Raw genomic sequence first — 60,626 nt, 5'->3', positions numbered from 1 at the left:
AAACTATAAGTTTAACTATTAGCTAAATTACAAAAAATATAAATGAAACGAGATATAAAAAAAGCCATTACAAGCTGCTTTAATATATATCAAAAAAGAGACCGAAAAATAAGCTTGGTCACCGAATTTGAGAAGAATGAAATTTCAAGCAATCCGAGAAACATGTCAAGTGATTGATACTCGACACTTTTAAAAAACAAAGCACTGAAAATAGAGAAAGAGGTTCCGTCATTAAGACGAAGGAGATTAAGGTATTTGAGGAAGATTTTTGAAATAACATGGCATCTGATACGGTTTTAACAACCTAACATTAAGCACAAAGGTAACAATTAGCTGACCAAGAAGCATCCAAATACATTTGGTAAGCCTCAAAAACAAGGAGGCGAGATCAAAATCATTACACTTTTGAAAAACGAAGCACTGAAAATAGAGAAAGAAGTTCCGTCATTAAGCCGAAGATTGAGGTATCTGAGGAAGATTTTTGAAATAACATGGCATCTGATGGAGTTTTAACAACCTAACATTAACCAAAAAGGTAACAATTAGCTGACCAAGCAGCATGTGAATACATTCGGTAAGCCTAAAAACAAAGAGAGACCATAATCACTTGCCTCGTGTGGGATCTTCCAGCTTTGATTTCTAAATATATTATTAAAAAAAAATAAAAGCTTTATGCCTCTAAGAATGTCCACATATGATGTAAAAGTTCAATTTGATTGGTCTATATCAATATTTAAAATTAGAAAAAAATTTCAAAATTTAAAATTATATGGTTAACAAAAAATATGTTTATAGAAAAATAAATATAGAAGCTATATACCTCTAAAGACATCCACATAAGATTTAAAAGGTCAATTTTATTATTGTACATCAATAACTAAAATTAAAAAAAAATTTCTAAATTATAAAATTACATTGTTAATACAAAACAATATAGAAAATTTTTTTAATTAAAAATATTCTATTATGAATAAAAATTAAAGCTATGTTATTTTCAAGGCATCCACATCAGTATTTAAAAATTAAAATTTATTCGTATATATCAAAATTGTAAATTGAAAAAAAATTCCTAATTTTATTAAGAAAGTAAATTAAAGAATAAAAAATCTTTAATAATAAAAAAACATGATATTAAAATCTTCATTATTACTGTTTAAATTATAAATTTAATTTATTATCTATAAAACTATATATTACTTATACACGTTTATGTTACTTGATTTTAAGGCTTTTCATTTAGAATTTTAAATAACTAATAATTATAATTTATATTATCTTTTTCACATATGCAAAACATATTTCCACATAATCTCATGTAATATATTATGCAAAAATGATCGAAAAATTTATATTTTGTATATTCGGCTTGGAATTGCAATAGATTAATGTATAAGTTTTTAGTTTTGAGGATTTCAATTTGTTATTTCATTTTTCTAAATTTATATGTATTAAATTGTACTGACTGCCTACTTAAATATAATTAAAAGAAGTAAGATTGAATATGATGAACCTGAATATAATCATATAAAAATCATTGAAATAAATAAATATGAATTATTAGTTGAAAAAACAGATATAACAAGAATAAAAATGAATATGATGAAAAAATTTATTCTTATTAGAATCAATAACGTATATTCATTGAAAATTTATTAAAACGTTTACACAACCAATTGATAAAAATATATTTAATTCAAAAAATTTGTATGATTTTATTTATTTTATATTCAAATAATATTTTGGTTTCAAATTTAAAGTTGTTATTAATCTCAAAGCAAATATTTTATTTATTAGTTTGTTTTTTAAATTAATATAATAAAATTAGAATTTGTATCGGTTAAACAAGAGAAGAAAACAGATTAAATTTTAAATTTTATTATTATTTTTAAAAAATACATATATAATTGAAAAAACGTGAATGATGAAAAAAATTATCTTCATGATTTAAAGAAATGAATGTATAATATTTTATCATCATGTCAATATTATGTTTAATAAGTACCATTTGACTAATTTATAAAAAATTTAGTTGATTTGGGTATATTAACTTATAAGTGTTTGACCAAATAATACATTTTTGAAAATGACATATTGTATATAGATTTAAAACAAAATCGTTAAAACCTCAAAATTTACATAAAAATTATTATATTAACATTATAATATTTTTAATATATTATTAAATCACTAATATATAAAATTTATATCTTAATAAATATAATTGATTGCATATAATTTTTATTAACAAAATACCCACGCGTAGCGTGGACGCAAAATCTAATATGGTGTAAAATTCCTTCGATCCAGTGGTCAATCAAGAATTATTAATGCATCTTAGGAGGTTTAATTTCCAAAAAAATTAAACTACTTTGAAAAAAAGACAAATGTCACTTGATAAAATGTAGAAAATTTACAAAAGATAGTTTATGTTTTTTTCATAGTTTAAAGGTTATTTCTGGAGATAAATTCAATCATTCATACGTTAGCTTGCATGTGGTGTCTATGGTTTTTTTGCAGGTACGGTCCATGGACCAAATTAGGATACGTATTGGACTCTCGGCCAATACGGCCTAAGCTTATAAGATCTGTTTCCAGATTCCTCGTGTCTGGCAGTGCAGGCTACGCTGTCAAAACAAGGAAGTCGGAAACTGAGTGGTCAGGAGGAGGATATGCCACATTCTCTATGTCTTAGACCTAAGCTCGGGGATCCGGAAATATCGGGATATAAAGAAGTGTGGTCCGCACAGGTACCCGGAAAACAAAATCATCCATTCTTGGCAGCCCGGTCCCAGTATCGAAGGAACCGGGTCAGGTACGAGTAGACCTTTTTAGGCGGGAACATTATTCTAATTTCTCTCCATTCGTCAATAAGAATATGCCTTACTTTGATTCGATTACCCATACCCTTACAAACCCACGAGATTGGCATTTAATGCATCTTTCTTACGTATGTCAGGTGACAATGAACTTTTGCAGGAGCCAGAAGGAAAAGCAGAGGTTCAGCAAAGACCCATACCGTGTCTGAACCAGCGATCCAACTCGTGCACTGAAGATGAAAGAAACGCGGCAAGGAATGGTCTCACAGCAGGCAGAACACGCCAAAGAAAGTCAGTGAGACTATCAGAAGCATGACGCCATAGCAAGATTCAAACCTAGCCAAGTCGGGTCATGGGCCAACCCACCCGACTCACTATCCGCAGATTGATCCGGTATACTAACTCGGGTCAGGTAACTCTCTATGAATACTTTGCTTTTTCCCACGGGAAATGGGTTCACTTCTCTAGCCATCTTAAATCTCACGATATCTCTCTAGATACTTGTGGTTCTTAAGTTCAAGCATTCAACATTCTTCCGACCATCTTTTCCGGTCATTCCTCTTCATTTCCACTCTACGTTGGTTCCTAATCCGTAGAGTTTCTTCACCAAAAAACTCTTCTTTTCTTCTCTTTTCACCGCAAAAAGCCTATTTTCTCCCAAAGGCCCGAGCAAATCTTACCTTTTTCAAGGACTCTCAGCCATTTCCTTTCACTTGTTTTTCGACTTCTTTCTGCTCTCTGATTAGCCACTTGGTAGTCTTTTGAGCTGTTTTTTTACTTGAGTGTTGGAGAGCATTCGGAAAACACACCCTCATCGTGGTTTTCAGGCCTTCACATTTTCTCTGTTTTGCAGGAAAATTGCCCCTTCTTGAGGACTAAAAATCCCCTAAACAGTTACTATATCTCTATATTATTATTTGAGAAGTCATTTACATAAATGAATATTTATCTGTAAGATATTACATAATAATTTACATAAAAGAATTTTTATTTGTAAGATATTATGTAAGGAAACCTATAACTGTAAAAAACTCAATTATATATAGAGATAGTTATTGGATAAATAAACCTTATAAAAATAGAAAATTCATTTCAATATTCGTATAAATGTATTTTAGGCAATGAATTGTGATATTTATTAAAGATTAGGCAATATACTGAATACGAAAATGACTATGTGATTTGAGTAGAAGTAAATATATAAGCATGCTTACCAACAAAAGTGTGTATCTCATTAAATATGCAAACCAACAAAAAAACCAGCGGAGGAAACCAAGGAGGAGTAAGAATAATGATGTGCTGCGAGGTGAGGGAACAAGTTTTACCCTTAATAAAAACAAATAAAAACTGCAAGTAAACAGCTAATCAGTTGTAGTACTTAGGGATCGAATCCACATGAATTTGTGTGCCTAGTATTTTTCTACGGTTTCTAAGTTTATGTCTAGACTAAATCGATTTTAAAGGGATTGTTGTTTGTCATAGATTAAACTAAAACTAAAGAAAACAAATGAATCTATCCTAAAAAGCAAGTAGAAAACCGAATGGAAGCATTGAAACAAGTAAAATTCTAACTAAGGCAAATAAAATGCAGATCTAAGAGAGCAAGTAAATATAGATTGGTTTGTAAACAGTAATTAAAAACACTGGATTTTCTGGGACTCTACAGGGATCATAATCGGAACACTAGGGATTTTAAATTGGCATTAGCGGATATCAAAATTTAAGGGTTGTAGAGCTAGAGTTTGGCGGTATGACTACGTCACCTGTCGTGATCATAACCAACTGTTTCTCGCAACCCTGACCAGTAGGTTTCCACTCTGGCCCTGGAGGGGAGAAAACGCAAGAGCTACACATGACTCGTCAGTATTCACGATTTCGCTGCAGGTAAGTTTCCACTCCTACGAAAAAAATCGCCTATTTCATTCTAAGTCGGATACTTAATGAAAACTTTCGCAACACTAACTATCTAGATCAGATACGAGGTGATCAATCAAGCATACATGCATTAAAGATGAGAATAAACAGAGAACATAGTTAAAATCCCAGATCTAAAAGCCTAGATGTCTTAATCGATTATGAGAGCCCGTTTCGAGAACCCTATGCCCAACTCGAGATCTACTCAGCCATGGCTAAGGTCGACATCATCATTGGTTTTTATGAAAGCAATCAAAAACAGTAAAAAAAGAGATGAAAGAAAGCTTCTCTATTGAGTAACTCAGAGTTGAATAATCCTCTCTAAAAATCGCATAAAACAGCTGGAAAAAGGGTTTCTGTAAAAGTATGAAAGGTGATGTCTAAAAGTGACCTAAATGACAAGTATTTATAGTCTTCAATACTCCAAAGTCTCTAGGGTTCCGGAATTTAGGCTGGGAAATGTCTGGCTGCAGTCGCGTGAGGTGTGACCGTGGGGAATGAAGACTTGGCCGCGGTCGCGTGGGTCTGGCTGCGGTGTATGGGCTTCTGGCTGCGCTCGCGTGGATTGCCGGCCATCTTCGAATATCTCCGGGGCAAATAGAATATCTTGGGATCCAACCATTGGAATGTCTCCAAACCAAGTGCATTTGAAAGCTGGTTGCGTCTTCTATTAGTTTTCCAATTTTGAGTGTGATCAGACGGTGAGAATGTCTTCGTCTCTCCATGAGAGTTTTGACGATCTGAATTTATCCAAAAGAGTTTTTTTGTTCCAATTTGCACATTTTTTCCCAAATTACCTGAAAAGTCTTTTAAAATCCGAAAACATAGAAATCCTTTGAAAACCTTTGAAAACAGAGTAAAAACACATCCAAAAGATATTAAAGTAATCGATAAAAATAGTCAAAATCTGGTGTTATCAACTCTCTCAGACTTAGACTTTTTGTTTGTCCTCAAACAAAACAAATACCAAATTTCGGTGAGAAGTTTGAACACACAGATACTAACAAAATCTCAGAGATCAAATTTCTAGACTAATATCAATCATTATGCATCAATCGGGGATTACATAGAAAATTCTCACTAAAAATACAATGTATCTTTATGAATGTAATTTATTTAAATTGTTGACTACTTTAATCTATACTAGGTGAATACCCGCACGTTATGTGCAGGTTTTTCTTTTCAATTTTTTCAACTTTTTTTTATATATTTTTATAAAAATTAATATAATCATCACTTGTTACTTACTTATTTGTTAATATTTTATTTTAAAAATTTTAAAATATTAATTTAAAATACATATAAATTTAAAAATTAATAAATATCATTCAATATTTTTAATTAGTTATAACATAAATTTTTGTTTAACATTTACACAAATATTAATTAATATTTAATTAATAAAATTAAATTAAAATTAATATAATCATCATTTCAGTTGTTACTTGTTAATATTTTATTATAAATAATTTTATAAAATTAATTTCAAATACATGTTGAATATTATTAAGTAATCTACAGGTATATAAAAACTAAATACATATCTACCAATATTTTTAATTAGTTATAACATAAATTTTTATTTAACATTAATATAAATATTAGTTAAGAGTCAATTAATAAAATAAATTTTTCATATTTTTTAAGTTCTTTAATATTAAAATATATTAATTAAAATTTAAGTGAGATAAAGTTAAACAACTTTTATATATAAGATTACAAAAAAATATAAAATAGTTATTAAAAAGATTTAACTAATTAAAATTAGAAGATCAAGCACGGGTTCTATAATTCTGGCAATGCCACGATGAGAAACCAAATTTTCAAATTTTAATTTTGGTTTCATTTTTTCTTTGATACTTTCCTTCTTTCTTTTTTTTTTTTTTTTGTTTTGGTTACTTTCCTTCTTCATTTAGTTCTTTCTATCATACTATGGTCTATTTTTAATAGTCAGGTCAATCAAACTTAATCTGTGACATACATCATGTAATGAACAGGTTCATATATGGATATTTAAGAAAGAAAATATTTGCTGTTAACCAGATACAAAAGCGGTCAAAATCCTTGATATCATCTAATTTAATGTGTTTGACTGTTTTTATCTTCGTTCTAATTTTGGAAATTCGACGATTGATTAGAACGTAATTTAAATACGTTAGGCCAAGCTAAATAGTATCCCTACACCTTTTTCTTATAAATTAGACCAGAGAGCAATTACTCAATTTCATCAAGCGAAAACATAATTACAACATATCATAGCTTCGACATCTAAGTCCTCTCTTTTTCTTGCTCCATAAACTCCATATATATTCATCATGTCTATCAGGGGTGTGTATATTCTCCTAGTGACTATATGCATCGCATCCTCCGTTAATGCTCAATTACCGCAGTTTCCATTTCCGTTGCCATTTCCAAACCCATTTCAACCAGGTTCTGGTGGTTCGCCAGGAATTCCCGGTTTTCCAAGATTTCCATTTCCATTTCCGAACCCATTTCAACCAAGTCCTGGTGGTTCACCCGTAATTCCCGGCATCCCAAGAATTCCTGGATTTCCGTTTCCATTTCCAAACCCATTTCAACCAAGTCCTGGTGGTTCATCAGGAATTCCCGGTATCCCAGGAATACCTGGTGGTATGTCAGGAATGCCTAGCATGAGCAAATGCTGGTCAACGCTGATGGATATGCCAGGATGCATTGCAGAGATCAGACAATCTGTAGTGACCGGCAAATTTGGTAGCATAGGTCCTGCTTGTTGTAAAGCTTTTCTAGATGCTGAAGCCAACTGCGCATCGAATCTTCCATTCAAACCGATTTTCCCTCCTATGGTAAAGCAACAATGCTCCCAATCTGCTGGACCTCCAGTAATATTGTAGGTTTAAAAGCTTAGTTACCTGAAATTTTATTTTCGAAATAAGGGCAAATCCCAGAATGTTATAGAAAAACGAAAAAGAAAATGCAGTGATCTAATAATAATAGTGTTACATTTCTTATATTTCAGTCAGTTAATCAATCTTTAAGCATCTCATCTAATGAAGTTAAAGAATTAGACAAGTAGAGCCGTTTCTTTTGATTGATGAATGAATCATACTTTATATATCTCGTAATGGCCTCAAAGGTTTCATCTTTGGTTCTTATTACGACATTTAGACCGACCATACACAATTAAGAATACATCACATACATTCTATATTATCAAGCAAAAATGTTACAAATAATACAATGAGAAAAAAAAAGTCCAAACTCTTTTCCTAGGGAAGAGATCAGTAGTCTTGATATCGGGCCTATTTGGTAAGGGCTGTAACTTTTAGCTTTTACTGTAAGTTTTCACTTTAAAAACTTTTACTGTTAAAATTTAATTTTAACTTTTAAAAATATGATAAATAAACAGAAAAAAAAATAAAAAATAAAAATAAAGAAATAAATCTTAAAAGAAAGAAGAAAAAAAGATTTAATTAATTAAAATTAGTTAATAATTATTTATATATATTTATAAATTCTTTCGAATGCTTATGGGGAGAAAGAAATAAAAAAAATAGAATATATTTATTTTTATAAGGGTTTTGGGTAAAAGTTTCTCCCACGTAACTTTCCCACGTAACTTTTAGAAATCATGAACAAAAACAAAAAGTCTTACTTTTAAGACTTTAAAACTAATAAAATAGAAAAAGTGTGTTTGGCTAAAAAAGACTTTAAAAACTGTAAAAACCTTAAAAGTCTCTACAGTCTAACGCCAATCAACCCCATCATCTATTTTGGTTCTGTTGACGTATGGATCTCGAATTCAAATCTCTTACCTTAGCAAACAAAAAAAAAATAATTCTACGGAATTTTACGAATTTTTGATTTTAAAGTGGTACTGATATATATTATTAAAATAGACTTAACATTGATTTTATATCTAATTATTCGTCGTCTCACAACATTATTTTCTAGTTTTTGATTTAAATATAAATTATCAAAAGAACACTAGATATGAAATGGAAAGAATATTTAAATGTGTAGAAAAACGACATATTTTCTCCTCAGAACTATTATATAGTCACCCAAACTTTTGACTTCCTGATTTCATAGTTAAAGACTGTAATTCTTCTCAATTCGAAAGTTTGAGACATATTTATTCACAAAATGAAAATTAAAACCTAAAATCTACATAAAGAACGATTAATATCGGTTTGCTATTTACCAAACAAATCTTAACCAAATAATCTTGAAAATAGCCAGATTACAACCCAATTATAACTGATAATTTATATCCACCTAAACCCATAATCCCCGATTTCAGTTGTGAGGAACCCTAAAATTGAATTTCAAATCCAGAGATTCGAAAGTGAAAGTTGCTCAACCTCTCACTTGAAACCTCAAAACCCTTTAATTTCACTTGTTTAGACTTCATAGACTTGTTTAAACGTTGTGTTGCAGTATCTGTGTTCGATTTCGATAATCGTATTTGTATCCATTTTTACTAAAGATTTTTTATGCTATTTCAAAGGTTTTTATTAGTTTTAAATATTTTTATTATGATTTCTCTCTATTTGTAGTTTCAAAGCTCTTTTCAAAATTTAGTTTCATAGGTTTAGGTTAGGGAGATAGAGATTCTTCCCTTGAACCTTTTGTTTTATCTTTTTTTATCTATCTATTTCAATTTATGCATCTATCTGCTATGCTTTTCTTTTCTTGCATCATGTTAGAGTAGTATGTAATAGTTGAGTTTAAGAGATCCATCGAAAGGATCAGTATGTTCGATTAGAATTGTTATTTTTCTTAGTCATTCTAGATATCATCTCTTCTAAGTTATACTTAATGCATGAGATTAGAGTCATGAACTAATCTCTGAATCTAGGATTAATAAGAACCACAAGAGTGATGTATTAATTGTCGTACATAGCCTCAGAAGAACATAATCGTTGTAGGCGACGAAAGCTACCTACCGAGAAGATGTGAGCAAGAATGAACGTTCAGGAGGAGTCTGAATCAAAATTTTGTGAGCTTTAGAACCTAACATGAATTGACCATCCTTATCCTTGCCAGCCAAACTTATTTATTTATTTTTTTATTTTTAAGCCCATATAGGTGTAGGAATTTTCTTTACTTTTTTCTTTTCTTTAATGCCAAAAACCTATAAAAACCCCTTGAGTTTATTAATCCGTTTACTAATTCTAATTTTAAGTTTTTATAGATTAGACAATCTGTATGTGGATTGATACCCTAAGTACTACACTGCACAACTGTGCACTTGCGGGAAAGCCTATGTGACTCCCTAACCCAAGTAGCATCAGATTTCTAGATGGGAGAAGAAAACAGAGGAGCTTTCTCAAGAACTAACTAATTCAGCTTCTTTGGTCGTTCTTTTATTCTTACATGGAAGGATCTGAGATGACTAACGCCATACTCCAATAATACGCTTTCTGTTTGCACTTTGAAATTCTCCATTAAAACCCAGTAAATGGTCTCTATAGCATCTAGCGAGCTGCTTTGTGCGATCAGCGTCGGAGAAGGTTCAGGCGTGTGAGGCATGTGAGGCGTGTGAGGTGAGTGAACAAGGTGCAAAAAATTAGGTAAATATGTTACTATAAGATAGTTTTGAGGAGGAAATATGTCGTTTTCCAATTTACAGTAATCTTTCTTGTCTACAACCAATGTTAAAAACAACTTATAAATCCATCATGGTAATTTATTGGATGGTTTAAATGCAAAAGAAGTGTACTAGTGACTAGAGACATATTATCAAAAATAATTAACAAAATTTATCATTCGAAATAACGCATGATCTTTATACTCACAACTCCTTGATTTTTTACATAAACAAATATGAATTATATAAAATATTGCAACATCAATAGTTTTTTTTTTCATTACTTTTATCACTAGCTCTATTGCTAAAAGGTGGATAATGTTTAGAATGTTATAGAAAATATTATGTGATGTATGTCGTATGAAATAACTCACTAATTTTTAATGTGAAATAATGAAATTAAAGATTACTTATTTATTCTCTGTGGGGAAGTCTTAAGCCATTTTCTGTCAACGACTACATCAACAAGAAGGCTCAAAGGGATGAAAATTAGTAATACCGGACCCATGGTGAATCACCTTCTTTTTGCAGATGATGACTATTCTTTTGCCATGCACATCCTCGCTCTTGTAAAACAATAATGGAGATCCTGGAAGCATATGAGAAGATATCAGGCCAAGCAGTTAATCTTCATAAATCAGCTATAACATTTGGCTCAAAAGTTAGCGATATATGAAGACAAGACTTCGACATCTACTCAATATTCACAATGATGGAGGGTGTGGTAAATATTTAGGTTTACCAGAGCATATAGGCCGGAAGAAAAAAGAAAATTTCAAATTCATTGCTGACAAGGTGAAGTAAAGAACCCATGGTTGGAAGCACAAATTCCTTTCAGATGCTGGGAAAGAAATCCTACGATCAAGACAATGGCTATGGCAATGCCAGTATACACGATGAATTGTTTCAAATTACCGATAAGAACGTGTGAAGAAATCAATGGGATTTTAGCTGAGTTCTGGTGGAGCAAAAGTCCAGATAAAAGATCTATGCATAGGTTATCCTGGAAAAGATTAGGATTTCCAAAAAGAGAAGGAGGTCTTGGTTTTAGAGATATTGAAAGTTTCAACCTTGCTTTGCTAGCTAAACAAGCCTGGAGAATATTACAAGCACCAAACATTTTAATGGCGAGGTTAACTTAAAAGAAGATACTTTATGTATTCAGATATTCTCCGAGCGGGTCGAGGTACTAAACCATATTTCATTTGGAAATCAATATTAGAAGGAAGATAACTCGGTCTTCCAAGGCATAATTCGCAAGTTCGTGTTGGTCTTCTTTGACGACATCCTCATATATAGCACATCTTGGGAGGACCACATGCTACATGTTTGCCAAGTATTCAAGTTTGGTATCCGTTGACTCAACGCATTGGGACGTGTTGTTTAGGATGGCACGGCTCGGACTGTCAAATTTCAAGCTAATATGTCTACCGGATGGCGGGGAGAAGCAGCACACAGAGGTCGCGAAGGAGCTACCCTTAATACCCTGGCGATTCAGAGTGAACTCTTGGAGCAATGGTTTGCGGAAGAGGAGGAAATTTTCACGCTTTCCCCAAATACCCTACCCGTTTTTAAGAGCCCGAAACCAACCCGGCAGAAGGCTCTATGGTCGATCACTACTGCAACAATACACGAACGTCTTGGCAGTGTTTTACGAGATTTTGAAGACTTATTCTCTAGACAACAGGGCTTCCACCAAAACACGAGTGTGACCATAGAATTCAGCTGGAGCAAGGGTCAAACCCAGTTGCTGTTCGGTCTTATAGGTATCCGCATTTCTTAAAAGACGAAATTGAACGACAATGTACCAAAATGCTCCGCAATGATACCATACGGTCCATCAACTCCCCTTTTTCGTCACCGGTACTCCTAGTCAAGAAAGCAGATAATTCATGGCGATTTTGCATTGATTATCAGGACTTTAACAAACTGACGATCAAAGACAAATTCCCTATTCCGGTGGTGGACGAGCTATTAGATGAGCTCCATGGAACACGTTTTTTCACCAAGCTCGACCTTGCCTCGGGTTATCATCAGGTCCGCATGAATGAACAAGACATTGAGAAGACAGCTTTTCGAACTCACCATGGCCATAACGAATTCTTGGTCATGCCATTTGGCCTCTCGAATGCACCTTCAACGTTTCAAAGCCTGATGAACTCGGTCTTCCAAGGCATAATTCGCAAGTTCGTGTTGGTCTTCTTTGACGACATCCTCATATATAACACATCTTAAGAGGACCACATGCTACATGTTCGCCAAGTATTCAAGCTTCTACAAGCGCATAGGCTATTTCTGAAACAGTCCAAGTGTTTGTTTAGACAACAAGAGATCGGTTACCTCGGGCATGTCATCTCTCACGATGGCGTTAAGGTGGACCAATCAAAAATAACAGCCATTACAGACTGGCCTCGACCGGGATCAGTACGCGCTGTGAGGGGATTTCTTAGGCTCTCAGGGTATTACAGGAAATTTATTAGAGATTATGGCATTATTGCGGCTCCGTTGACTCGCCTACTTAAGAAAACCGGTTTCAGTTGGGATGAAACAGCAGAGGAATCTTTTGTAGCTCTTAAGAAGTCCTTGTCAGAATCTCCGGTTCTTGCTCTTCCAGATTTCAGTAAAGACTTTATCATAGAGTGTGACGCCTCGGATAGTGGGATTGGTGCTGTTCTACAACAAGCGAACCACCCAATAGCTTTTTTTAAGTCGGAAGTTGGCCGACAGACATATTAAGTTGGCAGCTTATGAACGAGAGCTCATTGGTCTTGCTGAAGCAGTTATTCACTGGCGACCATACTTGTGGGACGCCGTTTTCTCATACGAACAGACCATTATAGTCTCAAATTCTTGCTGGAACAGCGTCTGTCAACTTCGCCTCAGCTACAGTGGGTTAGCAAGTTATTATGAAATGATTTTGGGGTCGAATTTCGATCTGGGAGCACCAACAAGGTTGCAGATGCTGATAACACCGTATTTTGACCACTTGTATGGATCGTTTTGAAATATTTTTTCTATGTTTTTAATTACTTTTAAGTACTTTTATCACGTTTTTCTAGTATTTGTAGTTCCAAGACTCTTTTCAGGTAACTTAGGGAAAAGCTTAACAAAATGGATAGAAAAACAGATTTCAGCTCAGAGTCAAACCGTCAGAAGTTCACCCCTGATTGAAGGCCTTCTCACCGTCTGATCCAGCTCAAATTTGGAGACCTTAAAGATGGAAGTATCAGCTTTCCAGCACACTTTACAGCTTGGCAATCCAACGGTTCAATCAAAAGATACGCGAAGAGCAAGATGTCCCGTAAACCAGCCGGCAAGCAACTCCACCCGCGGCCAACAGGCCATATCCCGCGGTCAGAAGCATCCTGACCGCGGCAAACCACTCATTTCCCGCGGTCACAGCACTCCCGACCGCGGCAAGCCAACTCCGAGCCCAAAAGCCCATTTCTGAAGCCCACAATGATTCCTTCATTTGGAGAAACCCTAAGTGACGTCCAGAGATGTCTTGAGCACTTTAAATACATGTCTTAGGAACCCTATTTCGAAGGATATGCTATTTTTTTAATTGTTTTAGAATACTTTTAAGTTTTAGATTTTAGGGAGAGAGAGATCTGTCTCTTGAACCCTTGTTCTTTCTTTTTCAATTTCGGTTTCTATTCTACTTCTTAATACTATGTCTTTGATTTCGTTCATTATGTCTGAGTAGTTTTATTGTTGGGATTAAGGGATTTTCGATGGGGATTTATATGTTCGATGAGGATTCCATGAGCTTTTGAGCCAAATCTTAGAACTTTTTCTTCTGAATTCGTTTTTACTGCATGAGAGTAGCGTCATGAACTACAATCTGATCCAGATGCTTGGTGACACGAAAGTGTTCATCCGGTGTCAGATCTAGTTTGGGAGAGCAAAACAAACATAGGAGTAGAAACCTACCTATGGGCGATTTGTGAATGCTGACGAGTCTTAAACATAATGCATCTCTTCTTTTCCAGGGCCAGAGTGGAAACCTACTGGTCAGGGTTGAGAGAGATAGTTGTTTATGATCACGACAGTGGCGTATTCATACGTCCGTGACTCCAGTTCGAAAAGTTTAAGCTAAGATCTTATCAATTTTACTCTCTAGCAATGTTTTGAATCGTTCGTACCCCTGAGAAAACTTCCCTGAACCCCAACGCCTTCTTTCCTATTGATTTACACCGTTTTTATTTCGAGCTTTAGTTCAATATTGTCTTTCCTTTTTAGTAGATTTTCATTTAAGCAATTAGAATATCCGTTTTTCTCATTTTTATTCATTTTCGTTAAGTTTAGTTATTAGGCCATTTAATTCCCGTATTTTCTTTTAAGATTTCGTTTTTACATTTTAAACACACTACCAAACCCCCACAAAACCGTTTTGGTTCTAGACTTCCTTACTTTATACTTATTTCAAAGGCTTTTTGCAGGAAAAGATCATCTTTCCCTGTGGATTCGATCCCTAAGTACTACAATCGATCAGCTGTGCACTTGCGGCTATTGATTTCATTTAGGGTAAAACTTGACAACCCTCGACACACCGACACCACACAATCAGATGCGCTATCATGGAGAGGTGACGATGGGTTCGATGCAGAGTGTGCTTCATTTGCTTTAACAAGCTTCGACAAAGGGATTTTTGCGCATCCGAGCCGAGATTGATTGCAACTCACAATTATCAGCTTTACGAGATCGCATTATTCGAGGAGAGGAATCGAGTATATGGGAAGCTCATGAGGGGTTGCTATTTCGCAAGGGTCAAGTTTATTTGGAAACTGACTCTGTCATCATATAGGAAATTTTGGCGGGTTTTCATAATTTTGGTCACGAGGGAGTTCAGAAAACAATGGATCATATTCGCCTCAGCTACAGTGGGTTAGCAAGTTATTATGATATGATTTTGGGGTCGAATTTCGATCTGGGAGCACCAACAAGGTTGCAGATGCTGATAACACCGTATTTTGAACACTTTTATGGATCGTTTTGAAATACTTTTTCTATGTTTTTAATTACTTTTAAGTACTTTTATCACATTTTTCTAGTATTTGTAGTTCAAAGACTCTTTTCAGGTAACTTAGGGAAAAGCTTAACAAAATGGATAGAAAACCAGATTTCAGCTCAGAGTTAAACCGTCAGAAGTTCACCCCTGATTGAAGGCCTTCTCACCGTCTGATCCAGCTCAATTTGGAGACCTTAAAGATGGAAGTATCAGCTTTCCAGCACACTTTACAGCTTGACAATCCAACGGTCCAATCAAAAGATATGCGAAGAGCAAGATGTCCCGTAAACCAGCCGGCAAGCAACTCCAACCGCGGCCAACAGGCCATATCCCGCGGTCAGAAGCATCCCGACCGCGGCAAACCACTCATTCCCCGCGGTCACAGCACTCCCGACCGCGGCAAGCCAACTCCGAGCCCAAAAGCCCATTTCTGAAGCCCACAATGATTCCTTCATTTGGAGAAACCCTAAGTGACGTCCAGAGATGTCTTGAGCACTATAAATACATGTCTTAGGAACCCTATTTCGAAGGATATGCTATTTTTTTATTGTTTTAGAATACTTTTAAGTTTTAGGTTTTAGGGAGAGAGAGATCTGTCTCTTGAACCATTGTTCTTTCTTTTTCAATTTCGGTTTCTATTCTACTTCTTAATACTATGTCTTTGATTTCGTTCATTATGTCTGAGTAGTTTTATTGTTGGGATTAAGGGATTTTCGATGGGGATTTATATGTTCGATGAGGATTCCATGAGTTTTTGAGCCGAATCTTAGAACTTTTTCTTCTGAATTCGTTTTTACTGCATGAGAGTAGCGTCATGAACTACAATCTGATCCAGATGCTTGGTGACACGAAAGTGTTCATCCGGTGTCAGATCTAGTTTGGGAGAGCAAAACAAACATAGGAGTAGAAACCTACCTATGGGCGATTTGTGAATGCTGACGAGTCTTAAACATAATGCATCTCTTGTTTTCCAGGGCCAGAGTGGAAACCTACTGGTCAGGGTTGAGAGAGATAGTTGTTTATGATCACGACAGTGGCGTATTCATACGTCCATGACTCCAGTTCGAAAAGTTTAAGCTAAGATCTTATCAATTTTACTCTCTAGCAATGTTTTGAATCGTTCGTACCCCTGAGAAAACTTCCCTGAACCCCAACGCCTTCTTTCCTATTGATTTACACCGTTTTTATTTCAAGCTTTAGTTCAATATTGTCTTTCCCTTTTAGTAGATTTTCATTTAAGCAATTAGAATATCCGTTTTTCTCATTTTTATTCATTTTCGTTAAGTTTAGTTATTAGGCCATTTAATTCCCGTATTTTCTTTTAAGATTTCGTTTTTACATTTTAAACACACTACCAAACCCCCACAAAACCGTTTTGGTTCTAGACTTCCTTACTTTATACTTATTTCAAAGGCTTTTTGCAGGAAAAGATCCTCTTTCCCTGTGGATTCGATCCCTAAGTACTACAATCGATCAGCTGTGCACTTGCGGCTATTGATTTCATTTAGGGTAAAACTTGACAACCCTCGACACACCGACACCACACAATCAGATGCGCTATCATGGAGAGGTGACGATGGGTTCGAAGCAGAGTGTGCTTCATTTGCTTTAACAAGCTCCGACAAAGGGATTTTTGCGCATCCGAGCCGAGATTGATTGCAACTCACAATTATCAGCTTTACGAGATCGCATTATTCGAGGAGAGGAATCGAGTATATGGGAAGCTCATGAGGGGTTGCTATTTCGCAAGGGTCAAGTTTATTTGGAAACTGACTCTGTCATCATACAGGAAATTTTGGCGGGTTTTCATAATTTTGGTCACGAGGGAGTTCAGAAAACAATGGATCATATTCGCCTCAGCTACAGTGGGTTAGCAAGTTATTATGATATGATTTTGGGGTCGAATTTCGATCTGGGAGCACCAACAAGGTTGCAGATGCTGATAACACCGTATTTTGACCATTTTTACGGATCGTTTTGAAATACTTTTTCTATGTTTTTAATTACTTTTAAGTATTTTTATCACATTTTTCTAGTATTTTTAGTTCCAAGACTCTTTTCAGGTAACTTAGGGAAAAACTTAACAAAATGGATAGAAAACCAGATTTCAGGAGTTAAACCGTCAGAAGTTCACCCCTGATTGAAGGCCTTCTCACTGTCTGATCCAGCTCAATTTGGAGACCTTAAAGATGGAAGTATCAGCTTTCCAGCACACTTTACAGCTTGACAATCCAACGGTCCAATCAAAAGATACGCGAAGAGCAAGATGTCCCGTAAACCAGCCGGCAAGCAACTCCACCCGCGGCCAACAGGCCATATCCCGCGGTCAGAAGCATTCCGACCGCGGCAAACCACTCATTCCCCGCGGTCACAGCACTCCCGACCGCGGCAAGCCAACTCCGAGCCCAAAAGCCCATTTCTGAAGCCCACAATGATTCCTTCATTTGGAGAAACCCTAAGTGACGTCCAGAGATGTCTTGAGCACTATAAATACATGTCTTAGGAACCCTATTTCGAAGGATATGCTATTTTTTATATTGTTTTAGAATACTTTTAAGTTTTAGGTTTTAGGGAGAGAGAGATCTGTCTCTTGAACCCTTGTTCTTTCTTTTTTCAATTTCGGTTTTTATTCTACTTCTTAATACTATGTCTTTGATTTCGTTCATTATGTCTGAGTAGTTTTATTGTTGGGATTAAGGGATTTTCGATGGGGATTTATATGTTCGATGAGGATTCCATGAGCTTTTGAGCCGAATCTTAGAACTTTTTCTTCTGAATTCGTTTTTACTGCATGAGAGTAGCGTCATGAACTACAATCTGATCCAGATGCTTGGTGACACGAAAGTGTTCATCCGGTGTCAGATCTAGTTTGGGAGAGCAAAACAAACATAGGAGTAGAAACCTACCTATGGGCGATTTGTGAATGCTGACGAATCTTAAACATAATGCATCTCTTCTTTTCCAGGGCCAGAGTGGAAACCTACTGGTTAGGGTTGAGAGAGATAGTTGTTTATGATCACGACAGTGGCGTATTCATACGTCCGTGGCTCCAGTTCGAAAAGTTTAAGCTAAGATCTTATCAATTTTACTCTCTAGCAATTTTTTGAATCGTTCGTACCCCTGAGAAAACTTCCCTGAACCCCAACGCCTTCTTTCCTATTGATTTACACCGTTTTTATTTCAAGCTTTAGTTCAATATTGTCTTTCCTTTTTAGTAGATTTTCATTTAAGCAATTAGAATATCCGTTTTTCTCATTTTTATTCATTTCCGTTAAGTTTAGTTATTAGGCCATTTAATTCCCGTATTTTCTTTTAAGATTTCGTTTATACATTTTAAACACACTACCAAACCCCCACAAAACCGTTTTGGTTCTAGACTTCCTTACTTTATACTTATTTCAAAGGCTTTTTGCAGGAAAAGATCATCCTTCCCTGTGGATTCGATCCCTAAGTACTACAATCGATCAGCTGTGCACTTGCGGCTATTGATTTCATTTAGGGTAAAACTTGACAACCCTCGACACACCAACACCACACAATCAGATGCGCTATCATGGAGAGGTGACGATGGGTTCGAAGCAGAGTGTGCTTCATTTGCTTTAACAAGCTCCGACAAAGGGATTTTTGCGCATCCGAGCCGAGATTGATTGCAACTCACAATTATCAGCTTTACGAGATCGCATTATTCGAGGAGAGGAATCGAGTATATGGGAAGCTCATGAGGGGTTGCTATTTCGCAAGGGTCAAGTTTATTTGGAAACTGACTTTGTCATCATACAGGAAATTTTGGCGGGTTTTCATAATTTTGGTCACGAGGGAGTTCAGAAAACAATGGATCATATTCGGCGAGATTTCTATTGGAAAGGTTGGAAAAAGGATGTGAAAAACTTCATCATGACGTGTGAAACCTGTCAGAAAAATAAGTGGGAAATGTTTCAGTCAGCCGGGTTATTACAGCCGTTGCCTGTGTCAACTAAAATTTGGTTGGACATCTCCATGGATTTCGTTGAAGCACTGCCCAAAGTCTCCGGGAAAACTGTGATCTTGGTAGTCGTTGACCGTTTTCGAAGTATGGCCATTTCATTGCATTGAGTCATCCCTACACAGCAGCCTCTGTCGCCTAGGCGTTTTTTCACGATATTGTTCGGCTTTATGGGATCCCCGAGACCATCATTTTCGGATAGAGACAAAGTATTTTGTAGCCTTTTCTGGCGGGAACTATTTTGTTTACTGGGTACAGATATATGATTCGCAACGGCTTTCCACCCTCAGTCTGACGGTCAAACCAAGGTGGTTAACCGTACCTTGGAAATGTACCTACGCTGCTTAAAAGGGGACGTTCCGCGCAACTGGCTTACTTGGTTTCCGTGGGTTGAGTATTGTTACAACAGCTCCTTCAACTCCAGCCTCAAAAGCACACCATTTCGGGGCGTGTATGGTCGTGAGCCTCCGAGACTTTTGGATTATACAACAGGCAGTTCCAAGGTGGAAGCAATCGACGTAGCATTTGAGCAACGCGATGAATTCCTCCAAATGGCTCGGGACTGGTTGCTCGAAGCTCAAAACCGCATAAAGCTTGCATATGATCGACATCACATGGCAGTCGTTTTTAGCAAGGGAGATTGGGTATGGCTCAAAATTCAACCATATCGACAGTTGACGGTGGCACGCAAGGCCTTTACAAAACTATCTCCCAAGTTTTATGGTCCCTTTGAGGTGTTGGAACGAATTGGGACAGTTTCTTATTGCTTATGTCTTCCAGATGAGACACAGGTACATTATGTCTTCCATGTATCTCTTTCAAAAGCACATAAGGGTTCTCCACCGGTGACCATGCCAGCTCTTCCACCAGTGTTACAAGGGCGGATCGTTCCACTGAAACCACTTAAGTTACTTCACGCAAGACTGCGAGGTGGGGCTCGAAAAATACTGGTGAAATGGTCCGAAGATGAAGCAGCAGAGTCTACGTGGGAAGATGCGGCAAAACTATTTGAAGTGTATCCAGAATTACAACTTGAGGACAAGCTCATAGTCGAGGAGGGGAGTAATGATACATACTATGGCTGTAAGTATCACCGGAAAAGAACGAGGAACTGAGTTTTAGGATATTCTTTTTACATTAAAGCTTATGATTTTGGTATTTTTCCTTTTTAGTTTTAAAAACATAATTCCCTTAAGTTTAGGAAAGTCGGTTGTATCATGGCCTATATAAAGAGTCTTTCTATGATCAATAAAGATATCTTCCATCAATTGACTTTATTCTCTAAGAGAGGCTAGGGTTAAAGAGGAAGCTAAAGTCTAAGTTCTTGTGTTACCTTCATCATAGCGTCGAAGTACTCAGGACTGATCACGAGAGCTAAGGCAAAGGAATTGGCTCGTAATACGGCCTTAGATACTTAATTGGTGATGGTAACAACACAAATGTTTGGGAAGACCCTTGGCTTCCAACTCATCCGCCACGTCCTCTGAGACAACTACATCGAGCCCTGGTACATATAAGCAATGTTTCTGATTTACATAAGGAATAGTTCGGATCACAGAATCCTTGAGGAGAATGTGGTTGCAGAAGACATACAGGACATTTTAAAACCTCAAGTTAAGTTCACAATCTTCACCTGATTTATTAGGTTGGCATTATACAGACTCAGGGCTATATACTGTAAAATCGAGTTATTGGCTTGCTACACATCTTCAAGAACCTGCAAATGAAATTATTCCACCCCAGGGCGTCAAGAGTTTGGAAAATAAAAACGGCTCCCAAACTATGACATTTTCTTTGGAGATTATTGTCAAAAGCAATGCCGATTGGAAGTATTTTGAAATACAGGCACATAGTGCGAGATTCATAATGTCGTCGTTGTTGTATGGAAGAAGAAACACCTAACCACCTCTTCTTTACCTGTCAGTATGCGCAAGAAATATGGAGAGGAACTCAATTGGCGCTGAGAGAACTGTATGATCCAAATATCACTTTTGAGACAAAGTTCCAAGTGATCATCTCCTGTAGTGAAACACTCGACTAACACCATTCCTCCAAAATCTTCCGATATGGACAGTATGGAGAATATGGAAGAGCCGGAATCTCCTAGTTTATCAAAATCAAGGCAGCACTTGAGAACAGGATTTGCAAAAGGCAAAAGCAGATACTGATGAATGGATTTCTATCAATCAAACTGATGCTGATGTACTTAAGGATCAAAGAGGAAACACACAAAGAAGTTTTTCACAATGGAAACCACCGGATCATGGTTATACTAAATGAAATTTTGATTGTCATTATAGAGGTAATATACCCTCACAAGGTGCCTGGATTCTACGTGATTCCTCAGGATTTTTTAAAGAAACAGGTCAAGATATTGGTCGAATGGTATCATCACCGTTGGAAGCAGAACTTCAGGCTCTATTGATGGCAATGCAACATACATGGAGTAGAGGTTATCGAAACATTGTCTTTGAAGGAGACAATCAACAAGTTTTCAAGCAGATTGGTGGAGATTTTCAAAACTTTCAAGTTCACAATTGGATCAGGGATATCAAATTCTGGAAGAACAAGTTTAATTCAATAATATTCCAATGGACACAGAGATCAAACAACAAAGCTGCTGATTATTTAGCTAAGGAACGTTTAGATGATGTCTCTTTTAGATCTCATTTCTATATTCCTCAAAGTATTGTATCAATCCTCTATGAGGATCATCATACTATGTATTAGTTTTTGAGTAATAAAGTTGCAGACGTTAAAAAAAAAATGAAATTAAAGAATAAAATATATTCAAACTTAAAAAAGATAAGTGCAGAAATACATGTGTTCAAATTCAAAAATGATAGGGGAATGAAAAAAATAATAATAACACTGAGAATCCATCTTATAGCATTTTAAGAAATAATATATACTTTTTCTTAGTATGCAAAACTCAATACAAAACACAAGTATCTCACTATAACAATAAATACAGCTCCAAAATAATGTACCAAAAGTTTGAATTGACTAAATACAAAAATTTAATGACCTCAATTTATAAATTCAATTTACTACCTGAAAAGCAGTATTAAAGTTTTGTTCTTTGACTATAAAATTTTGATATTATGGTGTTTATGAAAATCACATTGAAAGTTTTGGATATAAATACATGCACGGAGTCTTAGAAGAAAAAATATGGGTTGGTGAATGTTTCTAGCTTGACCCTCTCAGCCATGGTGAGAGTCATGTCCTTTTTTTTTATTTTTATAAAAACAAAAAAAAACTCTCACATGGCTGAGAGGGTGAAGGTAGTAACATTATCATAAAATGATCAGAAAAAGAGTTCCTAAGATTAAGAATTTTCAGTTTCTTTCTCAACTTTGGTCTTTAATTGGCTCTCTTGTTGAAGCTCAGGTAACCTTACTGCATTTGTTCTTAAATTTTTGCTCAAAGTTTCAGTTCTTTTTGTTTCTCTTTTTCTATAAACTGATGATGACATTCATTCTTTACAAAATTTGATTTCTCGATTGAAAAGGAATGTTCTCTTATGAGTCTAATCATAGATTGAACTGTTAGGGTTTGTTTGTTAATTCTCTTAACAATGTAACTTTTATGACCATATATATGTCGATTTTGATTCCATTTCTCAAGAAAGTGAGTGACACATAAAAATATAAATCTGATCGATATGATGCAGAGACTCCATTCATTGTCGTCTTCAAAACGAATTGGAACACAAAACAAGGTTTGATTTTTCTAACCTACATTATTGGATCATGAATGCAAGTAAGATTAATACTTTAACTAGTTAATTTGTCTGTGCCTGGCGCGGACTGATTTAATTTTTTTTTTAATTTTTTGAAAATGTAGTAGTAGTTTGGTTTTTTTATTGAGTATGCATTTTATTATTTGTAGACGATTGTGATAACATAAAAAGGAGTAGAAAAATATATGTTAATATCAAATTAATTTTGTTTAAATTTTTTCAAGATCTTTTGGTCATTGTTCTACATATTTTAGACATGGTTTGTTTGTGTTATTCAGAGTTTATTTTTTTTAGTTTGAAATCTTTTGTTATGTATTATGTTTGGCGTTTTAGGTATTGTTTTTTTTCATAGGATAATGATAGAAAGTATTATGTGTCTTTTTAAACTTCTGTATGTTTTTTTTGTTTGTTTATTATATCTCTATTGTTGTGTATGACTGTTTTTATAATTTATTGTAGCCTATTTTTTATCAAATGAAAGATAATATATAGTATACCAATTCTAGATAATAATGAAGTTAAGCATATTACCAAAAAATATTGAACTAAAATAGAGTAATTTTTAGTTTGTGTATTGTGAATGATTGATTCATATATGAATATAAAATTGAAATTAACTTTAAATTTAATCATGAAATTATCTGCAAATTTATCTTTAAGGACTTTTGAACTAACAGAGTATGTGAGAGGGCAGAGCAAAGAAAAAGAAAGCATATTTTTACGGAAAATCAAACTGATAATCTTTTGAACTTACGTCTTGGCTTAAACAAGCTCAAGTGCCATGTATTCAGACAAAACTAAACAGAAAAACAAAAAATGGCAAATGTTATTGAATTCAGTGTCGCTGTTCTAAATATACCATCATCATCTTTTAGCCAAGAGAGATCGTATGATCTAACAAAACAAGACTCCAAACCTTTAGATTGTTAAATCACAATGTGTTTTTCACGACGACGAAGGCGAAACTATCTTCATCTTAGTCGACTTGGCGGCTGCAGCTTTTGCATAGATAGGATGAAGAACATGACCTCCCTTTGGATCAACATGAATCCATTTGCGTCCAGTTATCTTGTTTTTCTCAAACCTGACTCGTCCTTCCTTCAACGCAAACAGAGTATGGTCCTTCCCGATCCCAACATAGTCTCCAGGATGAAACCGAGTTCCCCGTTGTCGGACTATTATGTCACATTCTGCAAAAATGCATAAGTTCTTTTTGTAAAGATAAACAAAAACCAAGATGGGTATGAATCGAGAGTGTAAAGATCACTTACGAGACAATAGAGAAGAGGAGCAATAAGTTCTTTTGTTTCTGTTTTTTTCTTCTTCTTTATTTTTTGGTAAAGTTAATTTTTGTTTATGAAGAAGACACTCTGCATGATGTGGCGTCTCCGTAGCAATTACAGTACGAGCGTTTAGTCTTGATGACGTAGTCTCAACTTTGTCAAAACTCAGAACGGATAATCTTCTTATCAAATAAATTTAAAATCCAAACAGTCTAGAAATTAGTAGGAAGTAGAATAAATCGAGCTTAATAAATACAACCGTCGTCGTTGCATTCTAAAACTATACCCTAATTGTTTACAAGAAATAAATCGAGCTTAATGAATACTACTCCTCTGTTTCATGAAGGCAATTCATAGTGTCTTTTTTTTGTTGGTAAAATTAAGTTTATTGAATTTAATTAATACTGCGGAGTACATAGACAAGGAGGGAATAAACATCATAAACTTCTAGGCTACAAAAACCTTCTAAGTTACTTGCAAAATAAGGAAACTTGTTTCTTGTACAGTTATACCGATCGATCGATGGAGATTATTCCAACAAAAACCGCTGAAGATATCTCAAAAAGCCACCAACTAACAGATTTCCATAGCCGTCGGAGTCAACGATCGCAAATCCAATCTTGTCAAGAACACCGCCGTTAAAACTCGGCTTGACGTCGCCAAGTAGCTTGCGGTTATCTTTGTCCTCGAGTTTGTCGGTGAACCACCCGTAGTTTCTGTCCAGCGATCTCGTAATTGTATCATCTGCTATCGTTAAGAACTTCTCCCAGTTTTTGTACACGACTTGCCACGTCATCCTCACGCTCTTCTCACCGGCACTGATCTCGTAGCTGCTTACGTCGGCTTCGATTTGGAACTTGTCGTTTGGACCAAACTCGAGATCTTTCCCCTTTTTGAGAACCGATGCTTTCTTTGTTTCCGTGGACACGTGGAAGATGAAGCTGAGATCCGACAGTGAGATCTTGATTTCCGCTGGCGATTGATTCTTGCGGCGGCGTTTCGCGTCCGATTCAACGGTGGAGACAAGGTGTTTGTAGGAGGTGATTTCCGTGTTTTCCAAGGCAAACTCGTAGGGAGAAGATGGTTGTGCGGACCGTGCGGTTATGAGAGACTTCCATAGATTCTCCGAAGAGAAACACTTTAGCCACGTGGTTGAGACGCAAGAGGCGATTGCGAGAGTCTCGGGCTCCATGTAAAGGCCAAGAAGGCTTAGTGCCTCCCAAGACGGAGTGTGCTCATGCTCGTCGTGTTCTTCTTTATGCATAGCCATAAGTACAGCTTTTTCTTGAGTGATCTGATCGTCATCGTCGCGTTTGCGTTTCAAGGGGTTTTGTTTCACGGCGGCGGAAGAGGACAAAACACGTGCAGCAGCAACGGAGGCAGAGGGAGACATGTGGACGTTTTCTGATATTGTCTACTTCAGTTTTTTAATTTTTGAGGTGAGCTCTAGGGTATTGAGGATCCTATTTATATTGTTTCGAATCCTCCCATATATGTTTAGATTTGACAAAACCTGGACGGACATTCCTTTTTTTCTTTTTAGGTCGGTTCAAGTTTTTTTTTTTTTTTTGTCGGTTCAGGTTTGAGTATATATGTAAATAACTAAATGTGTATTCTTTGTATATATCTAACTAAAGATAAGATTTGTAAAAAAAATTTGGTTTATTCAATTTAACATTCGCTTGGGGTGCATAATATTCGGGTTCACTTGAAGTTATTTAGTATACAAATTTTTCAATGTTTTCAGATCCGGACCGGACTGTTCGACCGGTTGAACCACGATCCGACAAGATTTCCGGTTTGGTTTTTGTTGAAAACCCGGAATGCTATTAAACCACTTAAATCCAGAAAAACCCGCTTAACCCCGGTGAACTGGCAAAAATCCGGTCCGGATGGGTTTTTAGTTTGGAAAAAAATTAATAATTTTATAACTTTATTTATTTAATTTATCGAGTATTAATTTATATAATTTCTACTGTATTATGTATTTGAAAACTATTATAAGATATACATAAACTTGCTGATAAAATCAGTGGCAATAACGGTTCATAAAAATACCTTGTTAATGCATCATACAAAAATAACACAGTTATAATGCATTAAGAATAATATCTAACAAAACCATACATGAGTGATTTAATCAAATCAATTTAACAGAATATTAATCAACAACACTAAGTCAGGAAAACATTTAGTAAGTTCTACCCAATGTTAAGCGACAGCCCCATCTGTGTCAGCCTAAGAATCTGTATATAATGGTCCCATATTCAATAAAAGCTTGGACATGGTACTGAATACTGGACCAATAATTTCCAGATTTTACGCTGGTTCAAATGGGGTTTGTCGCTTCACATTGTTAAAAAAATTTTGTTTTTTAAATTGATTGTGTTGATTGATCAATCTTCATTTTAATTGATTTGAATTCTACTCATGTATGTTTTAGCAAGATGTTTTTGTGAACCGGTTCTTGTCACTGAGTTTATCTGCAAGTTTATCTTTAAGGACTTTTGAACTAACAGAGTATGTGAGAGGGCAGAGCAAAGAAAAAGAAAGCATATTTTTACGGAAAATCAAACTGATAATCTTTTGAACTTACGTCTTGGTTTAAACAAGCTCAAGTGCCATTCAGACAATACTAAACAGAAAAACAAAAAATGGCAAATGTTATTGAATTCAGTGTCGCTGTTCTAAATATACGTACCATCATCATCTTTTAGCCAAGAGAGATCGTATGATCTAACAAAACAAGACTCCAAACCTTTAGATTGTTAAATCACAATGTGTTTTTCACGACGACGAAGGCGAAAACTATCTTCATCTTAGTCGACTTGGCGGCTGCAGCTTTTGCATAGATAGGATGAAGAACATGACCTCCCTTTGGATCAACATGAATCCATTTGCGTCCAAATATCTTGTTTTTCTCAAACCTGACTCGTCCTTCCTTCAATGCAAACATAGTATTGTCCTTCCCGATCCAACATATTCTCCAGGATGAAACCGAGTTGACTGACTATTATGTTACCAGGTATCACATTCTGCAAAAAACCAGACACATACACACTCACTAAATTGATTTTTTATTCTCTAGAGAATCCTAATTCACTCGTTGTTCTTTTTCTTACCTCTCCTCCAAATTACTTGTCGCCGAGATTCTTGGGTTTAGAGTCATGACCGTTCTTTAATATTTTCTTTGTTGCCCAACGCTTATAGACCAAACTCAACCCACTTCAATAACTATCTAAGAACATTCCAAACAAGAACAAGAACAACAACAAAAACGAGTTAACAAAAGAAAGAATCATCAAATACTCACAGAGAGTTCTAGAACAGCTTTCTTTAGCAGATTGATAGGTATATATACCGGAAATACTGTAAATTCAGATTTAGGCTAGAACTATAAGATTGTACGATGGTTAAGTGAAACGTATGTGCAAGTACGCAAAGTAAAGACGACACAGAGATTTGATAACGGGGTTCAGTGAACCTACATCCCCAAGACCTCGTCCAGAAACAATCCACTAGAAAAGATCGCAAATTACAAATGCTTTATGGTATATAGCACACAACCGTGCCTACCACTCTTTTCTACATGGACTATGGAAACAGTAACAAGCACATCATGCTTGATTACAACCAGCAGCACTGGTGCACTTATGTCTCTTCTGACAAGTGCGATTTCCATAGCAAAACCACCAACAGATCTTTCCATCTGTCTGGTGGGACGACGCCACACACACACCTATGTGGATCACACAATAGAACCCTAGGCGTGTGAATCTTTTCTGTCACTGCCTCGTCCTATATAAACTCTTCACATGAAAACCCTAATTCAGCAAGCCCACATCATCATCAGCCCGTGGCATGTAGTTGGGCTTCCACTTAAAACAGAACCCACGTAGCTTCACTTATGAGTTAAATACCTACATGGCCCTTTTCCATCTTGGATCTTCTTAATAAAACTTCATCAGATACTTCCCAACATATCTTCACGTTCCTCATCTCTTTGTGTTGTATTGCAACTCTTTCATCTCACGTACATCTCTTGTACCACTGTCACACACATGTGTTTTGTGTTACACACCTAGCGGCTGTTCTTACATTCTCCCCCTTTTTATGTGAGTGTGTCACCTCAAGCTCATCAATGGAAATAACCAAATACCACCAGTAGTTACACAGTGGATCAAATAGCACTCCCCCTGCATCTTTGCTTCACATTCTCCCCCTGCTTGAGTGCACACTCATATAAAAACCATTATACTTAGAACACATCTTCAACTGTCATATACCATCTCCTGATTACATCTGCAGGTTGCTCACATGATCTAAACATCATGAGTCACTCCTTTTTCAAGCTTATTTTGACACCCGAGCACTCTATGCATTAACCTCATGCAACCAACAGAGACACAAAATAATAAGGCAAACCATCATCAAAACATAGTCGCATTCTTCAATTTACGTTCGTTCACGTTCGTCAGAAAACTAGAAGATCAAGAGAACTCCCCCATGAGTTTAGCTTTAACTAAATATGCCTTTGATCAACCTCCACCTAAATCAAATATCTTCAATCTTCATGAAGTTTATCTGAACCAATCTCTCAGAGATGCTCTAGCTCGACATGACTTAGCACAAGAATCTTAAGTCTCTCCCTTTTTATCTTAGTTTGTGCGACACAAGTAACTTGTTGTGCAACACAAGCAACGCTCTCCCTACTTGAGTACATAACTAAGATAAAACAATACACACGAGCTTTTCTTTTGATCAAAACCCAAACAACTTTATAAGAGTCGACACATCCTGTAATAGAGAAAAACTTGACCTTGATAATCTCTGATTCACCCAATTTCCAATGCCTTGGCAGAAGAACTCATTGAGAACCAGCTCCTCTAATCTTAAAAGTAATCATGATTCATCCATTAAGTAAGCCAAAGACAACCAACAACCATGATTTGCTTGAGACCTCATATTTTCATCAAGAGATTAATACACAACTTCCACTCTTGGAGGTGAAAACCGCACCCCGGTTTTCTCCGGTACAAACCGAGATTGGTATAACATAAGCCCGGTTTACAAAGGGATGTACCGAGAAAGATGGGCCGAGTGAAACATTGGGCCAAACACAGCCCAATAGGCCGAGATCGGTGAGAAACCTCTCGAAGGAATGGAAGGTTTCCCTGAGCTCGGTCGAAATAGGAAAGTTTCCTAACGGAAAAAGGAAACCTCAGAGAGAAAAGGAAAGGAACCGAGAGAAAAAGAAAGTCTTCTCGGTCCCATATCATCGAAGATGTATTTGAAGACCGACTCAAAGGATATATATAAAAGGAGACGAATCGACACCAAAGGACACACAAGATATTCCCGAGAAGACTTAGAGACTGAGAACTCATTCTGCTAGATTCTTAGTTTCGATAGGTCTTAGTTCGTTATTACTTACCTGAATAACCGAACTCAATTTTATTTGTCTGATTTGATCTAATAAAAACCGAGCTTCCGATCTAAAAGTACTGTTCTGTCCCTTGTCGATATTCACATATCAACAATTGGCGCGCCAGGTAGGGGGACTTAAACAGATTTCTCAAGTTTTAGATCGGACTTCGGAAAGATTGAATCAGCGATGGCAGACCAAGCCAACATTCACGAAGAAGGAAACCCTCTCGGTGGAGAGAACGCTAACGCCCCAACAGAACAAGGAGGAGGAACTCCTGGAGAAAACGCTGGAACTGTAGCCGGCCAAACCCCCGCAGCCGTAGGAGGTTATGGAACCGAACTACTGCTCCAAGTGTTCAATGCCCAGTTTGAGGCCATCAATAAAAGAAGCGAGGAGCGCTTCAGTCAGATGGCGGCACAAATCGCCGAGCTCAGTCAAGCACGAACTCCTCTTCGAGTTCGGAACATCATTGACAATCTTAATACCGACGGAGATCCAGCCGGAACTATGAGGTCTACTGCAGTCGGGTCAGCGAATGCACCAGCATCGGATTTAAGCCGAGACGCCGAGTTCGAAGCAATGAAGGCGCAGCTTCGCGATATCACTTCAAAGATACATCAAGCAACAAGCGCGGCTCCGGAAATCGAGCGCGTCATTCAGGAAAAGCAGAAAACACCCTTCACACCGTGCATAGCAGGGACGCCGGTCAAACACATGGAGAAACTGAAGATAAAAGTCTACGAGGGCAATTCTGACCCCCGACACTTCTTGACATCGTTCGGCATCTGCATGAACCGATACCAGTTCAAATCAGCCGAAGAGAGAGACGCAGTTCAGTGTCAACTATTTGTGGAAACTTGGGAGGAGTAGCTCTCGACTGGTTCTCGCGACTCGAAGCCAATTCAATCGATAACTACAAGGAGTTAATGATGGTTTTCGTCAAACACTTTTCCATGTTCATTGGACAGAACACCAAGAACTCCGAGCTCTGGCAAATAGCCCAAGGACCAAGCGAGAACCTTCGTGATTTCATCCAGCGCTTCAAGACGATCGTCGCTAATTGTACGATTAGCGATGAAGCCGCTCTCCTATGTCTTCAGAAAGGGGCTCGGATAAAGATTAGCTTCCGGAGCGCGATCACCCATAACCCTCCACAGACATTAGAAGACGCATTGCACCGAGCTAATACTTACATCACCGAAGAGGAAGAAGAAGCCGCTTACGAGCAGAGTTATTCAACGAAGCAACCCGAACGTCTGAAAACCGCAACTAATGAGCCGCAATCGGGATACGGTCGAGGGTATGAGAATCGCAAGAAGTTCTATGCTAATGCAATCCAACAACCGAACAAACAATGGAACAATAAGTGGGTCCGCGGTGAAGAAGATCAAGACGAATCATTGTTCTGCGAGTTCCATAACCGTAGGGGCCACAGCACCGAAGAATGCAGACATCTGCGAGAATACCTACTCGGCCTATATCAAAAGGAACCGATCTCGGTCGACGATCTCCGACGTTCGAACGCGTCTAAGAGCGGCGGGCAACTTTTGATTGACGATCTCCGTCGTTCACATATGCCTCGACCAAACAATGAACAGCTTGAAAAAGCACTCGCCAAAGATCCACCAACTCCACCGGCTTTACCGACGTTACCACCGCCACCACCGAATCCGCCTGTTTTGCCCGAGCAAGAGAAACAGAATCGTGATGACCAAGCACCAGAGAATCACGCTCCTAAGGCGCGGAAACGTGTCAACATGATAATGGGGGCAATCGAAGCTTGCAGTTATTCGGTTCGAGCCATCAAAGAGTACAGCAGACAGGCCGCCAGTGCACCCAAAGCCCCGCAGGATCCGCCGAAGGGAACACCCTTGGTGTTTACCGAGGCCGATACAATCGGGCTGCATAAACCGCATAACGATGTCCTCGTCGTCGAACTACTCCTCGACGATGTTGAAGTTAGCCGTATTTTGGTCGATACGGGTAGTTCGGTTAACATTATCTTTAAGGAAGCACTCGACCAGCTCGAGTTGGCATTAGATAGGATTGAGCCGTTTATCGAGCCACTTACCGGTTTCGATGGAGAACGTTGTATGACGGTCGGCATGGTCAATATTCCGATCTACCTCGCCGGAGTCGCAAAGATTATCCAGTTCCTTATCCTTGATAAACCAGCGATCTACAACGCTATTCTCGGTACACCTTGGCTACACGCGATGAAAGCGGTCGCCTCGACGTACCATCAGTGCCTAAAGTTCCCGACTCCCGACGGTGTTACACTCTTCGAGGAAACCAAGCCGTTGCTCGATCGCGCTACATAAACGAGTGCAGACTTCATTCGGCCAACCAAGCTTGTGTCATTAGTTCGTTAGGACCAACGGACAAGCTCGTCGTCCAGCAGACAAAACCTAAGCAGGAATCGATCGTTCAAGTTTGCATCGACGAACTAAGGCCAGAGCGTCAAGTCGGAATCGGCGCCGAGCTCGATCCAGTCATCCGCGAGCCACTCATTCACTTTCTGAAACAGCATTCATCAACCTTCGCTTGGTCGGTACAAGATATGCCCGGGATCGATCCACAGATCGCGTGTCACGAGCTCAACATTGATCCGACGTATAAGCCAATCAAGCAGAAACGCCGAAAGCTCGGACCAGAGAAAGCACAAGCCGTGAATGATGAAGTCGAGCGGTTACTCAAAGCCGGATCCATCACCGAAGTCAAGTACCCAGATTGGTTAGCAAACCCCGTGGTCGTAAAGAAGAAGAATGGTAAATGGAGGATCTGCATCGATTTTACCGACCTCAATAAAGCGTGTCCGAAAGATAGTTTTCCCTTGCCTTACATCGACCGCCTAGTGGAAGCGACTGCCGGGAATGAACTACTCTCGTTTATGGATGCATTCTCCGGGTACAATCAGATCCTTATGCATCCGCAAGATCGGGAGAAGACATCGTTATCCACGGACCGCGGCATCTACTGCTATAAGGTCATGCCCTTCGGCCTGAAGAATGCTGGAGCAACGTACCAACGACTGGTAAACCGGATGTTCGCAAGCCAGCTTGGGCGGACTATGGAAGTTTACATCGACGATATGCTCGTAAAGTCGCTCATTGCTTCCGAACACGTCGGCCATCTTCGCACATGCTTCGATATTCTGGACCAATATGGTATGAAGCTTAATCCCACCAAGTGCACGTTCAGCGTGACATCTGGAGAGTTCCTCGGATACATTGTTACGCAACGAGGCATTGAAGCTAATCCAAAGCAGATCGCAGCTATTCTCGAGCTCCCATCGCCGACAACCAAACGCGAAGTTCAGCGACTCACCGGACGTATCGCAGCACTTAATCGATTTATATCCAGATCGACGGACAAGTGCTTACCTTTCTACCAATTTCTTTGCGGTAACAAACATCTTGAATGGAATGAGAAGTGTGAAGAAGCCTCCGCCGAGCTAAAGAAATACTTGTCCACTCCGCCAGTTTTATCCAAACCTGAAACCGGAGAGACACTCTATCTTTATATCGCGATTTCGGAGTTCGCAGTCAGTAGTGTACTTGTTCGAGAAGATCGTAGCGAGCAGAAGCCAATTTTCTACACAAGCAAATCCCTCGATGGATCGGAGTATCGTTATCCGACTTTGGAGAAATTCGCCTTGCCGTGGTTATTTCTGCAAGGAAATTACGCCCGTACTTCCAATCTCACGCGATCGTGGTCCTGACCGATCACCCTCTTCGTACTTTCCTCCATAGCCCAAGTCAATCCGGACGACTCGCCAAGTGGGCCATCGAACTTAGCGAATACGACATCGAATACCGAGGAAGAACTCCAACGAAATCCCAAGTCCTGGCAGATTTCTTGGTTGAACTCCCACCGGAGCTCGCCGAAACTAATCCGGTCGTACAACCCTGGATCCTTCACGCGGATGGTTCCTCGTCTCATAAAGGATCTGGAGTCGGAATTCGTCTCAAATCACCCGAAGGAAAAGTTATCGAGCAGTCATTTCGACTCGGTTTCCCGGCGTCTAATAACGAAGCCGAGTACGAAGCATTGATTGCCGGACTACGACTTGCCAAAGGTATCGGCGCCGAGCATGTGCACGCCTACTGCGATTCTCAACTCGTGGCTAACCAGTTTCACGGCGAGTACGAGGCCAAGAACGACCGCATGGACGCATATCTCAAAGTCCTCAAGGATGTTGCTTCGGAGTTCTCTACCTTCGAACTTACAAAGATACCTCGAGATGAGAACGCAACCGCCGACGCCTTAGCCGCTCTCGCGACTAATTCTGATACCGATCTTCGGCGAACTATCCTTGTTGCAGCAATTGAGCGACCAAGTATCGAGCCCACTCCGAACTGCAGTATCATTACAAGACGGCGTGATTACGAAGCCCAACCCCAATCTCGCTCCACCCCTCACCCGGAAGACGAAACCCAAAGAGGTCATTCCCGATCTCAATAACGACACGGACGAACTCAATGATAACGAATCCGATCCCGAGGACGAATCCGAAGGCCAACATGTTCCAATCGATATCGAAGCCGAAGGAGACGACGAACCCGAAGATTGGACCTTAGAGATCGTGGGATACATCGGAGACGGAACAGTTCCCGCAGATAAATGGCAGCTCGGCGCCTTAAGGCTCGCGCGGCTCGATATGTGGTCATTAAAGGTACTCTCCTCAGATGGGATGCGTCCGGTGTACTCTTGACTTGCGTTCACGGCAACGACATCACGGAAGTAATGCAGAAGGTCCATGAAGGAGAAGGAGGAAATCACTCCGGAGCTCGGTCTTTGGCATTTAAGATAAAAAAACTGGCTATTACTGGCCTAATATGCTCTCTGATTGCGAGAAGTATACGGCACGCTGCGAGAAGTGCCAACGTCATGGTCCAATGATCAATCTTCCTACCGAGCTCCTGATGACCTCGACCGCACCATATCCTTTCATGCGCTGGGCAATGGATATTATCGGTCCCTTTCGCCGATCTACAACTCAGAAGCAATATGTTTTGGTCGTCACGGACTACTTCACCAAATGGGTTGAAGCCGAAGCATACCCCGAGATTCATGGAATCGATGTCAAGAAGTTCGTCTGGAAGTTCATCATCTGCCGACACGGAGTTCCGTACGAGATCGTTACGGACAATGGAACCCCGTTCACTTCGATCATTTTCACAGATTTTTGTGCCAAGTGGAAGATTCGACTAAGTTTCTCTACCCCGCGATACCCGCAAGGAAACGGACAAGCCGAAGCCACAAACAAGACCATTATTGATGGACTGAAGAAACGACTCGATACCGCTAAGGAAACTTGGGTGGACGAACTTGATGGCGTCTTGTGGTCTCACCGAACTACACCACGACGTTCGACCGGTCAGTCACCATTCTTCCTTGCATATGGCACATAAGCTATGTGTCCAGCCGAACTCAACGTCCCAAGTATTCGCCGAACTATGCTTACCCAGCAACCCGACGTGAATAACAACATGATGATTGACGCACTCGACTTAGTCGAAGAACACCGCGAACGAGCATTGCTACGAATACAGAACTACCAGCAACTTGCAGCTCGCTACTACAACAAAAAGGTTAAAGGCCGTCACTTTGAAGATGGCGACCTCGTACTGCGCAAAGTCTATCAAAATACAGAAGAAAAGAACGCAGGAAAACTTGGTGCGAACTAGGAAGGACCGTACCAAGTGATGAAGGTGGTTAAGCCCGGCGTTTATCAACTTATGAAGTTAGACGGAACTCTGATCCCGCGATCTTGGAACTCAATGCATCTCAAACGCTACTACTACTAGTTCGCTGCTTTTTCCTAAAAAAAAAAAAAAAAAAAAAAAAAAAAAGCCTCCGAACTACTTAGTCGGAGCAAAAAACACTTTTGTACTTAGAACTACGAATGGCTTGATCCCTTTAAAGGGTACGTAGGCAGCTCGTTACCGAGTCCAGCTATGACATCAATAAAATTTTATTATGTCAAATCTGTCTAAGATCTAGTTCAGAAATCACAAGGTACCGAACTCCTTGTTCTTACATCGATTTCCTGGCCAGTTGTTCGATAGCATTCCACATGAATGCAAACTTAAAAACCGAGATCCGTCTCGCGAGCACCCACATGGTGCCGTGGTAAAACCACATGTTAAAAGTCGGGCCTAGTCCCGCAGTTAAATTTCTAAGTCACCAAGAACAATAAGCCGAGCACATCTCGCATACTTAGGTTCGACTTAGAAAACCTTGAACTCGTTTCGTGCGTTTACAGGAGTTCGAGTTAATTCACTCTTCCAGTACGAAACGATTCACTTGGGTTCCCCAGGTCGAGCTTAAACGCTCGCACAATAAGCCGAACTCCTCAGATTCGCACCATAAGCCGAGTTTACAACACTCGCAAGACGTAAGCCGAATTATCGCAATTCGCTATCGAAAAAATAAAAGTTATGTTCGAATATCATCTACTATATACCGAACTAGTACTTAAGCATTAATCACAAATCATTACCGACGTAAGAGGGTCGAAAGTTAAGTTAGATACCGATCTACTACTTAAAGGATTTTCTAAGTTATCAAGACAAGAAAGAAGACGAACGAGCATATAATTAAAAGCCTCCCGAGAGGCAAATAAGTTCAAAAGGAACTCACCAAGGGTTCAGAGAAACATAAATATTACAAAATAACCCATGAAAGGGCAGTTAAGTTCGATTAAAAAAAAAAGAGAAAGACTAAGCAGTCTTCGAAGTAGCAGCCCGATCAGCGTTAAGGATGTCCTCGTTGGAACCAAACTGCTCTCCCCTCGCAGGATCCTGCGCGCTCTGGGTCACGTTCGCGGCCGGAATGTCATCCTCTTCCACGAATGGAGACATCCGCTTATCCTCTTCAGTAAGGACGCAAGCATCGACCGAGCGGAAGTCCTCCAAAGCTTTAGCATGTTTTGCCTCGATGTCAGCCACCATCTCAGGCGGGACCTCGTACATGCCTTTCTTCTTGAGCCGCTTGATGAAGCCGAGAACTCCGGATGACTTTCTCTAAGCTTACGAGCTCGATCAGCATCGTCTAAGCTCCGGATGACTTTCTCTAAGCGCTCGCAGGCCTTCACGTGAACGCTCTTAGCTCGATTCTTCCAGTGCGATACCAAATCCCGCAGCCGCTCTCGATCCTTCTCGAACTCTTGAACAAGCATGTTCTGGGCCTCGGTGAGCTCCTTTCTCACCGCTTTTAGTTCAGCACTCTCTTGCTTCAGTAAATCAACTGAAGAATGGAGAGTGTCGTTGATTTGGAGCTCGGTGGCAAGGCGCTCTTCTGCTTTGGAGACCCTTTCCTCGAGCTCAGCAACCCTAACTTGCTCGTCATAGAGAGCTACCTCGTACGCGGCAACCAGAGTGTTGGTCTGGCTGGCGAGCTACCAAAAATAAAACATGGGTTAGAACTCATACTTACGAAAAATATCAAAATAAAGAAAAGGAATAGAGGAAGTACCACAGCAGTTGTGCGAGCAATCCCCTTGTACAAGTTGGGGAACTGGAGCTCGGAGATAGCCGGAAGACTCGGCACATCAGAGGAGATCTTGTGATAAAGATCGGCGCAAGCGTCGACGTTCTCCTCAAAAGGACCCTCTTCGTCGTAATCAAAGCACACCTTGGTCCTTTTGGCTGGCTCCGGTCCTGGAGAGCCTTCGGCTTGGTCTCTCATCTGCCTCTTCCGAGAGTGAGAAGCTTCAGCCTGGTCGTGAGGATTTGCGAGGTCCGACGTTGCGATTGTAGGAGGCTCGAGCTCGATAGCTGCGTCCTGTGCTCGAGAAGAGTCTTCAATCTTCTTAATCTTTTTTGAAGATTTCTTTTTCTTCAGCTTTTTCTGACCGGCTTGGTCAGGTGAGTTCGCAGCAGGTGGCAACTCCTCCGGCTGCTCATTGATCCCTCCGGAAGCAGGGATTGGGGTCGGATCAGCCACGTTCGGTTCTTCTTCGCCAAAGAGAGTTGGGATCTCGTCCAATGAGAGCATCCTTGCAGCTCGGGTCTGTTGGGCTCGCGACTTAGGTGTTTTTCGTCTTGGAGCAGCTCGGGGCTTGTTAGCTCGAGCTTTCGGCTTCCGCGATTTTGGTTCCCGGACAGAAGCTGCAATGAAAATATGTCAAGGACGAGTTCGGAGTAGACTCAAGATAAGAACATGAAAGTAAGCTCGATGATCAAACCTGCTTTCTTAGATCGGCGTTGGAGAATCTCTTCCCACACCTCAGGCCAACGACGCTTACCGGCTTCGCTGAAGGCTGCTTCGAACTCAGAAGTAAGCCCGGAATTGAGAATAAGACTTGGAAGATGACGACCTACAAAGATGAAACGAAGTAAGGTTAGCAAGCAACAAAGTCGGAACTTAATTGAGTATGAGATCATCTAATCTACCAATCGGAATCTTCCACTCCGATTGAGTTGGTATGTCAGAATTGCTGACGGTGAGATCGTTCATTTCGAGATAAAAATACAAGGATTCCCAGTCGTTGAATTTACTGGGTTTAGGCCCAGTAACTATGTTTTTCTTCGGCTTAGCGTTTGCGGCGAAGAACCACTCCTTGGATTTGTGGATGTTCACCGAGAAGAGGTCCTCAAACATTCGACTGAAGGGGATCTCACCAAGCTCCTCGCATAAGGTAACGAACCCTACGTAGTTCGTTACCGAGGTTGGCATCACCTGTGTAAGAGCTACACCATGCCGGTTGCAGTACCCGAGGAGACGAGAGGGAATAGGAAGCGAGAGCCCGCACTGCGTGAAATAGGTCAAGTAGACGCAGAGGAAACCTTCGGGCACGTCCCACAGCCGATCTCCAGCTTCGAGAATTATGAAAGCAACCTGGTCCGAGAGCCCATTTTCTTCGAGCACGGCCTGAATAGCACCCGAGGTAACCGAGGAAGATGGTACGTTGTTGGGACGAACGATCCTTCGTCTTGGAAGCGGTGGTGAAGCGTGGTTCACCGCATCGAGGTTGTCCTCGGCAACCTCTGCCTCAGTAGCGTTCTCTTCCTCATTCTCTCTTTCAGGTGCTCGGTGGCTTCAACCCTGGGTCTAGCACGGCTGCTGCCAGCTTCCACCGACTTGGAGTTCTTACGAACTAACTGTGGAGGATTGCTCTCTTCCTGAGACGAACTCGATTGATGAGGATTTGAAGAGGAGGAGCTCTGAGGGTTCGCGGCGATCTTCCGGAAGGATTTGATTGGAAGAAGAGTTAATAGAGGAACTAGAAGACATTTTGAGCTCGGAAGAGTAGATTCGAAGGAGATCTAAGAAGAATGAAGAACAGCTTGAAGATCAACCAGAAAAGATTGAAGATTAATCGGAAAAATCGAAGGTTTGCGGCGGCATGACTTAGCACAAGAATCTTAAGTCTCTCCCTTTTTTATCTTAGTTTGTGCGACACAAGTAACTTGTTGTGCAACACAAGCAACGCTCTCCCTACTTGAGTGCATAACTAAGATAAAACAATACACACGAGTTTTTCTTTTGATCAAAACCCAAACAACTTTATAAGAGTCGACACATCCTGTAATAGAGAAAAACTTGACCTTGATAATCTCTGATTCACCCAATTTCCAATGCCTGGGCAGAAGAACTCATTGAGAACCAGCTCCTCTAATCTTAAAAGTAATCATGATTCATCCATTAAGTAAGCCAAAGACAACCAACAACCATGATTTGCTTGAGACCTCATATTTTCATCAAGAGATTAATACACAACTTCCACACAAGAGCAAAATCTAACTTTTGATTGCAGCAAAATCAGATGAAAGATGCTTAGAAGCAGCTATCCCAACATCAAAAAGTTACTGCTGTCGCCAATAGGTACAAGATCTGAGCTTGCCGTACGCACAGAACAGTCTCTTTCTGATATGGTAGCAGCTCTAAAGCAATCACATAGATAGTAGAACAAAAACTGTAGTACAGACTGCTATATACCTTTGATGCCCCTACAAAGACGATCTTTCTTTCAATCAAACGCCTTTCTTTCATCCAGGATCCAAATAATCTCGCTTTTGGCCAGAAAATAGATCAACATGTCCACAATATTCCTGCAAAAATTCAGCTCAAAACGATCTTGTTTAACCACTCAAACTCAACATCTCATCCTACTGGTCACAGCCTTCTCTGTACAACCCTGTCTGGATAATGCATAAATAAATCTTAGTACAGCCGTTGAAAACTCGATCCCACCGTTGATTCTAAAAACAGTAGTTTCACGAAGCTTGACACCAAATTTCAGCTCAATCAGAACAGTTTTGAACCTCCAAATGTCACTCTGAAGTTGCTTCGATGGATCAGACTTTTTCTTCTATTTGTTTACTCTAGAATCCTTCGTACATCAGATCTCCAAGTAAACCTTTAAAGATTTATCCACCAGTCTTGAAAAGAAACATGATTCCTCCTGTAAACGATCTAAAAGCAATTGCTAATCATGGTTTACTAGACACTTCATCTTGTCAACAATAAGAGCTTCCAAAATACAAACTCTTCAATGCCCAAATAACTCTCCTTTCTCTTTCTCAAAAGTGTAACTAGTGATTTTTCCTGACGATGTTGCAAAGCGCTTTCAACCATATGCTTCCTTATGACAACTCAACTGGTTCCTCCTTATGAAACCGTCATATATCTCCGAACATCTTCTCTAATGTCTTCGACCCTCCGAAAAACAATTTCGAGTTTTCACCTGCAGTTCACCATCTCTCCTTTTCTGGTGATTTCATCCGTTAGCTTGAACATATCAGAGACAATTACAGTTTCCTTCACATTCTCTTCTTTTCAATTCTATAGAGCACCAATTTGTCACATCTATAGTTTCTTGTCTTCTCAATTCGAAAGATGAGACGGAGTAAAGAACTCTCAATTGTCCTTTATTCTGGAGCTTCTCCATTATGAACACACTTGATATTTTAGGATAACAACACCGTTGATATCCCTTCCTCAATCTTCTCCATCTTCTGAGCATTCAAGCTTTCCTGGCATCTTCTAGAGCAGATACAAGATTCTCATAGAAATTTCTTTTGGTTTTAAGAAATAGAGCAGCAACAGATTCTCGAATCTCAATTGTGATGATCCAACTCTCAACTACAAAACACTTCAGCTTCATAGGTTACAACTTAATCGGAGTTACTCAACTATGAGTTTTCTATCTCATATTGATCCCGACCAACATCTCCCGACAGATGTCACTTAAGCTAACCTTGCAGAACTGAACCGGAGTTATCCAACTCTGAGTATTTTACCTCAGATTGGTCCCGACCATCTTCTTAGTAAGCGTGAATCCTCCTCTGGAACTTCAATTACTGTGCGCTCTTACCCTCTTGGCTCATTTCGGATAACAAAATCTCCCCCTTGAGCCAAGCTTGAATTCTCCTTGAAAATCTCACATCCACCAAAAGATAATTGGGATTCGAAGAGATTTCCCCAGCTCAAAATCTCCATTCTTTTGTCGTATATTGAACCTGAGAGTAACCAATGAGCTCCTTATACCCAACAAATTCCGTTACGATTCTCCTTTAAAAACTTGATCTATGAAAACACCACATCGCCGGAATCTCTTGAAATTCTTGCACACTCAACGACATTGAACTTCTCCACGGACACTAGAGAGCTCAAATTCATCTCCAACCTTTTTAATCCTCACCATCCTTGAGACTGAAACCTCCAGGTTAAATCCCCACAAATCATAACCTCGCAAAACAGATTTCTGCAAGCCTTAAATTCTCTTCACACGCATTACGCCCATTCTATCTATTTTTTTTTTATTCCAATGCTCAGAGTTATCATCTTGCTTCAAACTCTGAAACTGATCTCTCCTTAGTAAGTCAAGTTAAATGAACACACCAGCCTGAAGCAATTAGTGGACTAACAGAATGACTAATAACCAAATCAAGAGCTGACGTTCATTCTTAAAAGACAATCCTTAGCAATTCGTCACCGAGTCGAAACTGTTCTTGGACTAAACCCAATTCTCATTTTTCTCTACCGACGACAATAATGAGCACCATTTTTATATGGGATCCGACTTAATTAAGATTGACAGCTCCAAAAGCTCAACAAATCTGCTTAGATTCTGACCATTCTGAAGCCATTGCACTCTGAATAGATTTTCTCTCTTGATCGTGAAGTACACAAGCTTTTCGGATCTGTAATTTTCAGTCACCATCTTTGCATCACGGAACCTTGTAAAGACCTTGAGCAGTCGTAATTTCATCCTCCTAACAACTGAACTGCCCATCAGACCTTCTCATTTTGATTCAATCACCAGAAACAAACTTCTGACAATGAGGACTTCTAGCTTCCAATAGCTTCATGATGGTTCTAATATCTCACTTAAGGACCAATAAATAACCATCTGTCTTGCAGAAATTAACCAGTGTCTAGAAGGTACGAACTCAGAAATTCCCGAAAGAAAACCACATGAGACATAACCTGAGATTTACCGAGCAGAACCTTAACTTTCTCCACATCTAGATGATCTAATTAAGAGCTAACTCTCTCCTTCGACACACTGACCTGAGCCATAAGAACCAGAAACATGTTGCTTGTAACTTGATCTTCTAGAGATTGATTTTCTCATCCGCTTCCCTCATTTGTTGCCATCATTGTTAGTCGTTTGTAAAATCAATTCTGCAAGAGCTACGTATAGCTTCATTTAAAGCCAACACTTTTCCAATGCTCAAACGATCAGCCGTCAAATCAACCACTTCTCATCATACTCAAGCTGATACACACGAACACAGACCAAGAATGATGACATCGAATAAGTGTTCAGAATCAGTTCACTGAAGCTTTTTTTTTTACGGTCTGAAACTTCTCCAGATATCTCTGCATGACTGGTGCTAACACCGTCGCCGAACCTTCTTATTTTCTCTCTCAATCGTTAAATTCAGTCCAGGGTCTGAAAACCCGCTTGTTTAATTCAAGATTTTGCTCATAATCTTCCTTCAAAGACAGGAGTCTTATCAAAATTCTTCTTTCTCTCTCTTCTCAATCGACGATCACCTTTTGATGATTGACAATGGTGAGAATCACCAATTCGGAGCAAAAACACTCACCTACTTGCAGTGTCTTCTGAAGCCATCTTTCGTAGAGAAAAAATCAACATTGAGCTTTTCTGTTTCTGATGAAAAACCAGGAATTGATGTTATTTTACTGAACTGCTACAACCTGGGTAATCCTAGCTGACGGTATCTCTGCAACGGGAAATCTCTAGATATAATATAACTTGGACAGTGAAACTCCAATTCCCGAAGCTCTTCATTATGAGTCAGCTTCTTATCTATTCCATAGAGCCCACACAAACAGTAACCAAATTAGGAATGCCGCTCCATAATTGTTAAACCCCTGAGACGTTTGTATTTATTAAATTATCATCACCCATGGCTAAGAGACACACAGCCCATCTGCTCTCTTTGACATTGTAAGTCATCATTAAGTTCTAGACAACACAGCTTCTAATGGTTATCTCGCATTATCGTCTCCTCTTCAAGATCAGGGACGCCTCCACCTTGTTTTTGCATCTTATTTCTTCCAGAGACAGATAGGAGACGAGAGCTCTCTGTTTTTTGTTTAGATTGGCAATATCTCTTATGGCCCATTCATTTTTAGGAACAAAATCAGGCCCAGATATAAAAAGAGATTTGGACCAAATCAAGATGAGGGAAAACGGCCCAACCCTTCTTTTTTTGCTGCATCTCTCCTTCCACGTCTTCCTCTCTTCTGACGACCACAAGAACATCAAGGCATCAAGCAATAGGTCTCTCGGTGAAATTTTCATCACTGACTAGAACATCTATGAGATTTTGCAGTTGGTTGATGAATCATAATCTCTAAAACTCCTCTCCATATCATTAACTCTTTCAACATGGAGTATATCGTAGCATCTCTATATCTTCTAATCCACGGCTTAACCACTGCTCATTGCTATCTTCATCAGCTTAATCTCCGTTATTAACACTTGCGTTTTTCTGAAAATATTTCTTTTCAAGCTTGAGTCTCACAGCTCTGAATCCCAAATCAGCACAGACCAGAAACTCTATTTTCGTTGTGAAAAGAAAATCACCACAATGCAAATTCAATGAACAACCTATTAGAGATAATCACTGAACCCTGATTCTTTTTTTGATTTCTCAGACATCAAACCGGTGTGACTCATACCTCTCTCCCTTTCTTACGTGTTGGAGACAGATCAAAACTCCATCATCAACATATAGCAAATCACCCAACAAAAAAAATTGACTTGATCCTCTCTGTCATGATCTCGATCTAATTCTTCTTCTTATACGCCACGAACCCACCGTCTTTCTTAACCGCAATTTTCTCCGTTAGCCACAAATCCAATTCCAGGATCCCACCCGAAACGAGAACAGATCTCTGTCGAGAACCCGCTCTGATACCAATTGTAAATTCAGATTTAGGCTACAACTATAAGATTATACGATGGTTAAGTGAAAAAATATGTGCAAGTACGCAAAGTAAAGACGACACAGAGATTTGTTAACGGGGTTCAGAGAACCTACATCCCTGGGACCTCGTCCAGAAACAATCCACTAGAAAAATCGTAAATTATAAATGCTTTATGGTATATAGCATACAACCGTGCCTACCACTCTTTTCTACATGGACTATGGAAACCATAACAAGCACATCATGCTTGACTACAACCAGCAGCACTGGTGCACTTATGTCTCTTCTGACAAGTGCGATTTCCATAGCAAAACCACCAACAGATCTCTCCATCTGTCTGGTGGGACGACGCTACACACACATCTGTGTGCGTCACACAATAGAATCCTAGGCGCGTGAATCTTTTCTGTCACTGCCTCGTCCTATATAAATTCTTCACATGAAAACCCTAATTCAGCAAGCCCACGTCATCATCAGCCCGTGGCATGTAGTTGGGCTTCCACTTAAAACAGAGCACACGTAGCTTCACTTATGAGTTGAATACCTACGTGGCCCTTTTCTATCTTGGATCTTCTTAATAAAACTTCATCAGACACTTCCCAACATATCTTCACGTTCCTCATCTCTTTGTGTTGTATTGCAACTCTTTCATCTCACGTACATCTCTTGTACCACTGTCACACACATGTGTTTTGTGTTACACACCTAGCGGCTGTTCTTACATTCTCCCCCTTTTTCCATCTTTGGGAAATAACCAAATGTCCCAAGCTTCAAATAAGAAAGCTTGGGACATTTTGGTTAATCATTTTGAAGGAGACACCAGTGTTAAAAGATCTCGACTAGATCACCTTGCATCTCAATTTGAGAACCTCAAAATGGAAAAGGATGAATCCATTACAAGCTTCAAAACTAAGATTAGCACTCTCGCGAATGAGGCTCTGGTTCTTGGGAAGACGTACAAGGACAAAAAGTTGGTTAAAAAGCTACTTCGATGCCTTCCACCAAAGTATGCTGCTCAGAAAACAGTCGTCAAATACTCAATGGACTCTGATGATATGAAGTATGACACACTTGTTGGTATACTGAAAGCTGAAGAGATGGAACCGAATGCTGATGAGAAAGACAAACAGAAACAGATTGCTTTTGCTGTCACCAGTGAGTCTGATCGTGTGAATCAAGTTGAAGAACAGTTGAGTTTGCTTGCCATGAACTTCAACAAGATGCTTAAGAGGGTTGAGAAAGGTCAGAACAGGATGTCTAAGTTCCAGAGAAATGACTCGGATAAAGGAAATAGCAGAGGGTTCAGATCTGATGAAAGAGTTGGGAAAAAGAAGGATATGCAATGCCATGAGTGTGAAGGGTATGGACATTTCAGAAATGAGTGCCCTCTCACCAAGCTGAAGGAGCTCAAGTGCATTGAATGCAAAGGCATAGGACATACTAGGAATGAGTGTCCTAACAATCTCAAGTCAAAGAACAAGTCATTCTCAGCAGTCGAAGAATCAGAATCTGAAGAGGAAGATGATGATAACGAAGATCTCATGTTAAACTTTGTTGCGTTTGTGTCACAGACTGATGAATTGAAACAAGAAAATCAGAAGAAAGAAGACGTTGAAAACAACGAATCCGATAATGAGAAAGAGGATTTTGATCCCAAAGCTGAATATCGTAAACTGTATGATAGCTGGATCAATAGCAAAGATAATCTCCAGTTAGTCAAGGACAAAGCCATGCTAAAGGCGCAGATCAACATTCTTGAGATGGATCATGATCCAGTTGAGGCTGTTCTCGAGAAGATTGAAAATCTCAAAGATGAGAAACTCAGTCTTGATGTTCTAAATGAGGAAAGGGAGAGAAACCAGAAACTCCATGATAGAATTACTGCCCTAGAGGAATTCTGTCAATACGAAAAGGAGAAAAGTCTTAAACTTCAGGCTGATTTAACCGAGAAACACAAACAGATTCGGATGCTGAACACAGGTACTCATGATCTAGATAAGATTCTATCTGTTGGTCAACCTCCTAAAAAAAATTGGGGATTAGGCTACAGTGGACCTGCATATGTTGGTCAAGTTGGAAACCTTCAAAGTGTTCCTGGAGACAAGGAGAAACTGAAACATCCGATGAACATGTCAAATTTTGTTCATGGAGGAATCTCACTTGGCGAGCTGTCAACATCTGTGGTCCCTTGTCATGCTGAGTCTAGTCGTAAAATGGACGATGGGAAATCAAGAACAGTAAGTCAAACCTAGCAAAGGGTGATGGAACCTCAAGCAGAAAGGTCAGAAGTCGAAACCTGCAACCAAGAACTGTTGTTTCTTCTGTGAGAAACCTGGACACAAAAAACGAAACTGCTACAAGCTCAGAAATAAAGTCAAAGCGGCTTGGAAGAGACATCGGTGTTATATAGAACCCAAGCTCTGGGGTAAAGTTTGGATTGCCAAGGAAGATCTATACGATGTGCTCCCAGAATCAGCTGAGGAGATGGTGGAAATCTGCAATCTTGCTAGGATCAGTTTCGATGAACCAGAGCTACTGAGTTGTGTTGCTTACACTTCATCCTCAGAGTTAACCACAGATGCTTGGTATTTCGACAGTGGATGCTCGCGGCATATGACTGGTGATCCAAGTGTGATTGACACATTTAAGACAGTTCAAGGAGGAAAAGTGATTTTTGGTGATGGTGGTTAAGGAAAAGTACAAGGAACAGGGGATATAGACAGAAATGATCAACCACAGCTGTTAAAGGTTTTCTATGTGCAAGGACTAAAAGCAAATCTCATCAGTGTCAGCCAACTTTGTGATGAGGGACTTAGGGTAATATTCACAAAAATAGATTGTCAAGAAGTGGATGCGAATGGGAATACAGTGTTGTTCGGAGTAAGGTCAGGAAACAACTGCTACATGTGGAGCAACTCTGATAAGTGTCTCTCAGTAAGAGAATCTCAACTGGAACTCTGGCACAAGAAGCTGAGACATATGAATATCCATGGTCTAAGCAAACTGGTGAGAAGACAATCAGTTAGAGGTGTTCCTACACTCGATAACACCACTGACTCTGTGTGTGAGGCGTGTAGTAAGGGGAAACAGATTAAAGTCCAACACAAAGCTCTTGCCGAAATCAGGTCAAAAAGGATTCTTGAACTTGTTCATATGGATCTCATGGGTCCTGTCCAAACTGAGAGTATTGGTGGTCGAAGATACATCTTTGTTTTGGTTGATGATTTCTCGCGTTACACATGGGTGAAATTCCTTAGGGAAAAGTCAGAGGCTGCTGAAAGCTTCAAAATCCTTGCTTTGCAACTGAAAACTGAGAAAGGTGACATCGTGCAGATTAGGAGTGACCATGGAGGTGAATTTCAAAATGAAATGTTTGAAAGATTCTGCCAAAATCAAGGGATTCGGCATCAGTACTCTGCACCCAGAACACCACAGCAGAATGGTGTTGTTGAGAGGAAAAATCGTACCATACAAGAAATGGCAAGAGCCATGATGCATGGAAACAATGTGGCCACAAGGTTTTGGGCAGAAGCTGTCAACACAGTGTGTTACATCATCAACCGGGTGTATGTAAAACCTGGCACAAAAACAACTCCTTATGAAATCTGGAATGGCAAGACCCCAAATCTGAGTTACTTTCATGTGTTTGGATGTGTATGCTACATCCTTAATGATAAGGATAACCTAGGGAAGTTTGACTCTAGAAGTGATGTTGGGATGTTTCTAGGGTACTCTACTTACAGTAGAGCTTTTCGGGTGTTCAATCAAAGGACCAGTCGAGTTGAAGATGCCATAAACGTTGTGTTCGATGATAAAAACTGCTATCAACTGGAACGAGTTACTCGAGAGAGCGTGAGTAACACAGGTGGTACAAGGGTGATCATTGAGGAAGAAAGCTCAAAACCTATGGTAGCATCCGATGTTTCGGAGACTGATGAGCTTGGGCAAGATGAGCAGATACAGGTTCATCGAAATCATTCTGAATATGATGTCATTGGACACGTGTTTGATGGAAGAGTAACACGTGGTAAAAAGATCGATTTCAAGGAAATGGTGAAACTGGCCTGTTTTATCTCGCTGATAGAGCCCAAAACGGTTCTTGAAGCTCTGGATGATGAGTTCTGGGTATCAGCCTGTCATGAAGAGTTGGAACAATTCATGCGTCTTGATGTGTGGGACTTAGTACCTAAACCTGAATACGTAAATGTTGTAGGTACTAAGTGGATATTCAAGAATAAAACGGATGAGGATGGAAATGTCATCAGAAACAAGGCCAGGTTAGTTGCCCAGGGATACTCACAGATTGAAGGAATAGATTTTGATGAAACTTTTGCTCCAGTTGCTCGTTTGGAGTCCATCAGACTCTTGTTTGGGATCGCATGTAGACTGAGAATGAAGCTCTACCAAATGGATGTGAAGAGTGCATTCTTGAATGGACTCTTGCAGGAAGAAGTGTATGTAGCACAACCCAAGGGATTCGAAGATCCTCACTTCCCTGAACATGTGTACAAACTAAAGCAAGCTCTCTATGGTTTGAAACAAGCTCCCAGGGCTTGGTATGAGCGCTTGACACAGTTCTTGCTTCACGCTGAGTATGAAAGAGGAAATGCAGATCAAACGCTTTTCATCAAACATGAGAATGGTGCTATTTTGGTGGTTCAAATCTATGTTGATGATATAATCTTTGGAGGAACGAGTCAACATCTGGTGAATAGGTTTGTTGCCACTATGACCAAAGAATTCGAGATGAGCATGGTCGGCGAACTGAGTTACTTTCTTGGATTACAAGTGAGACAATCAGATGAGGGCATATTTGTTTCATAAAGCACTTATGCTCGGAATTTGGTTAAGCGGTTTGATATGGAAACTTGCAAAGTGGCTAAAAATCCTATGAGCACATCGAACAAGCTCTCAAGAGATGAGGAAGGAGAGCAAGTTAGCGAGAAGCTGTATCGTGCAATGATTGGAAGTCTTCTGTACCTAACCGCCAGTCGACCGGATTTATGTCTGAGTGTGGGTCTGTGTGCAAGATACCAAGCTTCACCCAAACAATCCCACCTAGCCGCAGTCAAACGCATCATCAAATATGTGAGAGGTACTCTAGATTATGGGATTTTCTATACTAATGAGACCAATGCAAATCTTGCAGGTTACTGTGATGCAGATTGGACAGGATGCTTGGATGACAGGAAGAGTACCTCAGGTGGATGTTTCTTTCTTGGAAACAATATGATTTCGTGGCACAGCAAGAAACAAAACTGTGTGTCACTTTCCACAGCTGAGGCAGAGTATATTGCACACAGTTGCTCTGGATGAGACAAATGCTGGCTGATTACGGTATCCAAAACGACCCTTTTCTTGTGCATTGTGATAATAAAAGCACGATTGATCTAACCAAGAACCTTGTGCAGCATTCACGAACCAAACATGTGGACATTAGGCACCATTTTGTTAGGGATCTAGTTGAGGACAAACTTGTTGTCATTAAACATGTGTCATCTGAACAGCAACTTGCAGATATTTTTACCAAACATCTTGATCTCAATACCTTCTTGCACCTAAGGAAGGCATTGGGTGTTTTTTCTCATTAATCATGTACATCGGAGAGTGGGGACGGGGATGTCGACGTCTTTGAATCACTAAGTGAGACTCTTTGGATTGAAAAAAAAAAACCTCTTTGGACGCTTTTCTCTCAGGTTAGCTCGTTGCAATTCTGTGATCCTCATTCAAGTTCTTGCTCACCCAAAATGAGTGTCACTCAGGTTGGATTGAGGTCTCACCCCACTTCACATCTAACTCTGATCACTGACAGGATTGGGTAGTTCGTTATACCTCAGCCTATATCAGTGAAAGTGATTGCACATCACACCTGTCCGTTCTCATAGATGTCGAGTGTGAATGCTCCTCAAATGAGGGAATGCAGCACTGCTGATGGACAAAGATACAGGAAGTTGGTTTATGTCAATCTCTGCGTGTTTCATAAAATAAAAAAAATAATAATAAAATAAAAAACTTTGCAAAAAGTATATGTCTCAGAGTTGCTTAAACAAAAAAAAGGGAAGTACAGTGTGAATGCTCCTCAGCTGAGGAAATGCAGCACTGCCACAGAGATTGACAAACCATTCTTCCTCATCTTGGTGTTGATCTTACTTGTTCTGATGTAGAAGTGGACACTGTTAAAAAGCTGAGTGTCGAACTTACTTGTGGCGTCTTGGTGTGATCATGGTAAGAACTTCGGGGTGACCTGGGTGAAATCAGTGGTGTGAAAGCACTTTGGCTAAAGGTTTGCTGCATCACTGGGTCCGATTGAGTGTCTGCGCATTTTTGTTAAAAATTGTTTTGTGATTCAAGTTGAGTCCTTAGATCCACTCTCTCCTTGCTCATCTTGCTGTGAGCTTCGTGTGCATTTGTTGTGTTTGATTGGTTTGGTGTGTTGGTTGACTCTTCTTAGGTGACAACTCATATGTTTTACTTGGTTTGCCTCTTCTAGCTCCTCTAACTTAGTGGCTGTCTTTGCATACGTCCGTCTTAGTTGTTTTTTTTTTGTTTTTGTTTTTGCTGTTTTTCTTTCTTGCGTTAGTCACATATCCTAGGCTGTGTTACACAATAAGTTTGGTTGGGCCGTTTCTTGAGCCCATCTGCAGGTTTCCCGCTTGTTTATAAGGTTAAGGTGACGATTCGTGTGCCATCAAACCCTACCCTGTGCGACGCAACAGATCTGCCTCCGTGTGCTCTTGCGATGTCTCGTCACACTCATCAACAAAGTGCAAAGCTCATGGCCGCCGTCATAGAAGCCTCTCGTCGTGAGCCAGATGACGATGAGACCCTCGCCTCCGCGTATCGCCGCCGTGCCGCCCAACTGAATGCAAACCGTCGTTCGGGGAAGGAACCAGTGCTTGTTCTTGATGATGAGAGTGAGAGCAGTGGTGGTACCTCGCCTCGCCCTTCTGTTGGTGTCAATTCCAGAGGTCCTCAAATTGCCTCCACTGACTCTGATTCCTCCAAAGCTGATGAAGAGATGGTGGATCACTACAAGGATCCACGCGAGGTTTTTGCCTATGCTGATCAAGAGGCCCGATATGCTGAGAATCGCCGCGCTAAAGCTATTCAAGACCGCATGCATCCTGATCTTACTCGTCCCCTCGGCTTACCAATTCGAGGCTTTCTCTCGCTGGCTGCTCATGAAAGGTACGACTTACTGCGACTTCGACCCTTTCTCAATCAGAAGTACCTTCCTCTGGACGACCCTAAGCTTGAAGCCGTTCGGAAACTGCTTGACAAGGTGGATTTGATCTACACCGTCATCGACGTCGATCCGTATTGTCCCCAGCTCATTCATGAGTTTTATGCGACGGTTCCTGACCTGGAGTATCGAAATGGAGTGAACCTTGTCCACATTCGTGGGGAAATGTATGAATTCACTGATGAGATTATCAACAGACTGTTTCTTGTTGATGACTCCCTGCCATCTGAGAATGGGACACCATGAACATCGACAAGGCGGTTCGCATTGTCTCAGGAGGAAGAAGGATTCGCTGGGAGGGCTTCGCGTCTAAGCATCTCCATCCAGACTACGGTGTGTTGTACAAGCTGTGTTGTACATCGTGGATGCCAACCTCAAATCATACGACCATGGTCAAGGAACGAATCAAACTTCTGGCGTCCATCATTCAAGGGAAGCGGTTCAACTTTGGACGGTTGGTCTATGACCAGATCATGCTCACGGCTCGCACTCCAGATTTGGTGAATCGGAAACTTCTCTTTCCAAATCTCATTCATCAGCTTCTGCGCTTTCAACGCGAAATTCCAGTTCTACCTGATGATTCCGAGCTTCAAGGGTTTCCCATCAAGATCACTTTGGATCCCAAGGCTGGGAAAGGATTCGAAGATGATGAGTCGACTCCTCTGCCCTCGTTGGAGGCTGACTTGGATCAGCTTGCTCAGTGGATCAAGCGCATCAAAATGCGCATTCGAGGTAAGTTTCCTCTTCTTGATGTCTGGCTCATTTGGGTGTGTGATAACTGTATTTTTGTCTAAATATGCTCTCAAGCAGGGGGAGAATATGATTGTGGTGAGGGAACTGAGTCTGAGGGGGAGTCAGATGAAGATGAGGGATGGTGTGGTCGTTACCACTTTGTAATTTGTCTTTATTCTGGTTATGTCTAAGACTATCGTTTGTGTTTCCTTATGGTTTGTAGTTGTACTCTTTAAATGGATGTGTCTTTGTGAACTTCTCTTGTTTATGATGAATCAGCATGTTATCGCAATTTCTGCCTATGTTGTGCCTTTGTCTAGTTCTTGTTTACAGGAAGCTTGAGATGTCATATTCAGACAAAAAGGGGGAGAATGTAAGATCACCGACTGGAGCCATGTGTGCAACACATCAGAGTCCGTGTGGATCGCAAGCATGAAGTAAAGCACAAGCTAAGGAAAGGAGGGAAGCTGAGCTGGATAAATCAAACTGAGGTGACGTGGCACCGTGTATGACTAACCAGAAGAAAGATCCTTGAGAGTTATTGAAGATCATGAAGATCTTAACAATATGGAAAGAAGATATATCCACGCACTCAGATTAAGTCGTGGTATATAAGGTTTAGAGGTGCCTAGATAATAGGTTAGCCGTCTAAGAGAGAGTTTTATCACAAGCATCAAGCAATTAGGGTTCTTGGGGATAAAACATTGTTGTGAGTTACACAAGTATCTTTGAGAGAACTTGGGTAGATTAGGAATTGGTCAGTGTCGAGAAGTAAACCTGATTAAACAAGTCTGTAAAGATTGTTTAAGTGATTTCTAATAAAGAGTATTTTTCAGTGAAGATCTTGTGTGTTACTCTGGTAGTCTCTGTGGTATTGAGTTTTACATTTTGGGACATTTTGGTTAATCATTTTGAAGGAGACACCAGTGTTAAAAGATCTCGACTAGATCACCTTGCATCTCAATTTGAGAACCTCAAAATGGAAAAGGATGAATCCATTACAATCCATTGTAAATTCAGATTTAGGCTAGAACTATAAGATTGTACGATGGTTAAGTGAAACGTATGTGCAAGTACGCAAAGTAAAGACGACACAGAGATTTGTTAACGGGGTTCAGCGAACCTACATCCCCGGGACCTCGTCCAGAAACAATCCACTAGAAAAGATCGCAAATTACAAATGCTTTATGGTATATAGCACACAACCGTGCCTACCACTCTTTTCTACATGGACTATGGAAACAGTAACAAGCACATCATGCTTGACTACAACCAGCAGCACTGGTGCACTTATGTCTCTTCTGACAAGTGCGATTTCCATAGCAAAACCACCAACAGATCTCTCCATCTGTCTGGTGGGACGACGCCACACACACCTGTGTGCATCACACAATAGAACCCTAGGCGCGTGAATCTTTTCTGTCACTGCCTCGTCCTATATAAACTCTTCACATGAAAACCCTAATTCAGCAAGCCCACATCATCATCAGCCCGTGGCATGTAGTTGGGCTTCCACTTAAAACAGAGCCCACGTAGCTTCACTTATGAGTTGAATACCTACATGGCCCTTTTCCATCTTGGATCTTCTTAATAAAACTTCATCAGACACTTCCCAACATATATTCACGTTCCTCATCTCTTTGTGTTGTATTGCAACTCTTTCATCTCACGTACATCTCTTGTACCACTGTCACACACATGTGTTTTGTGTTACACACCTAGCGGCTGTTCTTACAAATACTACTGCCAGTGTATGCAGGAACCTCAGTGATTAGTTCCCTCAAACTAACTCTTATGGATGGTGCTGAGTTTAAGAAATCCCCTTTTTTTTTCAATATCTGCAAGCAACAAAGAGGACCTTATCCATTTTCGATCCAGAGTGTAGGTTTTGGCTATCTGCATTGCAACTTCTGTGAATGTCCAACCATCTCAGTTTCCACCTCCATTTCTATTTCCGTTTCCGTTTCCATTCCAACGGAGTCCTTAACCCCGGATTGCCTGACATAACCAAATGTTTACAACATTAATGAATATTCTGCATCATAAGAAAAGAACACATTTATAATGCATTAGAATAATCTCCAACAAAACCATACGTGTGTAGATGAGTCAGTTACAAGTTAAGAGAAGATTAATTAATTAACAACATGAGGAAAACATTTAGTAAGTTTTTAGCAATGTTAAGAGACAGCCCATCTGTGTCAGTCTAAGGCTGGAAATACTCGCTCCAATTTTTAATTAAAGCTTAGAGATGATATTAAATATTGAAACAGTTTGTTCCAAAGACTTAAGCTGGCTGGGTTTTCTCTTAATATTAGTAAAAAATTACTACAAATATTTTTTTCTGAAATTGGCGATGTTGATTAATTAATCTTCTTTTTAAGTGATTGAAATTTGAATATAAATATTAATTTAGATTTTTTAGATTTTTTTTTTAATTTGGCGTCATTTGTGGAATATCTATACTACTATTTTAGGTTAATTTGAATTTCCTAAAATAGAGGTTAGGTTACTTATAAAAAAATCACTTATTATTCTATCTTTACACAAAAAAATAAATTATAAATTAATTTAGATTTAACATAAATATATAAATTAAATAATATTTTCATAATAATGCAGATGATAAATAAATATGTTATTATATAATTTTATCATATCTTATTAAGATTTAATTTTCTAAATTTCTTAAATATAGGTTAGAAAACTAATAAAAAATCACAAATTATATCATTATTATATATTTACAATAACAATAAATATGATATTAATTTAAATTCAAAATATTTAAATTTAAATAATACTCTCATAATAATAGAGATGATAGACGAATATGTAATTTTTTTTTATCATATTGAATCAGTTTAAAATTTTGAATATTCAAAATTAGTATGTATTTTTATGATACGGTAATATGATAGAGCGGATAAGGATTGTCAAAACATACAATTTTTTGCAGGTTTGATTATCAAAACATGCAAGATTGTAGACTGATTTGAGGCAAATTAAAAGAATAGATTAATCTATTTTAACACTCATACAAATATAGATTGGTTGTGTAGTAATATATACATATATAATAAAGTTTATAAATAGTTCAAATTTTTTGGGTATCTAAAATTATTAATTTTGAATTATACGTGTCATACCACAAATATATGTTTTTTATACAATATAAAAACCATTAAAAGACAAAATTTGTTTAACAATTTTAAATCTAAATAAATAACTTTTATTTCTTAAAATTACTAGGTGTATAGTCCGCGCCTTGCGCGGACACAAAGGTTTCATCAAATAATTACAATAATTAAAAGAAAAATAAATCATTCTACTTTTGAAACCTTGTTTAAATTTACATTAAATTAATGAATTGTTTTATTCTTTATTTTTCATAGTCGGAATTTTTTTTTTTGTTTTACTGAAATTGTTGCTGATTTTTTTGCTCATCGGTTTTTAATTTAGTGGCAAGCGTGGATACAAAACTATAGTAATATAGCATAGATAAACAATATATTTGTAGCTTTGATATGAAGTTCAGTTTTATTTCTAAATTAGTCATTATGTATCAATTAAATTTATGGTTATATTTAATTTTCCGTTCAACCTAGCCACGACTTTTTCCCTTTTTAGTGAGGGCTGTGTCTCCTTCTTGATGGCAGGGCCAGATCTGAGCACAGCCTAACGCAACATTTGTCTTGCCTCTCAGATTTTTTAAAAGCTTTACATAAGTATTTTGTCCCCCAAATTGCAAAAAAAAAAATTATTAATATTTTTCTTAAATTGTTTATGGCCCCTAAATTCTCAGATCCAGCTCTGCTTGTTGGTACTTATCTTTCTCGTTAGTGCTAGAACGAAACAATGACATGAGAGTAGGTAAACATTCCCTTTAGTAGCTTTCATACCATATTAAGTTTCATATCTAAATTAGTCTAGAACTCTCTCTCTGTTTTACGGGAATTAACTCGTGTTCTTGTCAGTTATCATCTTTCTTGCAAGCGTAGACACAAAACCATGTTATCATAACATAGGTAAACAATCTCTTTAAAAGCTTTGATATTATGTAATCATCTCTAAATTAGTAATTACTTGTATACATTGAGTTTATGGATTATATTAGTTTGTCATTCTCTCTAATCAATAATCTCTTCCTATTTTACGGAAATTATATGTCATTCTTGTTAGTTCTTATAATTCTCGCAAGCGCATACACAAAACGATGATATTAGAGCATATATAAACAATCCCTTAATTTGATGGTTTTTCTTCTTCAAATTATTCATCTTCTTTTCTTTTTTATTCTTCAACATCTTCGTCTTGTCCTAATTTTTCTTCCTCCTTTTCTTTATCTTTTAGTTTTTTTTCTTCTCGTATCTTCCTACTTCTTTTCCATTGCCTTTGATGTCTTCATCATTTTTTATTCTCATGTTCTTTTTCTTCTTCTTTTTATAACTTTTATTAGCCTTTTTTCATCTTCTTCTTCTTACTTCTTTTTGGTCTTCTTCGTTCTATCAAAATTCTTTATCTTCTGGTTTTTCTTAGTTTCTTTTGTGTCTTCACTTTCTTCAACTTTGTGTTCTTCATCTTCCGGATTTTTTTCTTATTTTACTTTGTTTTCTCCATTTTTTTTTTCTTATTCTTCGTTTTCTACCGATTTTGTCTCCAACTCCAATATCCTCATCTATTTGGTGATTATCAAGTACAATCTTAAATATCAACAAAAAGATTAATAAAATTTCATAAGAAATGAAATGATGAGTTAATTAAAAAATGATTTGCCTATTTATCCACCAAGCACAGAACGTAAGACGGAGTCTTTCGGCTCTGCACGCAGAGTTAGAGGCCCTCATATGGGCGATGCACTGCATGATCCTCAACCAGAAAAAGGAAGTAGCTTTTGCAACAGACTGCTCAGAAATGGTGAAGATGGTGGCTACACCCGAGGAATGGCCAGCTTTCGCCCAACATTTGGAGGAGATTGGACGAATGAAGGATAGCTTCACTTTCTTCCTCCTAACACATATCTCGCGCACAAAGAATTCGAGGGCGGACAATCTGGCACGGAGTGCCCGGACCTACCCCCAAGAAGTCATTTATGTAAACTCTATTCCTCCGAGGTGGTTAGCTGACCCGTTATAGGTAGTTAACGCTGTTGACAAAAAAAAAAAAATCCACCAAGCAGCATAAATGTTCGACCAAGATAACTTGCAAGAATTAAGTTCCACACTCAACTTGATCTTTTTATACCGCTTATTGATAATACACTTATGAGTAAAGAAATTATTCGTAAATATAGGTAATGTATGTAAGTTTAAAAAATATTATTAATAAATTTATGCAATTCTAAATATTTTTTATTCGCTCTTCTAATCGAATTTGACTTGTGAAACAGATGTATAGATCAAAACTTCAAAAGAGGCTCAAAGAACCTGTTTCATGAATTGACAAACGAAAATTTTCCACCACAAAAGAGTTTACTATCAAAATACGAAAAGGTGAAAAAATGTCTTTATTCTATTTTTCTCGAGGACAGTACAAATTATCTCCGCCACAACACGACCTTTCATCCTCCACAGCCTCTGCTTCATGATAAGTTAAACAATTTGAACGAGCGCTCGTCTTTCTCTCTCCAAAACCTCTCCTCCCAAACTCAGCGCCGCCAAACCCTAATTCTCTTCGATCTGTCTCCTCGGTGGCCGGCGCTCCTCGCTGCGGCCGGGGAGGCCTTTGTCCTCCTTTGTGTTTCGTGTGCCTTGTGGATTGCGACGGTTTGGCTCCGGTGACCTTTAACAGAGGCGGATTCGAGGGAGAAGTGTGGCATCTCGACTTTCCCTCGGTGAGGTCTCTGGTGGAAGCTTCGGTGGCGCATGGTGTGGGATCTTCTGGATCTCGGTGTGGCCGCTGCGCGTCTTTCATGGTGGAGTGGATTGACTAGATCTTGGCTGCGCGTGGTGTGAGGTCTCCGAGGACGGGTCTCAGCGTGTTGTTCTTCAGATCTGATTCTCTTCTCCATCGTCGGCGTGTTGGAGGTGTGGCATCTTCCTTCGTTGTCTCTTGGTTAGATCCCGTCGGTGGCATTTGCTCAAGGCGGTGGCTTTTTCTGGTTAATCTGAGCGTGCTTCTCTTGGTGGAAGCTTGTGAGACTTTCTGCGTCGTTTCTTTGTTCAGAGCTCTGTTTCGATGCGGTGTTGGCTCGGTTTTCTTCAAGTCTTTGCTTCCGGTGGCTCCTTGTATCATCGCTGATGGGTTTGCTTTGCCTGTTTCTCTCAGTTTGGTGTAAGTGTTTCCCTGGTGTTGTTTGATTGAGATTACTTGGAGTAATGTTTTGTGTCTTGTCTTTCTTACTTTCGGAGGAGCTAGTAAGACTGATGAGTTTAGAGGTTGTTCGGTTCTGTGCTGCCGACATCGGGGAAGTATCTTGGCAGAGTGAGCGAGCGTTTCTGATTCTGATAGTTAGTGTAGTCCTGTCTTTATACCGGATCTTTGTTCGTTAGTTGAGCGTCGAACCGTAGATTGAGGGCTGTCTCTGTTCGGGCCTCCACCGACTTCTTAGAGGAAAGGTTTTTCTCAGGCTACCGGATGAAAGAGCTTCCGATTTGCGAGATATGCGTTTCCCAATCTTTTCTCCAGTGATTTTATATCTGACCTTATCTTGGTCTCATCTTTCCTTCGGGTTTTCAGGCTCCTTATCGCTACTTGATTCCTGTTGCTCTTGAGCTTCGGTGTCGGAAAAGTACCGATTGAATTTGCTTCCATGTTTTTTATTCTTTTTTTGCCATGGGACCAAGAATTTTAGGTCGATCGATTGTTAACTCAATTTGTAACACCTAATATTTTATTTTAATGAATATTTACAATTTAGCAAAAAAAAAAACTTGTTCAAGCAAGTTAAACGTTGTCACCACTGCTTCATTCTCACGAGCCAATCTCTGCCACCTTTGATTCTCCATTTCCTTTTTCCTCAACAGATCTTCGAGTTCCATGTTCTTGATCAATGCTTGTGACTAACGGCAAGTAAAAGGTGAACTGATTGATCTCCTCTTACGTTTCTCCATATTAAAAATGACCGTGTTGATAGTAAAACAAAGCTTATAAGTAGAAATATTTCTGTGAGTTAATATTATTGTTCATACACGATTCCAATACCGCCATCAATGAAAACTCAGACCCACCATTACCAGAAACCCGACCTGGTTCGCATTTGAAGCGTCGCAATTCAACTGTGCTTGTAACGCCATTTATTCCCCCGCCCAAAACAGGAAGAAAGGCTCCAACCAATTGTGATCATATATACTTAATGCAGCCACCGATGCAGCCTGCAGTTAATTGGCTTCAGCATCCAAGACGTTTTTTCTTTTTCCTTTTTCCTTTTTGTTTTAAAGTAATCTTTTTTTTTTAAATAATGACAGCAGCAGCAACAGCAATTAAGGGTTTGATCATCTCGATTAGAAAACTTAATTAAGAGTTTGGAAGCTACTTGCACAGAAGATGTAAGTTTCAAATATAGATTTTTTTTGTCAACAGTAACAAATAACATCACTTACGAGTTACGAATGTGTAAATTTGTAGTAAAATTCTGAAGAAATTCGCCAATTCCACACTTCTGGTAGGACCAAAATTATTAAAATGAGGGAAATTAACAAATATCGTAAAATACAATATTATTATAAACAGCTGTTAATCAAATAGTCATTTAGTTTATTATTCTTAAAATCAGGTCAAAAGGACCTCACTCTTGTAATCACAATAGTTGTTTTTTTTTGGAGATAATTGACAGAATGGGCTGTCAAAATTTTGCAGGAACCAAGCCGATTCATATGGTCAAAACCGGAGATGTTAACCAAACCAAAAGGAAGCCGAGATGTCGTTCTGGCCAAGCTTTTGATCGGAGATGCTGACCTATCATCTCTGCCATTAACTTACTCAATCAGTAATTGCAAACTTGGGATGAACGCTGATTCCCACGAAGGAGATCATAGTATGTTAAATTCATCAACAACCTATTACACATGAAATTACTGTCTTTCAGAAAACAAAATCATAGACTCTGTATTGAAGTGTTGCATATGAGTTATTTCTGTGAGAAGGAGTTTCTTTCTCAGTGAGTTCCTTTCTCAGTGTTACATCTCTCTGTGTTTTTCAGATTGAGCATAAGAGTATGACCGTAAGTGCAGGTTTTGAACATGTGCGCTCGATAAGACCACGGTTTTCTGCATCCGAAGAGGAAGGTAACTTAATAAAACCGATTTCATAGAGACTAAAGAGAGTAAAGCAGAACAAAGCAAAACAAAAAACATACAAACTCGCAGACGTGATTCCCACGAAAGTATACCTCGACAGAGCAGAAAGGAAACATAAACCTAAACTGCATCTAAACCTGTTAGATGGAAGAGCAAAATGCGAACAAGTAAAGAAAAAATTTCAAAAACAGCCAAAAAAACAAAGCAATCAAAAACCAATAAGCCAACAACGACTCGTAGGGGAAGAA

General features: G+C 39.1%; 2 protein-coding genes and 1 pseudogene across 2 annotated transcripts; 1 reads left to right on the top strand and 2 right to left on the bottom strand.

The window, feature by feature from the left end:
- The first annotated feature begins 12,546 nt into the window (after positions 1 to 12,546).
- LOC112086545 (uncharacterized mitochondrial protein AtMg00860-like) lies at positions 12,547 to 13,038 on the top strand. Its single transcript, XM_024155514.1, has one exon. The coding sequence runs from the start codon at positions 12,547 to 12,549 to the stop codon at positions 13,036 to 13,038; it is 492 nt and encodes a 163-aa protein (XP_024011282.1).
- Positions 13,039 to 23,985: 10,947 nt separating this feature from the next.
- On the bottom strand, positions 23,986 to 58,054 carry LOC18016608 (annotated as a pseudogene).
- LOC18016607 (probable F-box protein At5g04010) lies at positions 24,754 to 25,716 on the bottom strand. The gene has a single exon (XM_006401956.2). The coding sequence runs from the start codon at positions 25,714 to 25,716 to the stop codon at positions 24,853 to 24,855; it is 864 nt and encodes a 287-aa protein (XP_006402019.1). The 3' UTR covers positions 24,754 to 24,852.
- Positions 58,055 to 60,626: the final 2,572 nt, after the last annotated feature.

The sequence above is a fragment of the Eutrema salsugineum genome, unplaced genomic scaffold (assembly GCF_000478725.1).
Source record: "Eutrema salsugineum unplaced genomic scaffold, Eutsalg1_0 scaffold_2, whole genome shotgun sequence".
Taxonomy (NCBI): Eukaryota; Viridiplantae; Streptophyta; class Magnoliopsida; order Brassicales; family Brassicaceae; genus Eutrema; species Eutrema salsugineum.
The sequence above is the reverse complement of the archived record's forward strand: the minus strand, read 5'-3'. Positions and strand labels throughout refer to the sequence as shown.

Bases quoted from the DNA above. Each gene is read 5' to 3' on its own strand.
- LOC112086545 (XM_024155514.1), top strand. From the start codon at position 12,547: ATGCTACATGTTCGCCAAGTATTCAAGCTTCTACAAGCGCATAGGCTA.
- LOC18016607 (XM_006401956.2), bottom strand. From the start codon at position 25,716: ATGTCTCCCTCTGCCTCCGTTGCTGCTGCACGTGTTTTGTCCTCTTCC.